Raw genomic sequence first — 72,089 nt, 5'->3', positions numbered from 1 at the left:
AAAAAGCTCAGGTGCAGGTAAAGAAAGGACAGAGTTTAAAGTCATTAATGGAGGAAGATGAGAGAAAGAATGAGAACTTAGTGATGATGTGATGCCACTTTGATTGAAGATGACTGGAGATTTGAGAATCAAGAGAGACTTACCGACGACCGACTTAGAGAGCGACCAGCAGCCTCCTCCAGCGTCAACGAAAAAGAAAGGATAGGGTTCCAGATTTTTTAAATTTATTAAATTTTTTTATTTTTTTTAATTGTAATTTTATTTCTTTTTTACAAAAAAATGCCAAAACGTGTCCAAATACGTTGACTGCGTGTCGGATTCGGTCAAACTCGCATGTCCCGCTAGTCAACGTGTCCCAAAAAGTTGACCGTGTGTCCTAACGTGTCCGTGTCGGACACACATTTTTGGCCAAAAATGGCGTGTCCGTGTTTCAAAGATGGGAACTTCCATAATCAATCAACACTTCTACATCACGGTGAGCAATTTTAGCAGATAATTGCAATGATCTAGGATTCACATTACCTGATAGTGTATGGAGAGTTGCATCATTAGAAGTGCCACTCTTCAATTCCTTCTGCCACACAATTTCTTTCTCCGGTTCTGAACTAGAGTCCTCCGAATCTCCTATCAGAAGCAGCATCTTGGCTTTACAGCGATGTTTAGCTGTCCACTTCTCATCATAGCTATAACAGAGATCTATGTCTCATTAGTTTTGCAATTCCTCAGAAGATAATTTCATAATAAGAAGTGAAGTGCCATTCGATGTTGATGGTAAGGATGGAAGGGAAATTGGATTTGGTAACAGCCACGATGTGTGTGAAGGGTTTTGCTTCTCTATATTTTGCTGCCAACTGTTCGATGAAAAGTGAGTTGAAAATTGTTTCTTGGACGTGGAAAGAAACGATGTTCGAACCTCTGAAAAATGTGAATCATATGAAATCGCTAATTGAATAACTTGATGAAGAGTACAGGGCCAATGCAACTGAGACATTGGATTAATCAATTGCTCAAACTCTTTGATGTACGCCAACAATGACCCTAATTATATGAGTTTAGAGAAAACTCCACGAATGTCTCGGTGATTCGGAAAGGCGAAACGTTGACGAAGAGCAACGCAGAACTAACCCCAAGAAACTGTTGTACCACTCTTGAAGATCCACTAGTACCAAGAAGCGACATCACCGTCCATTTTCAGCCCAACCAATTGAACTTTCAAGATTTTCGGCACCTGTTGTAATCGAAAATATAGTTCTGTTCTAAAGATCCAAGTATTTGGATCTTGACCATTGAAGATCAAAATCTTCATCTTCATCGTCTTACATAAAGAACATAGCAACTGGTGCAACAGCAGCCCGAGCAACTAGTGCATAGCAATCCTTGGCCATATGGCCATTCTTCCCACACTTGTAACATAGCAGCTCACCAGTGGCACAATGCCCCACATGCTCTTTCCCGCATCCTGCGCTTCTAGGAGTAGAATGAGGTCTAGCAAAACCCCTATGTGGTGTAGAAGTCCTCTTGAACTTGTTGAACGACTTTCTAGCTTGCAACTGTTTCCCTTTGCTCTTGCCGTTATACCTCTTGTCCCTCCCTTGGTTGGAACCACTGACTCCCTTCTCCTCAGATAACTTGGCCGTTTTGGCCTTGCTGACCACACACACATCCTCTATGTCACGGCACTGTTGAACCAATGTGCCAAAATCTCTGGATGCAGCTCCAGTTATCCTGTCTGCTATCACCTCATTCAGGCCTCTACGAAACTTAGAAGCCAAAAACTCTGGTGTAGGTCTAACAGTTCGAAAATGTGCAAATTTGGCTAGCTTATTGAACTTAGCCAGATACTCGTACATCTGAGAGGTGTTCACCCACCACTCATGTGCATCTCCCTCTAGCATATAAGTAGCGAACAACAGCTTCTGTGGGACGATGCACTGCATAACTCTAAAGATCTTGTCCAAAAACTTGAGCCATCTAGCAGTAATAATTGGATCATAAGATCCATCAAACAAAGGTGGCTTGTGCTTGCGGAAAGCATTCAGCCGGCGGTCTCTCGTCTCCTGATCTTCTACTGGCTCGTAATAGGTTGCATCATCCCAGTAAGGTGACTAACACCCTCCATATGTCTCAGACCATCATCCTTGAGAATGTGCATCCCACCAGCTCCATTCCCATCCTGGTGACTAGGTGGAGGCGATCGTGGTGGTGGCGGTGGAGGAAACTGGCCATCATTATGACCAATCCTCATCTCCTCCAACATAACCCTCATCATGGTCATGTTCGCCAACCTGTTCACCTTAAGCACGTCTTCAGTGACTTTCCTATCGCCTCTCTCACGACGTCCAACATAGCCTAGTTGGCTACTCTAAGGCCTCCTGATAGGATTTTCTAGCCGCCTGCATCTCAGCTAATGCAGTCAGGATAGGATCAGGTTGACCCTCGTTTGTCTCCCGAGTTCTCCTAGGAGGTGCCATAACTCTGCACATGTTACACAAAGGATGAGTTGATCAGGCCCACACAATGTGGTCACGCATGCTTTATCACAGCAAAACCTAACAGAAACTCATAAGACAATTTACACAACAAGGCATCTTAAATTATTGCAGTACATATAGGCTTTTTCCCTAGAAAGTTCTTTGATATCATAAAATGTAACACCCCATGTGCACCTGGTGTATTAAACATATAAATGGTAATAGCTCTGCTCAATAAATGCGGTAGCTAAATTTGTCCAGTTATGAAACTTATCATATTAACCAAGTGGATTTACTTATTCTTTTTCAAACTATTGCATGTATGTAAATTGCAATAAATAACTACACTGAATAACCTCGTGATATAAATATGTATCAAGTCATAGAACTACAACACGTAGACCAGACAATATCCTGATACAGAAGTACAACTCACGTCTAAAATAAACATGGCTTATACCAATGTGGTATGGACAACCTCCATACTCACCAAATAAAACAACATAATCAAGTCATGTCTCAAGTACAATAGCCATATAATAAAAACAAGGCATAATCATATCTAGATATGTCAATAAAGCAGCATGTATAATATCAGTTCAACTCCGACCTCCTGCCACCAGAGGTCTCACCCTCAGAGGTACCTGTACCTGAAAATGTGCCCCACATGGGGTGAAATTTCTAATAAGAAATCTCAATAAGACAAAGGGTCCTCAAGGACTCTTCCGCCCCAAGCTCACTTACAAGTATATAATAAGTTCAAAACACTAACTACAATGCATGTTCATGTTAGGGCAATATAATTATGACAATATATCCAAATACTCAGCAAGTCATGTACCACAGTTCATATCTCATGTGATGTATGCAAGTGTGGTTCAACTGGCCAGAGAACAGGATAGGCATTACGCACGTCTGCAACCTACCAAAACATGAGGGGCGCTGCCTCATGCCTTACACACCAGGGTCGCTGCCCAATCGTGTAAGTACCCAACATCACATCCATACATTACATCAACAGGCATATCCACATATCTCAGGCATATAACAATGCATATATCATTTTCATAAAAGCATACCATGCACATAAACTACCCTCACATGGAGGTCGGTGGAACAAGCAACAGATTAATCCGAGGATCAGAAGCTTACCTGTCAAGCTAAATCCTCCCTCACAACTCGGTGTCCACAGGGTCACAAGTAATAACAAGGTCCATCAAAGTCAAGGATCTGTTTTCATAACATTTACATCATCAATATTCATAGTCTAGCATTTTATTGCATTAGGACAACGTTTTCTTTATCGTTTAATGGTCGTAGGCTTCTCTCAAAGCCATAACCCTTCAATATTACAGATTCTGACTTAGTTACATCATTACAGAGGTTCATACTAATCAATTAAAGGTCAAGAAACCTAAACCACACTTCTGTTTGGACAAAATGGCTCAAACTATGAATTTTCCAGAATATATGGATATTCCTCGGGGACATATCCGGATATCACAGGGTCAATATCTGGATATCACATACCCAATATCCGGATATCATAATATCAATATCCGGATATCGTATCCGGTTATTTCGCGAAGATATCCTTCCAAGACTCTATTTTTTATGTTACCAGACATTCAAACATGCATATTTAAACCCATTAAGGCCAGTGTTCATGTTAGTTACTTAATCACCTCATTTTACATGTCAAGACTTAATCTTTATCATAGAAACTCAAGAACAAAGGTAAGGAATATCCCCCAAAGGCTCAAAACAAAAGAAAAGAGGTCTCTTGAAGCTCTCTACACAACTCTACAACTCTGTCACCACAAGACCACGGAAATGGTTCACAAGCTTGGTCTTTTCCTTCACAAAATAGCTTCTTAAAGTATCAAATGCCAAGAAAATTCCTTCCACTCCACTAACCAAGGAAGTCAGCCCCCATACCTCTCTAAACAGAGGCTATGGCCTACAAAGATGATGGCTTTCTCCCTCACAAGGCTCCCTCTCAAGTGTTTACAAGGTGGAAAAGGAATGATCAAGAGTAAAAATGAGGTCTTGGGTGATTTTCATGCAAAGGAGACTATGGAAACTAAAGGAGGGCATATGGTTCAGCCATGAACAATGGAGAGCACCTACGTAACATGTAAAATTATGATATAGGGTTGTGTGCACTTCCTATTTATAGGTGCACTTAATAAATCCATCAGTATTAGTTCTAATAGCTCCACTATTTATTTTTCTCCCAAACTTAATATTCTGAACCTAGATATTTTTCTAGGAATTATCATATTTTTATTATAATTTTTGCAGCACTTTGCCGGTACGCATTTTATACGTAATCGGTATTAGTTCTGACATCAACGCTCATTATTCTTACTCTAAACTTGATATCCTTAACCTATATATTTGTCTAGGAATATTTATATTTTTATTATAATTTTTCGGGATACTTCACCGGTACGCATTTATATCGCGAAGCAGAACCGGTATCTGCACTTTTCATTCGAAAAACGACTTTAAGGATTATTCGACTTTTTAAATAATTATCTTATCATAATTATGCCTAATATTAATCCAATCCATGCTCCAACACCAATAATGTTATTTTATTAATTATTTAGCGGTACGGGTTCTTACACTAACCAATCACTTACAATTTATCATCCACTTGGTGATTACAACACGCGCCTAAAAGTTAAACGCCACAGTAATCCTTTATCCCACTGGCTCACGTATTTTCCTCTTTACTCTTGTAGTCGTAACACAAACCTTGACTCAGAATGCAAACAATAACCAATTATTCAAAGCGATAATGAAATATTGAGTCTTTAAATATGATTTGTATGCTTTTGGAGTTGATTAATAATCAATTTTCCAACAATGCTAATTGATTATTGTTGCTCGATAACCCTCCAATTTAATTCCCAAATTATTGATAACATCATAATTTATCTCTATTTTCATGCATTTAAAATATATATGAACATATATAGAATTTACAAAATTATTATCTTATTGTTACAATTCTTGGTATAGAGCTACCAAGAATCACCCCAGAAAATAGACTTACAAAAACAGAAAACATAAAAAAAAAGAACACCAGAATTTTATACTTGGTTCAAAAATTCTCTGTGAAAGAATTTCCTACATCCAAGTTGGCCTATGAGGGTCAAACGCCCTCCAGCACACATTATTATTCAGATAGCAAACATATATAAATATGTTCAGCAGTTGCAGTTAATAAGAAATTACAACTACAACAAATACAAGCTAATAACAGAGAGGAAAAAAATAGAAATACAAAGATACAACAATGATCTTCAACAACAGACCATATACATCAAGAAATTCAAATATTAATCAGCAATAGGAAAAAGAAACAGGAAAGACTTCACTGTCTTCACAAGCTAGCACCTTCGTCCAGAGCTCCCAGCTCAGCTCCTTTACGAACTCTTGTTTACCGAAGAAAGATGTCACCAAGATTCAAGTCTCCTTCGTTGTTGATTGAACCACAAAAATCTGAACTGATTAAATGATATACCAAGGACCAAGGAACATTTTCTCAACACAACCGAGATGAGATTCTCGATTTTTCCCTCTAACATTTGCCTCACAAACTCTCAAAGAAAACCCTAAACTTTTCTTTTGCATAGAACAAGAATAAAGATGAAGACCCAGATCAGTTTTTAGAATATATCACACTCTGAATGTACAAGTCATATACATTGGTTATTTACTTTTTTAGCACACTAAAAATGTCAGATTTTATTAAGTTGTAACAATACTACTAAACGAAAATAAGAAAGCAAACTTTTTAGGCCACAGAATAATAGTGCTATATTCATTTGGGCCCACATGACTTATAACATATTATAACAAGTTTAGGAAATACTCATAACAAATCTCCACCTATTTTCTAAACATACAACAGAACAAAGTGCACACCAAAGTTTTCCTAGCGTTTAACCCAAGGCCTATGCTATGCATGCAATTAGGGAGGTTTTATTTTTAGCAAATTTAGAGCTTCCCTAAATTTACTAACAGGAACATTCTTAGTTAAAATATCAGCAAGATTAATATCAGTTGATATTTTATTCACACTAACCTAACTATTACTAATTATTTCCCTTATGAAATGCAACCTAACATCTATATGTTTGGTCTTTTCATGGTATACACCATTTTTGGACAAGTGTATGGGAGATTGAGAATCAGAAAATACCTTAGGTGGGTCCTTACCTAAACCCAACTCAGAGACAATTCCATGCAGCCACATTGCCTCCTTGACAGCTTTTGTGAGAGCCACATACTCTGTTTCAGTTGTGGAGAGTGCCACAATATGTTGCAAGCTTGCCTTCCAGCTCACCACATTTTCTCCCACACAAAAAACAAAATAGTTAGAGACCTTCTTTTGTCAAGGTCAGCAGCATAATCAGAATCACAATAACATGTAATATTAAAATTAATTGAGTTTTCAGCAGTATAATGAATGCAGCAATCAACTGAGCCACTAAGGTATCTAAACAATCATTTCACAACATTCTAATGTTCCTTAGATGGTTTACTCATGTATCTACTTACTACACTAACACCATATGGACTTCAACACTTCACACCCACTAAGTAAATTTGCATACTCAGTTTTAGTTGCTGCCTTTGCCGCTCCCTTATTATTTTTAGGGCAATTCTTCTTGATATGCCCTTCTTTATGATACAACCAGCAGGTAAGTTTATCTTTTGGCTACTCCTTACTTTTATTGCCTTGTGTGTTCTGGTTAGGTTATGATACATTATTGTTTCCCTTTCGTTTACTTTTAAATTTTCCCTTCTTGTTCCCTTTACCCTTCACAACCAGCCCCTCAACATGGGACTTTTTATGGGAGAGTATTTCAACCTCCTTTGCTCTCGATGCTTCAGTTATCTCATCTAAGTCCATTCCCCATTTGCTGTATTTTATAGCATCTTTTACAACCCTATATGAATCTGGAACAGAATTCAAGAGGATCAAAATTTGATCCTCATATGAGACAGTTGCCCCAGCATTACCCATATCTAAGGTGAGTTTGTTAAACTCATCAAGATTGTCCTCCAAGTATTTAGAAGGATCCATCTTGAAGGAAAGAAATTTCTCCTTCAAGAACATCTTGTTTAGGGCAGATTTGGTTTGATAGAGAGCCTCAAGCTTTTTCCAAAGCTCTCTAGGATTAGTTATCTTACACACTCGCCTAAGGACACTATCAGACATATTTACCACAATTAAACTATGAGCTAAAGTCAGGGAATTAGGAAGATCCTTTTGATGACCAACACCATCCTTACACTTCTGATGCACCAAGACAACCTTCATCTTGATCTTCCACATGTTGAAGTCACCCCTCCCATCAAACTTCTCCACCTCAACCTTGGTGATGGCCATCTTCTCCAGCTTCCCGCAGCAGAAAGCACGAGGACCAGAGGGAAAGAGACAAAAAACACGAAACAAAAACAGAGACAGACCAGAAGAGAAAAAGAACCAAGAACCTAAACTCTTGATACCATTTGTTACAATTCTTGGTATAGAGCTACCAAGAATCACCCTAGAAAACAGACTTACAGAAGCGGAAAACATAAAGAAAAAGAACACTAGAATGTTATACTTGGTTCAAAAATTCTTTGTGAAAGAATTTCCTACATCCAAGTTGGCCTATGAGGGTCAAACGCCCTTTAGCACACACTATTATTCAGATAGCAAATAGATACAAATATGTTCAACAGTTGCAGTTAATAACAAATTACAACTACAACAAATACAAGCTAATAACAGAGAGGAAAAAAATCAGAAATACAAAGATACAACAATGATCTTCAACAACAGACCAGATACATCAAGAAATTCAAATATTAATCAACAACAGGAAAAAGAAATAGGAAAGACTTCACTGTCTTCACAAGCCAGCACCTTCGCCCAGTGCTCCCAGCTCAGCTCCTTCACGAACTCTTGTTTACCGAAGAAAGATGCATAGGCGGACTTGCACTTGTGCCAGTGTGTGCAAGTGCAGGCACAAATTTTTTAAAAAAAGAAGAAGAATAAATTATCTTTTAGGTCTTCAACAAGAATTATGGTTCTAATTTAATCACTTAGAAAAAAAACTCGACTTGTGATTTTTTGAATTTCAAAATAGACCAATTTGGTTGAAATCATGATACCTCTGAAATTCAAAGAAGATCCTCGTTAGTCCCTCTAAATGACTAAAATGGGTCTATTTTGAATTTAAAAGGGATCTCGAGTCGAATTTTTTTCTAAAGAATTAAATTGGGTCCCATAATATTTGTTGAGTATCCAAAAATTTTAAAGGGACCACTTATTTATATTCTTTTGTTTTTAATACATTTAAAATATTTTTAATTTTTTTTTGGGGCGCAACCCCCGAATCCCAACCCTAAATGTGGAGACATAAATAAAATTTTCTATGTCTGCCACTGAAAAGAAGTCACCAAGTTCAAGTCTCCTTCGTTGTTGATTGAACCACAAAAATCTGAACCAATTAAATGATGTACCAAGGAACATTTTTCTCAACACAACCGAGATGAGATTCTCGATTTTTCCCTCTCACATTTGACTCACAAACTCTCAAAGAAAACCCTAAACTTTTCTTTTGCAGAGAACAAGAACGAAGATGAAGACCCAAATCAATTTTTAGAATATGTCACGTTCTGAAGGTACAAGTCACATACATTGGTTATTTACTTTTTCAGCACCCCAAAAACGTCAGCGTTTTATTAAGTTGCAACAATACTACTAAACGAAAATAAGAAAGCAAACTTTTTGGGCCACATAACCATAGTGCTATATTCATTTGGGCCCAAATGACTTATAACATATTATAAAAAGTTTAGGAAATACTCGTAACACTTATGTTATTAGGAATTTTGAGTAACTTACTCCTATTTTTCATTATTTTCATATCAACAATTTTGTACTAATAATCAATTTCCCAATCTCGTAAATTGGTTATTTCTCTAGGAGGATCAATATCTTTGATTTTAATAAAAAATCGATCATTGAGTCTAAATGAATAATCGATTATGCCATGTTGCTAATTAATTATTACAAGCAAAATTTTAGCCTCAATATTTACTTATATCAATAATTAATTATTCACTCACGATAATTGATTATTGAATATTAACTAATTAGCAAATTACTATTAGCTCGAAAAATAATTGATTGTTGAGATTCAATAAGGATTATTTACCCTAAACAATGAGTTATTCCACCAATATAACTCTAGGATAATTAGTTATTGCTACAATAATCGATTATCCTGTAGTCAACACAATTTTTTCAGTATTTGGAACCAAAATTATTTGATAGCTGGAAAAGAAAATAGATTATGGAAATTCAAAAACTTAATTTTTTTTTCTTCAAATTTTCACGTTCATTGTCTTCTTTTCAATGTAGAATTTTGAATTATCTAACGGATATACGGTAAAATACTAATTCGTAGCTTATTCATCTATGAAACAATAATCAAATCAATTCCAAAAGTTGATATTGCGCTTCATTAACATTTAGCTCTTTCTACATTTTAATTAATTTCTTTATCCAAAATAAGATATCAAAGTTGAACAACAAACATGATCAAATATACTTGGTAATGGTTGGGCATTGAGTGAGCGTATCAAAATGAATTAAGAAGTAGATAAAGAAAAACATAATTACTAAAGTCTAAAGTGTACATTTTTTTATTGATACACAGGGGAATGCGAAGACAATAAAAATAAGAAAAAGTCTAACTAGCTACAAGCCGACGCAGTGAAGTAAGCGATTAGGTGTTCATTAAATGTCTAAAAGCATGGGTGCAAAAACAAAAAGAGCTTAACTTTTTTTCTTTTTTTAAAAAAAGAGCTTAACAAATAAAGCAAAACCTTGTTTGGTGATTATATAAAGTAGTTATGATAGTTTTAGAGGAGGGAAGATGAAATAATTTATTATTAGAATGAATTGTTAGGGTAAATGATAAAATTTGTAAATACAAGTTTAGAATAAGGGTAAAATTGTAAAATAAATGAAGAGTAAAAAAAATCTGATATATATCTTTTAAAAAAGTTCCTTTTGGAACTTTTAGTTTTTTTTTATAATAAGAATTTTTATAAAAATCTGTTTGACTTAACTTATATTAAAGAAAATACTTTCCAAATAAACACTTAAAATGGTTGTTCCAATGCCCAAACGGTGTTTCTTTAAAATTCTGCACATAATTTAAGGAGAAACATAGCTCAGCTGTTTTTACAAAATAAAAACTTTTGCTGCGAATAGGGAGCTAAATGATTCCTGGCACATAATTTGTTTGTATGAGTATCTATTCCCAATATTCATTTGAATAAATATAAATTTTGGGAATAGATACATATTTCTCTTTTTATTAGTGGTTTAATTGCAATTTAATAGAAACTAATATGAATCTAAAATATTCTATTTAGAATAGAAAATTTTAGAGGCCTTTTGGCTCGGCTCGTGAAGACATGAGCTTATATATCTAAAATTGATTGTTGGCACCAGACTTGAACTTGTATAAAACTTTGTTTAATAAAAAGGCCTCAGACTCCAATTCAAAAGTTCGGCCTTAGAGCCTCTCAGGCTAGCCTAATATATTATTATTTTATATTTTATATTTTTTATACTACTTGTAAATTGTAATAGCCATCTCTTTCTCCTCAATCCATTTAACCCCATTTTATTAGTTAAACAAATTTTTTGAATAATTTTATTCTATATTATGCTGTTTGGATATATATTGAATTTATGAATATTTATTGAATTACTAATGTTGTTGATTGTATATTATGTTTGGATAAATTTTTGTTGTCTTAATTTTTTTAAACAAGCTAAACCAGACTTTTATTTTTTGTAAATAAATCAGGTCACATGCCGATAATTATATTTATAACAGGTAATAGGCTTGGTCAGGCTGACACATTTAAATATAAATTTAGCCTATTAAAACCAAAGCTCGGCTCTGCGCGGCCCGTTAACATCTCTAGCTGCAGATTTTTTTTAAAAAAAAAACGAGTAAATCCTATTTTTTCTATATATCTGCTGCAAAAAATAAAAAAACCATCAACGGACCCTAAGGGGTCATTTGGTACGCGCTAAACTGAAGGATTCTCGGGAAACTGAATTTTTTTAAATTTTAAATTTACGGATATTATCATAAACTGAATGTAAAAATCATATTTTTAAAAATTGAGATTTCCGGCTAAAAAAAAATTTCTCCTCTACCAAACGCCCCCTAATTTAAAACGAGGGAGAAGTCGATCGCTTCTATTATACTAAAGGGACGAAGGAACGATACATTACAATATTATTCTAAATTGAACTCGAATGGTTAATTCAACAGTAGCTAGTTTGGATTCTCTTCTTTTACCTTTCAGCCTTTTCTTCATTATAAAAAAAGAATTTTTTATTATACGAACTTTTTTCAAAATCTATTTGATCTAACTTATGCTTATAAGTAGCTTGTAGCTTTAAAAAAAAAGATCCAAACAAGCATTCAATACTCGTTCAAATAGGTTGATTCAGAATATGTTCGTTGATGTTTATTACAAACTTTAATTATTTTTATTTTTTTAGGTTTAGGAGTGTGATAAAACCAATCAAAGAATCTTATTTTTTATTCAGTTTGATTTTGTAACATTTTATTTTGCTGAGCTTTCACTCTGAATGCAGTGCAGCCTCCTAGAATCCTTGTCTTCATACACCGAGAAATTCATTCAAATTTGTGGTCAAAATAATTCATTTTCCACTATTATTAAATAAAAATTAATAATAAGTAAAAATTTATTTATTTTCAAGTACTGACCTGGCATATTAAATGATGATAATAAAATAATATTTAGAACTTCCTACAATCACTTAAATATTGTTAAATGAAAATCAAATCAACCACTTTTATTTATATAAATTTATAACCATAAATCTTATTTTTCTGTTCTTATGTTTTCTATATTTTTATTTATTTTGAAAGTTAAAAGTCAAAATATAAAATAAAAACAACTTAGATATATTATCTAATTCTAAAAACAAAAAATAGTTAAAAATTTTAATTTTTTTTACAAAGACCTTATCAAATAGGTTTATTTTTTTTTTGAAAATCAAAAAACTGTTTTCAAATCAGATTTCAAACAGGCCATAACCCCACTCTAAACATTTTGCATTAAAAAAAAAATTAGTATTTTTTATATTATAGAAAATAATTTTCTTTTCTATACATATAAAAGTGTATGACCCATATTTTATTTTTTTTATCTTCACATAGTTTCTCATATATATATATATATAGGGCTTATCGTTTCTCAAGCTGCCACAAATAATTTTATCTCCGGCTAATAAATCATAACTGTACAAAGATGGATCAATGATAATGAAGAAAGAGAGATAAAAATAGAATCATAACCATTCAAAGGTGAATCAATTAATATAAGGAAATAAATAAACAAAACGACGTAATTTTGGGAGGTCGAAGATAAACTTATCTCAAGTTGCCAGAGAAATGCTTTTTCAATATATATATATCAGAAAAATATTTCTGCAGTTACTGCAGATAAGTTACCTGCATTTACTCCCAAAATGACGACATTTTGGATTGAAATATTAAAAAATTATAATTATAAAGATCAAAATAACCTTGAAATAAATTAAAATTACAAAAAACACCATGATTTTCACCTCAAAACGACGTCGTATGAGGTTTACTGCAGATAACTTATTTGCAGCAACTGCAGAAAAAGCAAACCCTATATATATAGGTAAAATCATTTACGCAGCCGTTTTACGTGCAACAACGACATGTGTATGGTTATGATTCCCCACATTTAATAATTTCATCCTCTGTATGGTTATTATTCCCCGCATTTAATGCTTTCAAGTATATATATGGCAAGTATTTGATTGTTGCACATGGTAAGTATATATATACATAGGTTTACATTTCTGCAGCTGCTATATGTGCAGCAATCGAATACTTGCCATATATATACTTGAAAGCATTAAATGCGGGGAATCATAACCATACACCTGTCGTTGCTACGCAAAGCAGCTGCAGAAATGATTTTACCATATATATATATATATATATATATATATATAAAGGGGTAAACTACGAAGAGTCGACACTTCAAAAATCCTGATGTATCGTGTCCGACACTCCAATACTCGTTGCTAAGACTCAAAAAAGGTTCAAAGGTTACGCTGTGTTGCATTTTGAGTTTCAACTATTAGATTCGTTAGATTACGAATACTATTTTATTGAGTTTAATATAAACATTTATGATATATTATGTTTCTTTGCAAAATTGATGGGTATTATAAGTTTAGCTTTATTTTTTTTTAAATTATTGAATATTAAATATAATATACACTACAAAAATTTAAAATATTATATAATATCAAAACGTGTTCTAACGTGTCGCAATTTAACATTTTTTAGAATTAACGTGTCGGATTGTCGTGTCGTATCTCGTGTCCCGTATCGGTATCGGTGCAACATAGGGGGTAAACATTTCTACAACCACTCTAGATAAAGTTATCTACAGCTATTCCAAAAATTACGTCATTTTGATTAATGAAAAATGTTTTTATAATTTTAGATGTATTAATGAAGGTGTTTCCGTAATTTTATTTTTTTATCATATTTATTTTATTGAAACACCTTTTATTAATTCACTTAAAATTACAGAAACACCTTTCTTTAATCAAAATGACATAGTTTTTGGAATAGCTGTAAATAACTTTATCTAAAGTGGTTGTAGAAATATTTTTTCTATATATATATATGGATATGTTATTCTACCTATCATTTTTTCTATCTATCTTTGCCTACCATTCTCTAATATCATTAGATCAGAATCTAAAAAGAAGAGAGAAAGATAAATGTTAATTAAAATTCCGATCAAATGGTCTTTTAAAGTGGTAGGAAAAAAAAAAATAGATAGAATGAATAACTTATGTCTATAACCTATATATATATATATATATATATATATATATAATAAAATTATTTCCTACGTCATCATAAACATTAATAGAAAAAAAAAATGAAGGTAAGAATGCTCAAGAAACCTCCACAGTAAGAAAAAAACCCTATAGAAATGAAAATGGGCCAAGCCTGCGACAACAGTCCCTCGATACTTTCCCAAACAGACGTTATCGCTTTCTCAAACCCATTCCTTCACTCCTTTCTCACGCATTGATTCTGTGCTATCTCCCTTTCTCTCTCTCTCTCGCTCTCTCTTCCGCAATTTCACTTCCTCAATCGTTCCCTTGTGATGATTCTCGACTCCGTAGGCACGATGACGAACTTTTCCTCCATCGCTTCCAACCAGATTCGGTTCCTGCTCAACTCATTGAACGAAGTCAACTTTGACTCCGTTTACGATCAACTCTCTCAGGTCATTCATTTCCCTTCCACCTCCTTTTTTTTTCTCACTTTTCGAGACACTTTATTTTCTGTGTTTGCATCCAATTTTGAAATAAAAAAAACTGAAATGCTTGTGTTTGTTTTTATCTGACCTAATAATGCGATTTTGTGATTGGTAAAGTTTCTTCCGTTTTGATGTGTGGTGGGTTGGTATCAAATTTTAAATTGACATGCTTGCGTGTGTGTGCGCGCTTGCGTGGGTTTTTATTTTTAACTCTAATGCTTTGATTTTGTGACGACGAGGTTTCTTCCTTTCTGATATGGGGTTACGAGAGCAACCATGTTTTCTTTAGGGTTCTGCTGTTTGTTCGTTGGAGAAAATTATATCCTAGGTCAGACTTTTGGGTGTTTTGCAACTAAATGAACTCTGTATGAAAATGATTTTGTAGATTTGCCTAGGTGGGTGTTTTTGGGTTTATTTGGTTTTGATTTTGCAAATACACAATTTTATGCATATTAGCGAGAGGATTGTTTGTGTGGCAACGAGGAGCTCAGTCTGTCCTTTTGCTAGCACCCATTAGCATGCTTCTTTGTTTTCTTCCTGTGGCTAGGAGAATCAATCTAGGGTTTCTTTCGCTACTGCCTTTTGATGAAATGGGGAATGAAATGGATGATTGATGAGCTTTGGCCTGGGTAGGAGATAATGCTATAAGCTTGAGCTGTATGGACCGAAAGTGCATTTTTTTGGGTTGCAGCGGAGGCAGTGGATGACAACGTTGGAGAGGCGGTTATGGAGGATAGGATCTGGAGGCTTTAGGCTTTCTATTCAACTTTGCATAACTGGAGGAAATCCTAAGAGAAATTAATAGCTTTAGTGAACTAATGCCTAATGCTATTGTCTTGTTTGATAAAGTTCTGGTGTTTTATCTTCCTTCTGTGGTGGTTGACAATCTGACTCATTACACCATGATTTGTTTATGCCATCTTATGTGAAGTTCTTTGCTATTATTTTTTCATCATGCTTTATGGACTATGCATCTTTGTTTATCTCCTGTTTTGCTCAGTTCTCTCTTTATGCCTTTTCCTCCCCCCATAGAATACCCTATTTTGTAGAATAATCAGCAAAAATTAGTGTCAGCGAACCTTAGTAGATTTGCTTTAGGTTGTTCTTTGATTTTTAATTAATTCATATATGGAATCTTCTCTGTATTATCAATCTGCCCGAGTTGTTTATTGACACATACTTTCTTCCACTGTCAGTTCACTGAGTTTGGAACCATTGGATGCATTTTGCTGCTTCAAACTTGCTTGGATCACTTTAACTGTGTCACAAGAGATATGAAAGATGTGTACCATGAGCCAATTCTTGGGGCAGTCATTAAGTACCTCCTGGACAAACCAAACTTCAGCACAGTGTTCTCTGAATCAATGAAGGATATAGAAATTAATGACAGCTTTTTAGAAAGTTTTTGTACTGGATTACAGTTGTCTTTATTGGAAAAAATTGCCATCAGTCTTGCTTTATCTGATTCTGAAAATCCCGATGCCAGGCTATGTGGTAAGTATGAAATTTTTCTAGTGCCAGTTCTTGCTTAATGCTTTTCCTACGTACAATCTGCTTGTCAAATAAGTTGATATCTTTTCGCGATGTTAGTTTCATGGCCATTTCCATATTATCAATTATGTCAAAATTTTCCCTGTGTTATTGTTATTATTACTAAATTGACCTAAAATATCACTTCTTTGTAGGCAAGAATTTATGCATGGCTCAGATTGAGGAATTGTGTGCCAATCCTGGTTCTTTGAGTTTCCATGAGCAAATTCACAATATTATTATGTTCCTTAAGCAGTCTGAAGGTCTTTCCAAGCATGTGGATTCCTTCATGCAGATATTATCACTGGTGGAGTTCAAGGACACACCACCTTTTGTTTTGACTCCATTGCTACCTGATGAGATGCATGAGGCTGAATTTTTAAGGTTGTAACTTAATACATTTATTCTTATCATATGGGTGATTGATTGTAGAAGACAATTGGGCTTAAAAGTCATGTTAATCACAGTAAACTAACTGCTTACCATTTATTAGGTTGACTACTCATTCAGTCAATAACATTAAACACTTTTTATTTGATTTATCCACTGAAATAAGTGTCAACATGAACTGAATTATTAAATTTGAAATTTGGGTAAAAATTAAGATAAAACTGGTATCATAACTACTTTTAAATATAGTTGTATGTTTTTATATTATTACTTCAAGCATTAGGTTGCTATATCTACTATTGGTGTATTAATGACATGTCTGCTTATTAGTTTTCCCTGTCTTTTACAGGAATATGGAGTTGCTCCATGAGTGTGAAGAAAATGATTTCGATGCTATTTTGGCAGACATACAGAAGGAAATGAACATGGGAGATATTGTGAAGGAACTAGGCTATGGGTGCATGGTTGATGTCGCACAGTGCAATGAAATATTTTCACTCTTTTTACCTTTAACTGATAATAAGCTCTCTAAATTACTTGGTACTATTGCTCGTACCCATTCTGGGCTGGAGGACAACCAGAGCACATTCTTAACTTTTGGCGCGGCCCTTGGAAACAACAACTTGTCTGAGTTGCCACCACTGAACTCTTGGAATATTGATGTCTTGATAGATACAATCATGCATCTTGTGAGTTTTCTTGAATAAAACTTGACATTCCATTTTGATATGAAGCTTTTATTTCAGTTATTGGAATTTGAATAAATGAAGTAAATGCTTGCTCTTTCCTGTTCTTTTTGATACAGGCACCTCAAACCAATTGGATACAGGTTATTGAAAATCTTGACCACGAAGGATTTTTTCTTCCTAATGAAGAAGCGTTCTCTTTTCTAATGTCTGTTTATAAACATGCCTGTAAGGTATAATATAAGAATTGTGCTCATGCTTTTCCTGGTGCTCAGTTTATGAACTTGCAAACTCTTTGGCATAAAATCCTGAAATGTTTGAAATTTGGCATGTCAGGAGCCATTTCCTCTCCATGCCATCTGTGGATCTCTCTGGAAGAATACTGAAGGTCAGCTATCTTTCCTTAGATATGCTGTATCAGCACCACCAGAAATGTTTACCTTTGCCCACTCTGCAAGGCAGCTGGTATGACGCTCTGTCTACACATTTGCTGTTTCTTGTTCACATCTCCAAATTTTGACAATAACAAAATCACTATGCAGGCATATGTTGATGCGATTAATGGCCACAAGCTTCAAAATGGACATGAAAATCATGCATGGATGTGTCTTGACCTTTTGGATGCCCTCTGTCAGCTAGCTGAGAAGGGCCATGCCAGTGTTGTTCGATCAATCCTTGATTATCCCCTTAAACACTGTCCTGAAATCTTGCTTCTTGGGATGGCACACATTAATGTACAATTAATTGGATTCATATTCACTGGTTCTGCATAGTATACCTTTTTCTCATGTCTTTTCTTGCTACTAAGTTTGCATTTGTTGTTTTTGCAGACTGCTTACAACCTCTTCCAGCATGAAGTATGCCTGATTGCTTTTCCCATGATAGTAAAAAGTGCTGTAGGCAATGGAATGATTCTACACCTTTGGCATGTTAATCCCAATCTGGTCTTGCGAGGGTTCATATATTCTCAAAACAATGACGTAGACAGCATTACAAGAATTGTGGACATCTGCCAGGAGCTAAAGGTAGTTTCCATGTATAGTGTGTATATTTTATTTTGGTCATTTTCCTGATAGATAGAGTTAGTTGTCATGCAAGATGATTTTTTTTCTTGTTTGAGTCTAAAATTTGTTAAAACAGGCAACTCTTACTTTCCTTGACACTTGTTTGTTACCTTGCAATAATTCTTCAAACTTGTCCTTTTGAATGCCAATCACCTGACTTTGTTATTGCTGTTTGCCATTTTTAACTCTTGATTCTTATTTGTTTTGCAGATTCTATCTTCAGTGGTTGAAGTTATTCCTTCTTATTATGGTATAAGGTTAGCAGCTGTTGCTTCCAAAAAAGAATTTCTTGACCTCGAGAAGTGGTTGAGTAACAACTTAACTGCCTACAAGGACCTCTTTTTCGAGGTGATATTACCTTCTCTCATTCCTTGATTTCTGATTTATTAAGACACTGTTAGTACAGATATATGCTCTCTTTTGGTCTTGTCTTGTGCATTTTGAGTTACGTCTCTGAATTTATTTTAGCCAAAAGAAGAGTGGTTGACATATTTAGGTTTATTTTGCAGGAGTGCCTCAAGTTCATAAGGGATGTCAATTTTGGTGGATCACAAAACCTATCTGGCAAATCTTTTCATCAGTCTGGTGCTCTTTTGAATCTCTATGCTGAGACAACTGCTACATTCTTGAAGGTTCTTCTTGAATCATTTAGTTTTTCTGACTATCCTGGTTTCATCTTATTCTCACTTTTATTTTGAGATCTAACAATGTCCAATTTCAGGTTCTTAAATTTCATACTGACTTGGTTACCACTAAATACCTTTCCGAGGAGCTGGAGAGGTTGCATATATCTATTATAGATTCAAATCCAAGGCTTCAAAATGGTGGAAATACTGAGTCATCTACTTCTGATGGATTTCCGGATGACATTGAAACAGAAGCAAACTCCTTCTTCCATCAAATGTTTTCTGATCAGTTAACCATTAATGCTATGGTGCAAATGCTTGCCCGATTCAAGGAATCTTCTGTGAAGAGGTGACGTGTTTTAAAGTTTCATTTCTGGCCAGTATGTCGCTTTAAGTAACATGCTAGTATTGTTGCATTTTTGTAAGCTTTTACTTATCCAAAATCTAAATTTTAGAACTTTTTGGCGATTGTTGATAGGTATAAACCTCTATCAAGGTTTTCTTAGCTCAGGTTCAGATGTGTATTATTATCTCATCCCTTGTTTTTAAAAATTCTGTCAATGGCATCTCACGTATCGTCTGATTTTCACAACTTTAGACACTGTATAGAACTGTCTACGTTTGAGAATTTTTGTATATCATTTGTAAAAAAGATGTAGTACATAGTGTTTAATCCCTGGCCCTTTTGGAAATCATAGTTTCAATTCAAATACTATAAGTCTTCTCCTTACTATTTTATGATTGGACCCAACTAAAATGATATCGTGTAGGCTGTTTCTGTATCTTCATGTCCTGCCGACAAATTGTTACCTCCTAGCTCAAGTTGAGAACCTGCCTATATTCTTTATATAAGAAAGTTGACTCTGACTATGTGGGTTCTTTCTGTTTCTATTATATCTAAATTTTATTTTGTTTAAAGAAAACTGACTGAAAATTTTGCAAGAATTTATGCTTTTGTTATCTCTTTGATGTTATTTTTTTTTTTTGGAAAACCTCTTTGATGTTATTTGTTTCTAATGTAAGTAATTATTATGTTGTATGTGGTTAACTACTAATATCATTTCATTGTTGGTGTGAGTTAACAGGGAGAAATTAATTTTTGAATGCATGATTGCAAACTTGTTTGAGGAGTGTAGATTTTTCCCCAAGTATCCTGAAAGGCAACTCAAAATTGCTGCAGTTCTCTTTGGTAAGTTTTGCTCTTCACATTGCAGATGATGAAATGCAACTAAACTATATTTAGCACCTAGTGCCTTGATGATCACCACCATTCCGGTGGTTTGTGGTACTGTTCTACTAGGCAACTTTAGATTTGGGTTGGGTAAATTGCAATATGATGAATTATGGTAGTAACTGTTCATCTTACCAGCATTTAAACTTAGGGGTTGAATCCTAGAAAGCATGTACTGACACGGGACATGGATGAGATACGACATAGACTTGTGAATATGGCAAATTTTAAGAATTATAGGACACCACATGGCTATAGCACAACATATAAAATTAGTATGTAATTAAGATAAGAATACAAATCTTAAATCAAAATAGGGTATCAATGTTTAGAAGTTAGCACGAGTCATTGAAGACAAAATAATGTTTTCACCTGTAATGGTACAAAACTTAAAAATCAAGTGAAAAATTATAAAATGCTGCTAGAGTATCTGAAGTGTCTATGATGTGTGCAACATGGATACAGCTATTATTATGAAGTTCATGCTTGCTTGGTTGAATCTTAGTTGATCTTTAACAAGATAAAACTGAATTTGAGCTCGGGCTGAGCCTGTTTGAGCTTTGTTTCAAGCTTGAGCTTTTTTTTTTTAAAATCAGAGATTTGCCTAAAGTCAAGCTAATTTAAGATGCAGGACTTTTAGGTAATGACTACAAGTGAATCATGTCATTTAATTAGTAATTTTTTTTATTAAATATTGATATAAAAAAAACTTTTTTATTTAATTTCTTATAATGATTGTAGAACATAAAGTGTATATTATTAATCGTGCAAACTTGAGCTTATTCATTTGAGTTTTTAATTGAGCCAAGTGGAGAGTTTACCAAGCCAAGGGGACCTTAGCCCTTTCCCATCATTTTTATTTACTCTATTAGATTGCCACCCGTCTACACTGCCACTGTTTGACAGGTCCTTGACTTATTAATTGACGTGTTCTTGTTAAACACATTTGCAACTTTATCATTATTGGTTGCTTACTATAAAGAAGTTTCTGTATATATTGATTTTGAATAATTTACATGAGTGAGTATTTATACAAGAAAGAATCGCTAATAATGACTAAGCGATGACTAATCAATCCTAATCAATCACAATCAATCCTAATCAATCACAATCAATCCTAATCAATAGGAAATAAAAACGGAAACATGTTTGGATTCTGATTTTCTACACTCCCCCTCAAGTTGGGAGGTAAATATTGATCATTCCCAACTTGCCAATCAAGTCTTCGAATGCTGGACGGTGTAGGCCCTTGGTAAGGATATCTGCCGTTTGCTCTTTGGTTGGAACATATATCAAACGCACACTTCCATCATCTAATTTTTCTTTGATGAAGTGACGATCAACTTCCACGTGCTTTGTTCGATCATGATGCACAGGATTTTGAGCAATGCTAACAGCTGCCTTGTTGTCACAATATAGTTTTATTGGTAGGGAATATGAAATCTTCAACTCTTGAAGAAGTCTTTTCAACCAGATTCCTTCACAAACTCCATGAGATAATGCTCGAAACTCTGTTTCAGCACTACTTGCAACCATTGTTTGCTTTTTGCTTCTCCAAGTAACAAGATTTCCCCACACATAGGTGCAATAGCCTGAGGTAGATCTCCTGTCTACTGATGAGCCTGCCCAATCTGCATCAGTGTAGATTTCAATTGTCCTTTTATACCCCTTTTTAAAGAATAATCCTCTTCCTGGAGTATTCTTGAGGTATCTAAGCACCCTATAGACTGCACTAAGATGCTTCTCCTTGGGTGAGTGCATGAATTGACTAATCATACTCACCGCAAAGGCAATGTCAGGACGCGTATGAGATAAGTAGATTAGTTTACCAACCAATCGCTGATATTGTTCTTTATCCACCTCATTCCCATCTTCAATACCTAACTTGGTATTAGGTTCCACAGGTGTCTCAGCAGGTTTACACCCTAACATTCCTGTTTCCAACAAAAGATCTAGAACATATTTTTTTTGTGTTAGAGTGATGCCTGTTTTGCTTCTAGCAACTTCCATACCAAGGAAATATTTGAGAGTGCCAAGGTCTTTGAGTTCAAATTGAGCTGCTAGAAATTTCTTCAAGGTGTTCAATTCCTCAATATCATCACCTGTAAGAATTATATCATCTACGTATACAATAAGAATAGCAATTTTACCATCCTTAGAGTGTTTGTGAAAGAGAGTATGATCAGTCTGTGCTTGAATGAAGCCTCTTCTTTTGACTGCTTGTGTGAATTTGTCGAACCATTCTCTGGGAGACTGTTTCAATCCATATAGAGACTTTTTTAGTTTACACACTGATCCATTTCCCTTTTCAAAACCAGGTGGAGGATCCATATAGACTTCTTCATGTAAGTCACCATTTAGGAATGCATTCTTCACATCTAACTGTTGCAGAGGCCAATCTAGATTGGCAGCAAGAGATATGAGAACTCGGATGGTATTGACTTTAGCAACCGGAGCAAAAGTCTCATGATAATCTATCCCATGAGTCTGAGTGAAACCCTTTGCAACCAATCTTGCCTTGTATCTGTTGATGCTATTATCTGCATTGAATTTTATTGTAAACACCCATTTGCATCCTACTGCCTGTTTTCCTTTGGGTAGGGTCACTATCTCCTAAGTTCCATTTCTTTTTAAAGCATTCATTTCTTCAAAGACAGCATCCCTCCATTTTTTATCATTGAGAGCCTCATGTATATTTCTCGGTATCTTTGTACTATCCAACATAGTATTGAAAGCACGAAACCCTGGGGACAACTTTCCATATGAAATATGATTAGAAATAGGATGAGTAGTACAAGATCGAGTACCTTTTCTGAGAGCAATGGGCAAGTGTAGATCATTTTCACCATGACACTCAAGTATTGGGGTGCTGGAACTAGAACATGGTTCAGAATCCTGGCAGTGTAGAGGCTCTGGGTTATTCACACTTTGAGGAGGCTTTCGCCTGCTATAAACTTGTCCCCATTTTGAGGAGGCTCCTGATGGTGAGGATTCTGTAGCTCCCCCTGTTTCCAAAATTAGAGGTAATACCGTGGCATCAGTAGGTTCCCATGACTGATCTTCATCTACTCCTATCTCCCCCTGAAGAGAAGTCGAGGGGAAGAAAGGGTCATTTTCAGAAAAAGTGACATCCATAGAGACAGACCTTACGAAGAGAGGGTGAATAACATTTATAGCCACGTTGAGTAGGAGAATAACCAATAAAGACACACTGGAGAGACTTAGGATCAAGCTTAGACCGTTGATGGGAGGGAATATGGACAAATGCAACGCAACCAAATAACTTGAGAGGTAAGGAGGAGACACCTCGGAAGGAAGGGAAGATACGAACAAGACTAGAAAGAGGAGACTGAAATTTCAGAATGCGAGATGGCATTCGATTTATCAGATACGAGGCAGTGAGAACTGCCTCTCCCCAAAGATATTTAGGAACACTCGTGGTAAACATAAGAGCCCGAGCAACTTCAAGGAGATGTCGGTTTTTTCTTTCCGCAACTCCGTTCTGTTGGGGTGTGTCAGGACACGAGCTTTGGTGAAGGATGCCATGTTGGGAAAGATATTCTCCAAGAATAGAGTTAAAATACTCTTTGCCATTATCTGTACGAAGAATTTGTATAGCAACTTGGAATTGGGTTTGAACCATGGCATGAAATTTTTTAAACACGGATGCAGCATCGGACTTATCCTTTAGAAGATACACCCAACAGACTCGAGAATGGTCATCAATGAAGGTAATGAACCATCGAGTACCTGAAATATTTTTAACACGGGCTGGACCCCATATGTCACTATGAATTAAGGAAAATGGGGAAGAGTCATGGTGAACTTTAGAAGGATAATGAGCACGAGTATGCTTGGCAAGTTGACAAATATCACAAGAAAACAAACTTGGACTTTTATGAATAAATAAGTTTGGCAACAACTTCTGAAGATAAATAAAATTTGGATGGCCTAGCCTACGATGCCACATCATAACATCATTACATGAATCAAAAGGAAACATAGAGTTTTTTCCTACGAAAACAGCTTCATGAGTCACATCCTCCTCAAAGTAGTAAAGTCCACCATCCTCTCTAGCACTGCCAATCATCCTCTCCGAGTCCTGTTCCTGAAAAACACAACCATGTGGAAAGAATTTAGCAAAGCAATGCAACTCAGAGGTGAGCTTGCTAATAGAAATGAGATTACAAGTCAGAGAAGGAACATAAAGAACTGATGTCAAAGTAATCAGCTCAGAAAGTTTAATGGTTCCGTGTCCCGCAATCTGGGAAAAACTGCCATCGGCGATCTTGACCCGAGAAGGTTCAGAATATGGAGTGTATGAACAAAACAAGCCAAGATTACCTGTCATATGATCAGAGGCTCCAGAATCAAGGATCCAATGATTTTGACTATCAACATGGAAAGCTGTACCTTGCTGGACCACATGACTAGTGGCCTTAGGAGGTTGAGTCAAAAGTCTCTGAAGTTGTTCAAACTTAGTCTTGCTAAGAAAGACACCATCAGAGTAAGAGGAAGAGTGTTTTGAGGAAGCCATGAATAGAAAGAGAAGGGTTGACCGTTGATGAAAAATCAAGTTTTGTAAATTTTTGATCTGACCTCTGGAACAGGAAGGGGAGAAGCCGGCGAGAAGGTCTGTGCAAGTCGCGGCGGAAAAAGACGTTGGGAAGGCGGCGCGTGGAGCTCACGCGCCGGAAACTGGCCGCGCGTGTGACCGCGCGTGGCGGCGCGTGCGGCGGTTGACGGCGATGGGTCCAGCGGCGGTCGACTCGTCGGATCCTTCTGAGTCGAATGGTCACCTCACTTTCTTGATCGGAGATCAGTAGACTAGGTTTCTGTGTTGGACAGATTCAAGGAGGTGTTTAGGAGGTGTTTGACGGTGATGGAAGTGTTTGGATGGTTATTTTAGATTTGAATTAGGGTAGGAACGAACCCGCTCTGATACCATATAAAGAAGTTTCTGTATATATTGATTTTGAATAATTTACATGAGTGAGTATTTATACAAGAAAGAATCGCTAAGAATGACTAAGCGATGACTAATCAATCCTAATCACAATCAATCCTAATCAATCACAATCAATCCTAATCAATCATAATCAATCCTAATTAATAGGAAATAAAAACGGAAACATGTTTGGATTCTGATTTTCTACACTTACATTGAATTGAGGTGATTGATTCTGTTTGCTGACGAACTAAATTAAGCTAAAATGAAGTGAGCAGGAGACATTGCCTGTCGTAAATTTTCTTTAAGAAAGTTTCTTTTGTTGGAAATAATGGATATGTTTCCGTGAGGAATGTTGTGATTCCAACTAGTTGTAAACTTGTAATCCACATCAACAACACCTTTATCCCAAACTAATTGTGATCGGTGGTAGATGAACCCAAATGAAAGATACGAAGAGATTGAAAAAATAAAAAAATAAAATATAAGTGTGTGTGTTTGTGTATATATATATATATATATATAAACTTGTAATACTTAAATTAAAAAATGTGTTTTATTTAGTGCATACAAATTAAGATGTTCATCATACTGGTTTTTACATAGTTTAATTTGATGTTTTGACATGCACACTGCTATCTTTAGCTAACATTTCAGTGTGCACAATTTTGAAACTACATGCATAGTCTTTGATATCTGGTTTTAAAATTGCTTTATTACAGTGTTTTCTTTTTAAACTTGTATCAGGTTCTGTAATCAAGCATCAGCTTGTAACTCATGTCTCCCTGGGGATTGCTCTTCGTTACGTTCTTGATGCGTTACGCAAGCCTACAGATTCAAAAGTTTGTGTTGTTTTGAAGAGTGTGTTTCTAATTTTTTGTTTGATGTCTGAATTGATTGTGCCTTCTTATGTTACAGATGTTTATATTTGGATGTCTGGCATTGGAGCAGTTTGTGGATCGTCTCATTGAGTGGCCTCAGTATTGCAATCACATTCTGCAAATTTCCCATTTACGCAATACACATTCAGAAATAGTTGCTTTTATCGAACAGGCTCTTGCCAGGATTTCCGCTGGTCATGCAGATGTAGATGGGGTTAGCCATGCATCTGTTATTAGTAACCATCATTCTGCACATGCTTCATTAGGGCATGTGGAGGTAAAAGTAAATTCCTTTCTTCCCTTTCGTTTGTCTTTTCTCTTTATCCTTTTTTAGTTTATGGCTCAAATTTAATAATTTGGTTTTTATTTTACATAGGTTAGTGCAGTCACTCATGGGCTAGGGTTATAGTACATTTTTTTTAATGACAAGCTATATATTGATAGCTTAATGACTAGCTATATGTCATTACATGTGCATAAGTTGGTTGTTCTAACATACTTTTAGTATTACGGATTGTTTCTGAACTTTCCTATGTCGAATACGATCTTCCTTTTGTTTGTGGTTTTGAGGTATGTGGATTTGGTTGAGAATCAGCAATGTGGATATTTTTTTATAGAAGAAGAAGTTTTAATAGAAAGAAAAAGGGAGAAGCACAAGTAGGAGAAGCACAAGTAGGGGAAGGACAACATATCCTTCAAAACATGAAATTTTGATACAAGGAACTTGAAAAACTTAAAAAATGCAATAAGGCTGCCCATTTTCTCTGCAACTGACTTTAAACAGCCACGATCACTATTTAGGGGCAAAGATACACACTAGAAGATGCAAGCATTCCACTACAATCAGGTGCATCAAAGGGTTGGGTTGGAGTTGCTTTACACTGCCATAAAATTTTGGCCTCACTGCTCTTACAAAAACCAGTATAACAAACCTTCAATGTGTGTATTGTTTTAGTTACCCAAAAATTATTCCAATGTTGGTTATGGCTTGGAGAAACCTATTGCAGTGGTATGTGTTTTCTGTAGTAATTGTAGGAAAAGAAACCTATTCTGGATGTGTTAGAATATGCCATGAGGATACTGGCCACCGGTGTCTTCAAATGTGTGAATCTCTTAGTAATATTATTATTACTACTCTAGTTGACAAGGTTATAAGAGAAGAACAAGAATATTATGTTGTATAATAGAAAAAGTTACATGCATGTCCTTTCACTTTCTGTTTAATTTAATGTTTTTGTATATGCTGTGTCCTTGTAGCAGCTCAGTGGTTCTAGCATCATACCACCTGGACAGCAACAAGTGTCACTTCAGCTTCAACAGAGACGCGAAAATCCCTTGGATGATCGTCAAAAAGCCTCTGTTGGTTCATCTACTGATGTAAAACCGCTCTTATCTTCTCTAGGCCAATCTTCATTAGTTACACCTGCTGATACTTCTAGTACTAATAAGGTACTATACTTGTTAGAGCATGATGTGAGCAGTGTGCCTTTCTCTCTCTTCCTGTTGTAGCCTTTGGTTTTCTTACTGTTATTGTTAGTGACTTTATTTTGTTGCAAACATTGCAGTTACATAGCACAGTCAGCGCCTCATCAATGCTATCTTCTACCCCTGGTTTTGTTCGCGCTTCTCGTGGAGCGACTTCTACCAGTATATTTCTGTTACTCATGAATAATTCCTGTTGATTGGCATAAATATTATGATTTATTTCATTTTCTGAATTTTTTCTCTGTTTCTTTGATCTGCATCCGATGTAGGGTTTGGATCTGCCTTGAACATTGAAACTTTGGTTGCTGCTGCTGAGAAAAGAGAAACTCCCATAGAGGTGCTGTAGCCTTTTACAAGAAATTGTTCACATTGGCTGCTTTCTTGAGTTTTGTTAACAAATGTTGTTTAGTTGTTTAGATTCTCAACAGTTTACTTATCTGCTTACAAAAGTGTTATAATGTTGCATGTTTCATCCTCTGCCTATGTCACTTTAATTTCTTATACAAATGGAAGTTTGGATTTTCCTTTATTTACATTGATTCACCCCTTCTTTTTCTTTGTTTTTAACAGGCTCCAGGATCTGAGGTTCAAGACAAGATATCATTTATAATTAATAATATTTCTTCTGCTAATATTGAAGCTAAAGCAAAAGAGTTAACTGAAATTTTGAAAGAGCAGTACTATCCATGGTTTGCGCAGTATATGGTTATGAAAAGGTTAGCATACCTCATAAATCAGATCCTGTGATTGCTTACTAAAATTATATCCATGCAGATATATGTGCATGGACATACTGTGCTGATAGTGAGTATCCTTGGGGTTTTTATTTTTTGCTGATTAAGTGCAGCAGGATACTTCAAAATGGACTGTTGTGGTAAAAGATGGAATTTAAAAATATGGGTTACTTAAACAGTTTTAGAAACTCAGAAGTTTGGTTTTGTATCACTTTTAAGTTCTGCTGTACTGGAAAGGTAATGAGAGTGTAGCTAGGTAATAAAGTCACTTTTGTATGATTGTATTATGAATTGTATTGAATTCATAGATACTTTCGGTGTACTCAATTTGCACTATGAGATAAACTGGACCAAGGGTAAATAACTGACCTGTTGACTCAGCTTAAGCATGGAATAAGTAGTACCAGATGAACCAACATTAATACTTCTCTCCATCTCTCTATTGAATTTTATGAAAGTGTGAACTGAAGAATAAAAGTTGAGACAGATCTGAAAATCACTTAAAAACAGGATACAGGAGGGAGTTGCTTGGGGATAATGGAGTATGTTTCATATTTACTTGGTTTGTGCATGGATACTAAATCCTTTCTTTTCTTTCACTTCCTGTATGTGCTGGAACATCCTACAATACAGATGCTATATTTTTCATATCGTATTTATACTTTTATTTGATTTGTCTTATACCATTTGATACTCAACTTTTTGGTAGAGCGAGCATTGAGCCAAATTTTCATGACTTGTACCTGAAATTCCTGGATAAAGTTAATTCCAAGGCTTTAAACAAAGAGATTGTCCAGGCAACTTATGAAAATTGCAAGGTTTGAGCCTTGTTATTGTTCCCTGCTTGATTAAAGTAAAGGTGTTCAAATAATTTGAAATAATTATTGGTGTTTGTATAATCTTCAGGTTCTTTTAGGATCAGAGCTCATAAAGTCAAGTTCAGAAGAGCGCTCTTTGCTTAAAAATCTAGGGAGCTGGCTTGGGAAGTTAACAATTGGCCGGAACCAAGTTCTGAGGGCTCGTGAAATAGACCCAAAATCTTTGATTATAGAGGTAATTTTCAAATTGATTGTATTTTTTAGCTGGTGTTTAAATTGATCATTTGATTATCAAATTATTTTCCATGTTGTAGGCATATGAGAAGGGGCTGATGATTGCTGTTATTCCATTTACTTCGAAGGTATAATTTATGATTGTGATAATCTATTCTGATGGTTATATTCGGTCTTGTGCTATATTATCATTCAATTTCATGCTGTAGGTCCTCGAACCATGCCAAAGCAGTCTTGCATATCAACCGCCTAATCCTTGGACCATGGGCATTTTGGGATTGCTTGTTGAGATTTATTCAATGCCAAACTTGAAAATGAACCTCAAGTTTGACATAGAGGTCACAGTTCTCTTATTTTCTTGTTGGAGTGTTATTGGCTTAGTTGTGGCTCTCTTTTACCTATTTATTTAAATCCTTGTGTTATGCAGGTTTTATTCAAAAATCTTGGTGTAGACATGAAAGATGTCACTCCAACTTCTCTCCTGAAGGATCGTAAAAGAGAAATTGAAGGAAATCCTGATTTCTCTAATAAAGATGTTGGGGCATCTCAAGCACAAATGATTTCTGATATAAAATCTGGCCTCGTACCTCCAGTTAATCAAGTTGAATTACCACTTGAAGTCACCAATCCATCTAATACTGGGGCTCATCCACATATACTGTCTCAGGTTTGTTTTTGTTACATTCTTTGGGGCTTTAGCTACCTGTTTTTGTTAATATATAAATTTTTTCCCTCAATATTTTTGGGTGGACAGTATGCTGGTCCTCTTCATATTTCTACGGGAGCTTTGATGGAAGATGAGAAGGTTACACCTCTGGCCTTGTCTGATCAACTTCCTTCTGCTCAAGGATTGTTACAAGCGACTCCTAACGCAGCACCTTTTTCTATTAGCCAGGTGTGGAAACCAAAACTTGTTTTCCTCCTTTTTTGGGCTATATATAACTTAGTAGGAGATTATTTGTAAGCATAATTAATTAGTTCTTTCCGTGTTTAAAGCTCCCAACACAGATACCTAATATTGGAACTCATGTTATTATCAATCAAAAGCTCAGTGGTTTCGGGTTGCAGATGCATTTTCAGAGGTATGGTGCTTTTGTTATATTCTTCTGCTTGTTTGAATCTATGTGACAGACTAACTTTATTTATTTATTACAGAGCTGTACCCATTGCAATGGATAGAGCTATCAAAGAGATAGTGTCTAGTATTGTGCAGCGTAGTGTTTCCATAGCAACACAAACAACAAAGGAGCTGGTTTTAAAGGTTGACATATCAGTGAAGCCTTACTTCTAACTGCTTGATTTTGTAATTCCATTCGATGTATTTCCTAATTTAATATTTGCTAGTTACCAATGTCTGAGATATTATGATTTATTACATCAGATTTTTTTATTTCTGTTAATATCTTTCTATCTATAAGGGGCATTTGGTGAGTGAGGTGGAAATATATTCGTTACCGGAAGCTCAGGAATCTCTTATGCTTCATTGTCCTTATGTAGCATATATAGAAACAGCTGTTGCAGTCTTGTTTTAACTGGAAACCTTAAACAGAAAAAGCTTGTGACTCAATTTGGTTTGCTTGATTTTAATTTTTTTAATTCATTTGCAGGATTACTCCATGGAATCAGATGAGACACGTATATTAAATGCTGCACACTTGATGGTTGCTAGTCTGGCTGGGAGCTTGGCTCATGTTACATGCAAAGTAATTCCCTGAATTATAACCATTAATCTATCCTGTTTGTTTATGTCTATGCAATTTCTTCTAGAATAATATGCTTTCTAGGATCCACTGTGTTTTATTGTCTTCTACTTATTGTATCTCTATTTCTTCTAGGAACCTTTACGGGCATCAATATCAAGTCAACTGAGGACTTCACTCCAGAATTTAAATATTGCAAATGAAATTTTGGAACAAGCTGTGCAGCTTGTCACCAATGATAATCTTGATCTGGGTTGTGCAGTCATTGAACAGGCTGCTACTGATAAGGTTAGCTCTGCTAAATGTGTTCTCTGACGGTTATTATTTGTGGCAGTGCTGGTAGTGTGGAATATGTCGTGTTTTTGTTGCTTCTCTGTAAAATAACATTTAATCTTAAAGAGGTGTCTGCACCATGATTTGGGTGATGTTTGCAAGGTTGTTTCTGAAGTATATAGAAATGTTATTCGTGATCCACAAATTTGATGACCTCTGTAAAATTTTGAGTCTGGTATCCTTTCTTGTATGTGATTATTTAATTAGTGTGTGAATTACTTTCTAAATTGTAATTAACTCTGGTGAAACAAAAAGGGGATAGAGTAAAATGTACTTGCATAGGTTACAATTTATTTTGGGTTTTCTTGTTTTAATGTATGCTATTGTTTGAAACTAAAAATAATTACAAGGCTACTAAAATATTAAGAATAAACAAGAAGAGGTGCAATATCCCTGTGCATTGTGTAGATAATGCATTCTTTTGATATATACGATTTGCTATTGGGAACTAGTTATAGAGTAATTGAAATCCATTGTTGAAGAAAATGAAATATTTCTTCGGTTTAATCCTTCTGTAATCCAGATAATATTTGTTGAATTTATTCTTTTTCTTTTCTTTTACTCTCAATCTTTTCTTGCTTGTTATTTGGGTTCACCTGCCACCGATCCCAACTAATTTGGGATAAATGTGTTGTTTTTGGTGTAACTTCAGAGTTTTGATCGTTGATTTTTGAAGTTAGTAATAGGTAAATGCTAGTGGCTATAGATTCAGTCTCGCTTCTGATTTTGAATTTACAGTAACAGGCTAATACTAGTGGGTACATTCTGTAAATTCAGTCTTCCTAGCAATTTTTCATCTCTCCGGCGTCTCCAGCATTCCGGAGTTGACTTCGCAACCATGTTTTGTGGAGCCAAAATATATTATTTGGTTAATTTTTCATTTGCAAGGTTTCATTTGTAACAAGCTTTGAGGTTTAGTAAGCTTTAACTTGAGGAGGACTGTTAGAAGATGTGAAAATAGGTTGATTAGAAGTCCCACATCATTATATTAGTGTTATGTAATTGTTATAGTTGCTCTACATAAATGAGCCTCCGTTGTGCTATTGACACACTAGGGTTTAAACATTTACTTTTGTTTCCATGTTATTCAACGTATGCTATCTGCTATTTTGTAGGCAATAAACACCATTGATACGGAGATTGGTCAACAACTTTCTTTGAGAAGGAAGCACCGAGAAGGTATGGGTTCTACATTTTTTGATACAAACTTGTATCCACAGGGTTCCATGGGTGGTGTTCCAGAGCCCCTTCGCCCCAAACCTGGTCAGTTGTCCCTCTCACAACAGCGCGTCTATGAGGTATTTAATTGGCTTGTGTTAAATATTTGGTGGGATTTATTACTTTGAAGACCCATATCTGATTAATTCGTGTTCTTTTCTTTTAGGACTTTGTTCGGCTTCCCTGGCAAAACCAGTCTAGCCAGACCTCACATTCTATGTCTGCTGGTGTTGCTGTTCAATCTGGCAATGCTGGTCTCACTGGCACCAATGGTCCTGTATCAGGACAGATTAACCCTGGTTACTCTGTAAGCACCGGATATGAAGGGGCCTCTCGACCATTAGATGATATGGCAGAATCTAATTTGGCTACACATTTTAGGTGCCCATTTTTTGCTCACTATGTGGATGCCTTTGATGTTCTATAATTTTTATTTTATTTACAATCTGCATTTAATGTTTCAGTGCTTCCTCAATTCACCTTAGAGCAGCTGACAGTGTTTCCCAGCATAGTTTGGAGAAAGACTCTGTTGCCTCATTTCCTTCAACTGCTTCCACCCCCGAGTTGCATACACTTGATTCTTCGGATACTGTGAAAGTGAGAATTTTACAACATTGTAATTGCATAGGCTTTCAATGTGTAATGATTATGTCTAAATGTACTTCTGTACTATTGCAAGGAATCTGGAGCTTCTTCACAGGCACTGGTTTCATCAGGTGCCGTGGAGCGCCTTGGAAGTAGCTTCTTGGAGCCTTCTCTCACTACAAGGGATGCCCTGGATAAATACCAAATTGTCGCACAAAAGGTTGTTACTGATCTTTATAGCTGCTTGTGATATTTGTCTCTTTGCATACCCCATTTTGGAAGGTTAATATATCTAATATATTTTATTTCAACATATTTGTACAAACAAATGCGAATAAATTTCAAAGTTATGCTCCATTTACCGACAGATTGTTAATTATTGTCAACTTGGCTTACCTTTGGTAGTTTGGGTTTGGGTAATTATCATATATATTTGTCCTGGTACAACTTCAAGTGTATCAATTAGAAAAGCTTGATAATATGCTCTTTGTGGCTTTTGTTGTGGAAGAGCTGTCTTGGCTAAGCTTTTGGAATTATTGGTGAATTGATGTTTTGACATGATACAAGAAGTCTAAAACATGATCATCTGTTCATCTGTCCAAGACATGATAACCAATTTTGGATAATTTCAGCAATGTGTCTTTCATGTGATTTCTTATATACTCTCTTCAGTTTTATGATTCAAATGCAAGTCCAACTAAGGTGCATACTTGAGATTGGTATTGTGGTTTAGCACTTGGGGTTGTTCTTTTTAGCTTAACCTGTTAGGAATATTGAAATTGAAAATTTAACAAATGCCTGGTCAGGATATTGCATAGGTGTAACAGGGAATTATCTGTCTGAATGATGATGCTTTTTAAAATAGATTACTTCAATGGAATTTGCGTCTATGGATGGACTTTGTTAGAGTATAATATAAACCATTAAAGAGGCCCTCATCTAACAACTTAAGCTTTTGAGTTGAAATGGTTCTTTACATGGTATCAGAGCCTCGTGTCCCGGTTCGATCCTCACCGCACCCCCACTTTCTCTTGTCGAATTTCTTAGCATAGGTAGGTGGACTTGTGCATTATCCACCTTTCAAGCCAAATGAGCTCTTTTGTGGGGGGGGGGGGGGGGGCGTGTTAGAGTATAATATAAACCATTAAAGAGGTCCTCATCTAACAGCTTAAGCTTTTGGGTTGAAATGATTCTTTACATGGTATTAGAGCCTCGGTGTCCCGGGTTCGATCCTTGCCGTCCCCCATTTTCTTTGTGGAATTTCTTAGCACAGGTAGGCTGAGCCTAATGCATTGTTCACCCTTCAAGCCCAGAGGGCTCTCGTGTGAGGGAGCGTGTTAGAGATATATGAAACCATTAATGTAGCCTTACCCAAGAGCTTAAGCTATTGGGTTGAATTGGTTCTTTACAGACTTTGAAGAAGCCAGTTTATTGGTTGGGCACTTTCTCAGTGGACATCTTCCAATGGGGCCTTAAAACGAAACCTAAGTCTCATTTGGAAGTGTAATAAAATAATATTTGAAACAGGGCCACCAGTTGTGCCATACATTGTTAATTATTTCTTTTGTTTGACTATTATCATATAAAGTTTGTTTCAGATGTTTATTAACAGCCTATATGTCCATTGGTTTCAGTTGGAAGCTTTGGTTAACAATGATTCAAGGGAAGCAGAAATACAGGTATAATGTTTTCATTCACTTTATTTTCTTTTTTAAATTATGGAGTTTACTGGTATGCCTAATATGATTTCGTTTCACTGCTATTATTTTCTTTTTCCTTCCTTGATAATTTTTCTTCCACATGTTTTAATATCTGTTGTTGGTTTCACATATGTTTAGGGGGTCATTTCTGAGGTTCCTGAGATCATACTCAGATGTGTTAGTCGAGATGAGGCAGCTTTAGCTGTGGCTCAAAAGGTGCATTGTTTCTCCAGGGAGTTTTATGGTTCATGAATTTTACTGAATGTTTAGTGCAAGATGTATTGTCATAATTTGGTTGCTTCTGCAGTGTCATACTTAAACTGTCTGACTTATGTCTGATACTCCACTTTCAATTGAAGGACTAGGAGAGGTTATCGAGATTTTATCTGCTTTTAAAATTAACAGTTATTAATTTTTAAACAGGTTTTCAAGGGTTTATATGATAATGCATCAAACAACATTCATGTCTGTGCTCATCTTGCAATCCTGACTGCCATTCGTGATGTTTGCAAGCTTGCCGTCAAGGAGCTTACTAGTTGGGTAGGTTTTGTAGAACTGACACAAGTTCCCATTAATTGAATGAAGAAATTCTCTATGTTGTTAGAATTTAAATTTTGGCATTACTTCTTGTTCACCTTTAATAATATACTCCGTATACTTATAGCTTTTGTAAGGGAAATTGAATATTCTGACAAAAATTATTGAATCCCATTTCATGGTTGTGATGGTATAGGTATCTTCTGTATTTAAAAGATTAAGAAATAGATTATTTAAATTTTTAAAGATGAAAAAGAGTAAATAGTCATTACGAAAGGTATTTTCTATTGGCTCTAATACCATGAAATGGATTTTGAGGCACTGATGTCTTATTTTTATTATGGATACAATCAAGCAGTTAATCTCTAGCTAATTTACAGAAATCAAATAAACCTACTAACAGCTAATATTCCAGTGGTGGCAATTGTTTATAATTTGTTCAAAACTAAAGTGTCTTATTACGTAATTCTTGCAGGTAATTTACTCAGAAGAAGAAAGGAAATATAACAAAGATATTACTGTTGGCCTCATCCGTAATGAATTGCTAAATCTTACTGAGTACAATGTTCATATGGCAAAACTTATTGATGGGGGAAGAAACAGTATGTCAAAAGAAGATACCTTTTATTGTTTTACCATTTTAATACTATTATAGTTATGCAACTTCACTCGATGAATGTGCAGAGGCTGGGACAGAGTTTTCTATCTCTCTTCTTCAAACCCTGGTTATTGAGGAATCTAAAGTTATTTCAGAACTTCACAACCTTGTTGATGCTTTGGCAAAGGTTTGTATTTGTAACTATGAGTGTTTGCATTCCTTACTGTGCTCTCAATTTTTCAACATATTTTTTCAGCTTGCTACGAAGCCTGGATACCCTGAATCGTTGCAACAGCTTGTTGAGATGATCAAGAATCCTGCTGCTAATACTGCTGCCCTATCGGCTAGTAATGCTAGCAAGGAGGATAAGGCAAGACAATCAAGGGACAATAAGGTCATCTGGAGATACGTGGTTCAGCTGCCACTCTTGTTTCATGAACTTTTTGTTTTGTTTTTATATATTTTGTTTTCTTGTTTTTGGTTCTGTGAATTTGGATTTTTATCTATATCCTCATTGAAAACAGGGTCCTGGTCTGCTAGCAGCAAACAGGGAGGAGTTAAACAGTGTAGATTCTGTTGAATCAGATCCTGTTGGATTCCGTGAGCAGGTATCTTGATGTTGAAATTGCTAGATAAGTTTGTATTTTGTTGCGTGGCTGGTTATTTGGCACAGATTGTGTGGGGTACTGACCATCACTATTTGACTGAAAAGGAAAATTGTACCTTTGATGTGTGGTGCCACTTTGATGATAACGTTCTTATCTGAGTAGAATAATTCATGTAAATGAATATGCAAAAGTTTGAGCTTATTGCACCTTAAAATTGCTCTCGAACGTATGATTATTTCTTATTGTCAATGTCCTTGTAAGAGGTGTAATCTTTGGAAGTAGGTGGATAATGAATAGGATGCATGAGAGTTCTATATTTTGTGAAGCTGTACTGCAAAATAATTGAAATATTCATTGGCTCCTCTTCGACATAAGAATTGTAATTTAGAACCAGATGTTTCTGATTTAGGGTCAGTGGCTGAACTTTGTTATGCTAAATTCTATTGTGGAAACTGTGACATTTGAAACTGATGCATCATACTACATCTTTGTCCTGATAATCCAGAGATAAATTGTTGATAAATTTATTGAGTCATAAAAGAAAACATAGAAGGCACTTCACAAATTATTACTATTGTAAGGATTATCTTCCTGTGAAACTTCTGAACTATTGTCATTGTCTTTTTGGATGCCCAGATTGTATATTTTAAGCCCTATATACCTTAATTTTGTACTTTAACACAGGATCTATTGTTAGACAATAAAATGTTATTTAATTTATTTTTTTAATTTTCTCTATTTTCTCTTCGTAAACATAACACATTTTGCTCTCTCTTTCTTTGAGTGCAACTAATAAATGCTTTATAAGGTAGTCAGTGTTGTATATGTATGACAAAGTGAAATGTATGGTATAATTTCTAACATACCATTTCCTTTTATTTATTTTCTAATTCTATTTTGCTATAGTTTCTGCATTGAGATATATTCCTTCGGATGTTCTTTTTTTTATTGCTTGATTTTTATTTTTCTTTTGTTTAGAGAAGGATATTAGCGCAAATTCCATCTCAAATTTTTTTGAGTGGGACTGGAAACAAAATATGAACTTCTAATGGTTACTTATTATATACACGTGTTGTAGGTTTCCATCATGTTTACAGAATGGTATAAGATTTGTGAACAACCTGGTGCTAATGATCAAACTTCTGCCCTTTTCATCTTACAATTGCATCATAATGGGCTGCTTAAGGGGGATGACGTAACAGATCGCTTTTTCCGACTATTGATGGTAGCATTTCTTTCTTCTTGCAGGTAGTACCTTCCTACTGATGGCATGGATTGTCAACTAACCTCTCCTTTATTTTTTCAGGAATTTTCTGTTGCACATTGCTTATCTACTGAGGTGATTAATTCAGGGGCACTGCAATCTCCTCAGCAGCTGCAAGCAATGTCATTTCTTGCAATTGATATTTATGCAAAGCTCGTCTTCTCAATCTTGAAGGTGGTCAACTGCATACCTTTTTATTTTCTTTTCGTTTGGGTACCTTTAGCTTCTTAGCAATTTGATTGGTTGTTGGAACAGGGATCAAGCAAACTCTTCCTTCTCTCCAAGGTGGGTAATGAACTAAATTTAAATGCAGTCCCTCTCTGTCTTTCTGGCTTTATCAATTCTACAATAGTGTTCCAATAACTTCACATTGCTTTCTGGCAGATTTTGGCAGTTACTGTAAGATTCATTCTAAAAGATGCAGAGGAGAAGAAGGCCTCTTTTAATCCAAGACCATTTTTCAGATTGTTCATCAACTGGCTTCTAGATCTTGGTTCACTTGAGCCTGTTACTGATGGTGCAAATCTCCAGGTGTTTGTTACTTTCATTTGCTTCTTGATTAATTTCCTTTTTCTCTTCAGGTGCAGGAGTGGGGCCAAAGCCCCTTCTCCGTTAGTTTCTATTTTAGGAATAATTAAAATTTTGTTCTTATTGGTGGCTTTGGTCTTTGATAATTGTCAAAAAATGGAACAGAAGTTATAGAAAAAGCTATATGTAAAACATCAATCTGAGTCTTGACATGTATTTCTTATAGATTTAGTTATTAAATAAGAGAGGTGTTGATAGATATAACTAAATTGTGAGTTCAGAATCACACTAAAAAATTGTTTAAAAGCTTTTTACAAAGATATTTAAAGGAAAATTTTATTTAGAGTGGTGAATTGAATAAATTCCAACCTACAAATCCGTTGTTTTTCAAATTCATATATATTTAGACTTTCTGAAAATGATGTTGACCAAACAATTCTGCTTGGAATTATCGTATGAAGTTTTTTTTTTTTTTAATAAATATTGGAAACAGAAGTTGCTAGCAGCAAAAAAATTGTTTTGGGTGAAAGGTGATGAGGAAGACATCAGCAAGATTACAAATCATGTCAAAGAAACAAGATATGATATATTTGTACCTTGTTATACCCAATAATGTTGTTAGTACTTGTGAGTCTGAAGCTGTTAGGAAATCTCCTTTAGTGCAGGGAGAGATGTAGGGGATCACATTCCCATTTAATTATGGATATAAATTATTATGGGTAGTTCGATATTAATTATTGGTATCAATCATTATGAGTGATTGATTCAGTATTTAATGGGTCGATTTATGGGTTATTGCTTATGTAATTATGAGGTTGATTTATAGGTTATTGATTTTTATTAGGAAAGCTCCTTTAGATCGGGATGACATAGGGGATCACATCCGAATTAATTATGGGTAATTCGATATTAATTATACGTAAGGCTGCATATAATCGATCCTTATTCCTACTCTCGCAAGTCGGGGAGTCTTGTGCATTGGTGTTTGTCCTTTAATTTGATACTAATTGTTCATATTAATCATTATAAGTGATTGATTCAGTATTTAATGGGTTGATTTGTGGGTGATTGATTATGTAATTATAGGGTCGTTTGTGAGTAATTGATTCTGTAATTAAGTGTGATTGATTCTGTAATTATGGGATTGTATTGTGGTTGATTGGCAATGTAATTAAGTGTTATTGGTATTTATTTATGGGGAATCTATGATAAATAGGGGAGAAGGGGGAGGTCATGGGGAGACTATCGAGTGAGTAGAATATGTGGAGAGATTATTTGCCTCTTGAAAGCCCTTGGAATTTTTCTTAAATGCCTTGGAATTTCAGTCATTAAATAATACAATATTCTATTTGCTTTCCATTTTTATCTCAGCTTTGGGTGAATCTTAATCGATGCTCATTCAAATTTTATCAGCGTAGGCTTTTTGATTGACAGTTACTTGGTGATTGAGCTGGTTGTTGTTTTGATTGTGTTGATTTTGTCTGTTTGGAATCTTATTACCCTTTCCAGCGCTCAAGAAATTAGTATTAAGACAGGCAATGTGTGTTTGACTAATACTACTTCATGTGTTGCAGATTTTGACTGCTTTTGCCAATGCATTTCATGCTTTGCAGCCTCTCAAAGTTCCTGCATTCAGGTTAGACCAAGAATTGTCTCGTTATGATTGACTGGTTTTTGAATTGTGGTTTAATGAGAATTGTAGTAATGGAATAGTATTTGTTTGTAGGCGCAACTGTTAATGAGTTCTATTGGTATGGAAATGCTGATTTTGCTTGGTTTATAAGAATTCCTGTTTTTGGAAATGGAAATATACTTGTGATTATTTACTTCCTAGTTCACTTTGTCGGATTTTTTTTTTTCCCTGCTTAAGCCACTTAACTTTCTCAGCTAGAGTTATTCTTCTTTAACATGCTTTAAGATGTTTTGGTCATGGTGTCTCCAATCTAGGTATTATAAATTGTGATTATAGAATTTGGGCTTTTTTTGCATTTATCATGCGCAAAGATGAATCATTCTTGTTTTAGTAGGAGAATTGTCACTTTATCATGACATCATTGGTCATGATATGGAAGTATGTGAAGAGGCTGGAGCTTTGATCTTCAAACTTGTGTTGAAGCAAGAAGTTGATGGAGTTCTGACTTTCGACATTGGAGATTTAGGACACATTAACCTTGCTTGTGAATCATGTTTGAATTTGGGTTTATAGTATTTTTTAGTTTAAGGCAAACTTCATTTTTAATTAAATCGAGTTTGAAGCTGACTTGCACCGAGACTGCTTTTTTCTTACTTTTAAATCCAATCGAACAGACTTAATCCTAGGATGCTATTTGGCCTTGGTCAACATGCTCCTCAGTGTAGCACTATTTTTATATGTGAATAGTTTAAAATTGACTTGCACCGAGACTGCTTTTTTCTTACTTTTAAATCCAATCGAACAGACTTAATCCTAGGATGCTATTTGGCCTTGGTCAACATGCTCCTCAGTGTAGCACTATTTTTATATGTGAATAGTTTAAAATTGACTTGCACCGAGACTGCTTTTTTCTTACTTTTAAATCCAATCGAACAGACTTAATCCTAGGATGCTATTTGGTCTTGGTCAACATGCTCCTCAGTGTAGCACTATTTTTATATGTGAATAGTTTAAAGTAGTCAAATATTTAGCTTGTTTGTCTTTTGGCAAGAGAAACACCCACTCTCAATGTTCTTAACCTTAACAATTAATGATAGTATGTCATCTATTGAGGATTTGAATTTACCCATGTTCTTCCTGTGTCACTCTGTTAAATGACTTGGGGCTTGGGTACCTTAGGTACTGTCTCAGTTGTACTAAGATGAGAGAAATACTAGATGCAGTAGTTTTGTTACCAGTGTATGTATATCAAAGTCATAAAATTCTCTTCTAGCTGGCTTTGCATCAATGCTATACTGGAATATGATCATGATTTGTTATTGTCCCGGTGCTGGTATTTTTCTGTGTTTGGAGCTATTAGCTATATAGCTTGTAGCTTAGCTTATTGTGGTGCTGTAACTTTACTTACTGCACTTGCATGTATCAGATTATTTTCTCTCAGTTAGTTACGGGTTTGTTTAGCTTTCTGTTTGTTAATTCAGATCTGACTCATTAGCTGAGTTAGCAATCTTCTCTTCCAGCTTCAACTTCTTCATCTTCTTCCTCTTCAGTCTCTGAATTTTTGCCCTCTAATACTCTAAGGGCTGTGTCACCTACTAGGTCTATCATTACCCAATTAAAGTCTATGGCCGGATCTCTTGCTTTGGTTGCTCATGTTGAACAATCCACTATCAAACAAGCTTTGGCAAGCCCTCCTTGGCTTGCAGCCATGAAAGCTGAATATGATGCTCTAATGACTAACAACACCTGGTGTCTTGTTTCTTTACCTTCTAATAGGAAGGCAATTGGCTGCAAATGGGTCCTCAAAGTTAAAGAAAATCCTGATGGGACAATAAACAAGTACAAGGCACGCCTCGTAGCAAAGGGATTTCATCAACAAGAGGGGTTTGACTACAATGAAACCTTTTCTCTTGTGGTCAGACCTGTTACCATCCGCATCATGCTTACATTGGCTCTCACTCACTCCTGGTCCATTAGACAGCTGGACATTAATAATGCATTTCTTAATGGAGACTTACAAGAAGTTGTTGGTTTGCAAGCTCAACAAAGCTTTATATGGGTTGAAACAGGCCCCTATAACCTGGTTTGATAAACTGAAGAGTGCTGTACTGCTGTTTGGTTTTAAATCTAGCTGTTGTGACCCCTCTCTGTTCATTTTGAAGACTACTGCACTTATATACTAGTGTATGTAGATGACATCATAGTGATGGGTACCGACTCTTCTTTTATTCAACAGCTTATTAATTGACTGCACTCTCAGTTTGCCTTAAAAGATCTTGGCAACCTAGACTATTTTCTTGGCGTTAAAGTCAAACCACATTCTTCTGGTGGTTTATTTCTCTCAATCTAAATATATCCCAGACTTACTTGCTAGAGCTAATATGCATGAAGCTAAAGGCATCTCTTTTCCCATGTCATCCGGTTGTAAGTTGTCCAGATTTGGCTCAAATTATTTCTTTGATCCTCAGCTTTACAGATTAGTAGTAGGTGCCCTCCAATACGCCACCATCACTCGCCCTGAAATCAGCTATGTTGTTAACAAGGTTTGCCAATTTATGGCTCAACCATTGGATGATCATTGAAAATTGTAACATCCCCGTCTCGAGCCGGTTCAATTAACATACATATGATATAAACAGAAACAGCGGAAGACATAACTTGCGGAAATACGAGCTAACTTTTTCTTTTTCTTTTTCTTTAATCCTTTTTCACATGACATATCACATTGCATACTTCTTCTAATTTAATTCTTATTTTACGGAGACGAAAATCGGACAGAGTAACCTCTGTAAATCGGACAACTGAGGATTTTCCAATCCCACTCTCAAGAGTTCCTGATAGACAGTTTAAACAATATATATTTCCAGAAGTACCAGTCATGCAAATATACTCAGATACCCATCTATGGGCGCATGCTGAACTTGGCTCCGTGCCACAAATCTAATAGCATGCAATCCAATACATAACATAACTGAATACTACATAGTCATATCATCATGCCTGAATACATAAATGTACAAGTATCGAATATGAACTGCAACAATACATCTTCTCCAAAAATACGTCTAAAACAAATAGTAGCATCCGACCACCCAGAACTCCACATCCTCATACTAGTACCTCTAGCCACGGTTAGTGTCCTTGTCCCATGAGGCTCTTCAATTAACTGTGTTCCTGAAATCATATCCCCAAACGGGGTTAGAGACGAATCTCTAGTAAACTCCAGGTTTATGGAAAACCCTCCATACCCTGGGCTCACTTCCTGCATGACAGTCAGATACATAATATACAAAACACCATATAAACAATTATCATAATTGAACAAAGCATATATACATATCTTATCAAAGACAAACGCAGTCATTCCCAAGGGATGACCCCAAGCGAAAATCAACACACGTAACAAATATCTTTTACAAAAATCATCACAATACTCACATCAGAACAAAACGTGTTATATCAGAGGCGTGCGCAATCGTTCCCAAGGGATGACCCCAAGCGGAAACCAACGTATGTAACAAATATCATTTACAAAATCATCATACATATCCCATAAAACATGTCATATAATCAAATATCATAACCAAACAAAACATATACACATATCTTATCAGAAACGTACGAAGTTATTCCCAAGGGAGGACCCCAAGCGGAAATCAACGCACGTGTTCCCAAGGGAGGACCCCAAGCGGAACCAGAACATATCAGAGGCGTACGCAATCATTCCCAAGGGATGACCCCAAGCGGAAATCAACGCACGTGTTCCCGAGGGAGGACCCCAAAGCGGAACCAGAACATATCAGAGGCATACGCAGTCATTCCCAAGGGAGGACCCAAGCGGAAATCAACGCACGTGTTCCCGAGGGAGGACCCCAAAGCGGAACCAGAACATATCAGAGGCGTACGCAGTCATTCCCAAGGGAGGACCCCAAGCGGAATTCAACGCACGTGTTCCCGAGGGAGGACCCCAAAGCGGAACCAGAACATATTAGAGGCGTACGCAGTCATTCCCAAGGGAGGACCCCAAGCGGAAATCAACGCACGTGTTCCCGAGGGAGGACCCCAAAGCGGAACCAGAACATATCAAAGGCGTACACCATTAGTCCCGAGGGAGGACCCCAAAGCGAACATCCGGGTACTATACAATCAATGGCCAGATATTGTTACAGAAATCATATTACAGAAGTCATATCATAACAAAACATATCATATTAACACATATCAAAGTAAATACATCAAAACAAAACATATCATATTATCATATAGCTCTATATGAATGCATCTATATCATATATCTCATACATATCATACAACCTGACCACAGTCCGTACACTATGGCGGAACACAAAGTAGGAGCGAACCCCATAAACATAGAGCTTACATCTTGGAGCTTTACAATTTGCTTACTCGAAGAACAAGCTACTTATCATGCTCCACGAGAATCCAAACGTTCACAGTCCCTAGGTACACCTAGAGAAGGAATTCAACACAAAAACTCAATAAAATGATATAATGCCATGTAAATATACAAGACACACACTTTATTGTTTATTTTCTTTTTACTTAATCATATTAAGTCATGAGTGGGTGGTTCTTTGTTCAATAAATCCCCACAAAATTTCACACATTCACTTAGTCTTAGGATAGTCCCAACTTAAGGCAGAATGCCCATTACAATGGAGCTATAAGATTTTTCTTTGTCTCGTGCCTAAACCCAAGCTTAGCCACCTATATAAATTATTTTACGCATATAAGTGTTCTCACTTTGCGAAATAATATCTCCGAACATATACCTCCTTTGAAAATGGCTAAAACTCATTTTAAGGTCATACAAAGGAGTTACCTTATTTTCTTTTTTTATTTCACCAAAGCGAAGGTCCATACACCTTAGAATATTATTCCACGCATAAAAGTATGCTCGATTTGTAAAACAGTAACTCATAGCACATACTTCCTTTGAAAATGGCTAAGAGACACATATAGGAAATCATGCCAACTTCATGATTCCAATGCTTTAGTCCATCAAATTCAAGCTTATCACACACCTCTAATCCAAGATTCATTAATTCATTTATACGATACTGTTCATCTCTACAGTACTATTCATGTATACGTCACTATTCACGTATACGACACTATTCAAAAATACGGTATCTTTAATTTTTCCAAATACATTTTCACCGTTAAAATTCTCATCCAAACACTTTTCTCAACATGAGCTAAACCTGAATCAAGCTCTAACATGCTCAATCAAACCAAATTTTCAAAATGAAAACCTAGATTTAATCTTCCTCAAAACTAAAAGAAAACCAAGATTTCTCAACATAAACTTAACTAGAACGAAGGGGAAGGCTTACTTCAAGCTCCCATGGCTTCAAGCTCCATCAAAATCCCCATTATCCATGAAATCCGAAATCTTGGAGGAGGAGGATCTCTCTCTACAATGAAACCCACTCAGAAATACTGGTACCAATGGATTCTTCTCGAAATTTCTTATAAGTTTTGCTTTGGAACGGAGTGATTTGGAGTTTTCTAGCTCAAGTTATGAGCCTTGGAAGATTGGATTTCAAAATCTCATTCTCTTCCTCCCTCAATGTCGTCCGCGAGAAGAAAATAAGAAGGAATAGTAACTTTTTTTGAAATTTCACTTATATAGGTCAACTTAAATCCAACTGGGTAAAGGTTTATCTATCTACACACCTCCATTCATAACCAAACTTTACCCAATGGACTAGAATATTTTTCTAGTCATATTTCTATTTTTACTTTCACTTTTTGGATAACTTTATTTACCCGTATTTTTACCTCTTAACTGTCATTTTAACTCATTTTTCACCAAAGGTGACTTTATTTCTTTTACTTCTAATTATTCTTCAATACTAAATCCACAATTACTAATGAGGGTTATTATATTCACCCCACCTTTTAAGGATTTTGCCCACAAAATCAAACATAAGACATAACACATACCTGACGACAAACTCAGGATAACGCTGGAGAATATCATTCTCTCGCCCTCAAGTAGCGTCCTCAGAAGTCAAACTTTCTCATTGTATCTTAACCAGAAGAATAACCATGTTCCTCAATACTTTCTCATCGCGAACCAGAACTTTCAGTGGTCCCACAACAAATTTCAAATCTTACTTTACCTCATTATCGTCCTGCTGGACAATGTGGGACACATCAGATACATATCTAAAAAGTTGACTGATGCGAAACAAAAACATCATGGAATTAGACAAATGTGGAGGTAAGGCAAGCTGATACGCCACAGGTCCGACCCTCTTTATTATCTGGTGGGGCCTTATGAACCTAGGACTTAATTTCCTCACACCTAGAGCACGCCTAAACCTGTAGTCGGAGACAAACTAATAAACACATAATTCCCTTCATAATATTCAAAGGGTTTATGTTTCACAATCTCTTTTACATATAATCGAGCCAACTGCTCAGTAGAGAAACTCATCTTGACTGGAATGAAATGTGCAGACTTAATCAATCTGTCTATCACAACTCATATAAAATCAAAACCAGCATGAGTTCTCGGCAATGCTACTACAAATTCCATAGAAATACTGACCCATTTCGATTCCGGAATATTCAAAGGCTGCAGCAATCCAGAGGACTTCTCATTCTCAAACTTATATTCGTCATTTTATTTCTCTGAGTTCATTTAAGTTCACTTTTATTCCCTAAGGAACAATAATAACAATTCACAGTTGGGTTTCTGCACTGTTTTAAACGAAGTGCCCTGTGAATTACAAACTGTGCACTGTTTGCACGCAAAATCGTAAAATTTCTAAACTTATCATTTTTGGTCTAAACATGACTTGTTTAGCATATAATGGACTTACTTATTACATCCATCTTCTTACCGAAAATATAATTCCACTAAAACATCAATGTATCAGTCTTTCTACTGATAATATAATTTACAATTTATTGTACATCAGTCCTTGCACTGATAATACAATTTACAATTTCATTGTACACCAGTCCTTACACTGATAATACAATTTACAAATTCTACTGATAATATAATTTACAATTTCATTGTACATCAACCCTTACACTGATAATACAATTTACAAATTTTAATGACCAGGGAAACTGCACTCTATGAATTACACAAGGAATATCCTTGATACATGCTAAATGCAAAACATCACATCATAACTAATACTCTGGTTAACTATTCAAGGGCTCTCCCCAAGAATAGCTAACTGACATGTCTCACATGTCTAGTGTGACTCCCAGGGTCAAGCCATAGGCAATCAACACAAACTGTACACAAACTGTAGTATGAAAATAACTCTCAGGGTCAAAGCCATAGGCAGTCAACATACCAAGGTCACTGACCAGGATTCTCATAACATACATCATCATTGCATCATCATAACATCAAAAATCATATAATATTTATACGAATGTGAATGAATGCACATATACAACATATCAAACACTTATTCATAAACCGAGCAATATCTTTCTTTATACCAGACCACCAGAAATTTGGTTTCATGGCCTGATACATCTTGGTGGCAATAGGATGGATAATGTACTTACCCATATGGGCCTCAGTTAACACCTCATCCACTATCTGACATTTCGGAACAATGATTCGATCTTATTATACTTTATTTCTTTTACTTCTAATTATTCTTCAATACTAAATCCACAATTACTAATGAGGGTTATTATAAAAATCGTCAAGAGAATATTAAGGTATCTCAAGGGCACCACCAACGGGCAGACCTGCAACATCCTCTTTCCCTCACTGCCTTTTGTGATGCAGATTGGGCTAGTGACCCTGATGACAAGACGTTCTACTTCAGGAGCTGCTGTTTTCTTGGGTCCTAATCCTTTTTCTTGGTGGTCTAAGAAACAAACCACGGTGCTGAGTACCGTAGTTTGGCACTTACATGTGCTGAAATTTTGTGGATTCAGTCTCTTCTTCGAGAGTTACGTGTTCCTTTTGCTACTCCTCATGTATTGTGTGATAATCTGAGCTCTCTGGCTCTCACACAATCCTGTGCTACATGCTAGAACAAAGCATATGGCACTTGATATATTTTTTGTTCGGGAGAAGGTCCTTGCTTGGGACCTCATTGTTTCCCATGTTCTAGCCTCAGGTCAGCTTCCAGTTACTCTCACTAAAGCTCTACCTCCTGATCGTTTTGCTGAGTTGAGAACCAAACTCAGGGTTCTCGATTCAGTGGCTCAAGACCCCTGAGTTTGCGGGGGTGTATTAGATATATAGCTTGTAGCTTAGCTTATTGTGTTGCTGTAACTTTACTACTGCACTTGCATGTATCAGATTATTTTCTCTCAGTTAGTTACAGGTTTTTTTAGCTTTCTGTTTGTTAATTCAGATCTGACTCGTTATCTGAGTCAGCAATCTCTCCCATATAGGGTGCTTTGTATCTTGTTCATTAGATTGAATATACAGATTCAGATATCAAACACTTTTTCTCTCTCTCTCTCTCTCTCTCTCCCTCTCATGGCTTTCCCTCTGAATTCGAATAGGAGCGAACAACTTATTTTTAAGTTCCCTTGTTTCTGTCAGGAAAGAATTCAACCCAATAGCTTTCTTTAACAATTGTTTCTGTAAAATCTATAAATCACTTTTATCATATACATTCATTTTTTATACTCATTTTGTTTAATTGTATATTTATAATTATTTACCTTGTGTAGTTTACTATTTAATTGGTTGCTATGTGGAAATGTTTCTTCAGTTTTGCATGGCTTGAGTTGATTAGTCACAGGAGCTTCATGCCAAAAATGCTGACGGGTAATGGTCAAAAAGGTTGGCCTTATATCCAGAGGTTGCTTGTAGATTTGTTCCAATTTATGGAGCCTTTTCTGAGGCATGCTGAACTTGGAGACCCGGTTTGCCTCCATCTCTTCCTCACTTACTTGCTTCCAATTTGGTCTACGCTTAATAGTGCTTCTTACATCTGCACACATTTGTTTTTTGTTGTTATAATCAGGTTCGTGTTCTCTATAAAGGCACGCTTAGGGTACTCCTAGTGCTACTTCATGACTTCCCAGAGTTCCTGTGTGACTATCACTTTACCTTCTGTGATGTTATTCCACCAAGTTGCATACAGATGCGAAATATCATTCTAAGTGCATTTCCCCGTAGTATGAGGCTGCCAGATCCATCCACTCCTAATTTGAAGGTCTTAGAATCTCATATATTTTCTTAAAACTTTTTGTTAAGGTCAAGGAACATAATTTGATATGTTGGCATCACTGTCTTGTGCTTCTGTATGCAGATTGATTTGCTTCAAGAAATAACTCAATCGCCTCGCATTCGTTCCGAGGTTGATATAGCACTTAAGTCAATGAAGGCTGATGTAGATGAATATCTTAAGGTCCTCCCCCGTTCATTCTCTTTTCATTGGTTTATGTAATTAATTGATGGCATTTTGATGAATGATTATGCTTGTTACTTTTATTATGCCTATAATCTGTGAATTATTTTGGTAAAGAATTTCTCCCTTTTATGTTTTGTTTTTTTGTTTACTGCAATCTGTTTTCTCAGCTACTGCTGCATATTGTCTTGCTTAGTTTAAAAATTATGTATTTCTATATTCATAGTTTTAATTTATGCTTTATTTATATTTGTTCACTTAAATTTTCTGCAGACAAGGCAACAGAATTCTCCATTTTTGTCTGAACTGAAGGAGAAGCTGCTTCTCTCACCCAATGAAGCTGCCTCTGCTGGGACTCGATACAATGTTCCATTAATCAACTCACTTGTGCTGTATGTTGGAATGCAGGTGCTGTAACTTTGAAGTTTATATTTGCCTCCTGATTATTGAGTTAATATTCACATATTATCAACTGAGGTTGAACCTAGATTTGAGTTTCAGAATTAACCTAAGTTTTTGTTCAAAACATGTTAATTATGAAACTTGAAGAGTATAGTGCTATCATCTTGAAATGTGCATATTTTGTGTCTTCTCTTTTTCAATTTTTTGTTTATATAGACGTTTGTCACAATATCTAAAATGTAAATAATGTATCGTAGATTTAGATTTGTTTTTTAAATTTGTGTATGTGAGCATGTGAAGGAGTGCATCCGTCAAGTTAGTAACTAGAAGCATATGATCATATGATAGCATATGGTCAGCCTTCTTTGGCTGTGTTTGAGAGACTGTTGCCCAAGTTTTCCAAAAGCTTAAGCTATTACATGAATGATTTTTTATATCAATTTCTAACACGCCCCTTCACGAAAGAACTCTTTGGATTTGAAGCGTGGACAATGCACAGGCTCACTTATATTGTGTTGAAATTCAATTTTTATATATGAGAATGAGACGGTAAGGATTGAACTATAGATTATTTGGTCATAGAGGGTTTGATACTATGTCATGAACTAGCTATCGAAAAGCTTAAGCTTTAGGTGAAGACACATGAATGATTTTATATTACATCTTTAATGCATGCAATAGATTTAGTTCAGGTTTTCAATACCATGTCATGATCGAGGTATTCCAAAAGCTTAAACTTTAGGTGAAGACACATGAATGATTTTATATTATATCTCTAATACATGCAATAGATTTAGTTATTTTTTACTGTTTTTTATCTAGCATTAGTCTAGTATGAGGTTCCAAAGAGGTTTGGTTATTGAATTCTTTAAATTTCCTATTACCACTTGGTTGTGGTTCTATGGAGACTGTTTGGTTTAGTATTGAAGATTTCTGATGAGTTCATGTCTGGCTTCCACCTTTCATGAGTGATTTTTTACTGATTCTCATGTTTGGGCTATTAACTTGGCAGGCAATCCAGCAGCTCCAGGGACGAACTCCCCATGCCCAATCAGCAGGGAATGCTTTCCCGTTGGCTGTATTTTCTGTTGGTGCTGCATTGGATATTTTCCAGACACTAATTGTGGACTTGGACACTGAAGGGCGCTACCTTTTCCTGAATGCTGTTGCCAACCAACTACGTTATCCGAATACTCATACACACTACTTCTCCTTCATCCTTCTGTACTTGTTTGCAGAATCAAACCAGGTACATATTTTGACATTTTTTTATGTTTAGCTCAGTCAACGAATTCGATCCTGTTTTATACTTCTACATTATTTGTCTTTAGTTTGGCATCAGCTAATTGAAGAGATCAACTTAAAGAATATAGCATATTTTTGCATCGTATTTAACTGAATATTTATGTTTTGGCATGACAGGAAATTATCCAAGAACAAATCACAAGAGTCTTGTTAGAACGCCTTATTGTTAATCGACCTCATCCCTGGGGCCTCCTCATCACTTTTATTGAGTTGATCAAGGTATTCATTTATTGCTTGTATATTTGTCTCTTAAAAGCATTTTCTTTGTGGCTTGCAATTAACATAATCTCTTTATTTTTTCCTTATCATTTTCCAGAATCCTAGGTATAATTTCTGGAACCGGTCTTTCATAAGATGTGCGCCAGAGATTGAAAAGCTATTTGAGTCAGTCTCAAGGTCTTGTGGAGGTCCAAAGCCTGTGGATGAGAGTATAGTCTCGGGTTGGGTCTAACTGTCCATAGAGCTGTTCTTGTTTTTTAGTTCAGTCTAATAGCTATCTCGTGACTAATCATTTTTAATGGAGCTGTTGATCTAACATATACTATTTGTAAATGATAATTTTGTAAAATTCTCAAGTTTTGTGAAGTTGTAAATACATATGTTGCGTCATAAATCTTAATGTCAGATTATATAGGTTTTAATGATGAGAAAGCTTATTCTATTTTGTCAGGTAAAGTATTAGAAATATGTACTTGTTTCTAGAGCTTCATTTCATCCTTATTACACGGAGAAGAGGAAACTGAGGCTGAAAAAAAGTGGTGTTGGTTGGGGAGAGGGCGATAAACTGATGACCTAATATTTGCATTTTGCAAATCTAAATGGGAATGTAATAGTGGCTCATGAGAGCATATATTAACTCTAACCTACTGTTCAGTGTTCACAATACAATGAGCAAAACATTTAACAATGTTGGAAGATTGTAACAATGTTTTGTGAGATAGTCTGTGTATTAATGCTGCATGGATTCAACATAACCGTAAGCGTGAGCCCCAAGCAGTTTCTGAAGGGGAGTGAGTCTCAGATATTTGAAGCTGTTGAAATCTTTTCATTGTCGATCGTCTCAAGCTCAGCTTTTGCTTCTCTGCCTTTTCCCTCACTAGGCATATTTTCTTTTGAGTCCTGACTGAAGCCATTAGTTGTTTTCTCTCAAGTTTGCTCTGCAATCATAGCATGATCATGAAAAAACAGCCTATGTAGTTCCCCCAACTCAAATCATTCAAGCCGAAACATATGAAGAAAATATTATTATATTAAAAGATTTAGTGTTTGTTCTTTTAAATGACATTGTGTTATATTATTGTAAGTAAAAGAAAGACAAGCAATTAAAATCATGGGAGAGAGTGAATTTAAATAGAACAATATTAAGTTGTGTCTTTTTCTTTCTTAAAATGATACATTTCTTTCAATATTAAAACTCTGGTTCTTAATGCCCATGATCATCATGCAACACTGAAGAGGATAATTCATTTTGGAAAATTACAGTGTGTTTAGATAACAGATTGAATAAGCCTACATGCCTGAATTTTATCCATCTCGTCCATGGCTTTTTTTGTTTTCTGCAATTCCCAATCATTTATAGCGTCTTCCTTCCTTCTCATCCTATCAAAAGATTAGTCACCAGAAGTTTCCTTGTTAACGATTGAATCACACACAAAACAGAACTACACTTGAAGTGAGAGAGGTTTGAGAATTTTGTGTTTTGTTCTGTCACCTGTGCATGAGTACAACATGCTTGGCCTTCTCACGTGCATGCCTTTCGGCTTCCCGTTTCTTCCTTCTGACTTCATTCAAGAATTCGTCGTAAGGTTTGGGCTTGCTTATGAGACTTCTGCGATCATTGCTTCCATATTTTGAGGCTCCATAAATGCTGTTTATGCATGTGAGGCGTGTCTGGCCTTTGGAAACAGGACTCTCTTCTCTAATTGATGGTAATGTAATGTTGTAAAGTTCATGTTCAGTAGCCGTAAAGAAGGTACCACATATTGCTGAGATTCTCAAATCTTCTTCTGGGCTTCCATTTTGCTCTGGATGAACAGATTCCGATGAAAACATTAGAAAACAATTTATAAATTGAAATCAACTACCATGTTGACATGACAAGACACGACAAACCTGTAAGATGGTTATTCTGAAAGGTGAAGGATTTGCAGAACTTGTTGGCATGTTCCAACCATTCATCAATATCAGAGAAGCAAGTGGAGCACTTGTTGTTTTCAATGCAGGCGATGCCAAAGCTCTGAGATTTCAAAGCCATGATGACATAAACCATACAAGCCAACATGGTAAATCAAAGACACTTGGGATTAATGACAGGAACAATTGAATATTTGCAATCATTTTCAAGAGCCCAGAAAAGATTTAACTAGAAAGGAATCAAAGGGCATGCTTATGCTTCATATGGGTATGTAACCACTGAATCAACTTGTTGAACTTCTCAACAAGAAAACGCATGCATGCATGCATGTGCATCACGTCAGAGTGAACAAAGAACAGAAAGTCCCAAAGGACAAGTGATTCTAGTAGAAAGATTCATTGAAAAATGAAATGATAGATAAAACAAATTCAGGAAACCAAAGGCACCAAAGAAGGAGTTTCTTGAAGGAAAGAAGAGCAACAACCTGGGTTCTTGGAGTGGAGAATTCAGTGGCATTATCTGAGTAGTTTCTGGTTGTGTGCGAGTGGGAATCAAAAGTGTGTGGGGTTGAGGCAGCGTGGCTGCAAATGGGAGAGGGAGTGTCTGGCAGAGCAGTCATGAGGGAACTCGTGCTCCATTCTTGTTGCACAACGTCACCACCACCACCACCCATCTTGTCACACTCTGTCAAGTTTCTTGTTCTTGCTAAATCAGAAGGAGAAGAAGAATATTGGTTGGAGCAAAAAATGGATATGTTGGCTTCCATGTGTTGGTGTTAATTCTTGAATGCGTTACATTGGATTCTTCACCAATGGAAACCAGTCTCTGCTCTCTCTTGTGCATTTCATTAACGACTAACAAATATTATTGAAGGTAGAAAGTATATGAAAGAAATGTTACCTTTGTTTCATTACCCCTCATTGGTCGTATTTATGTGTCAAAGGAGTGAACGTACTCCTACTCCTCGAGAAATTTGTTCTATTAATATGAGTAAAAATTGAATTAATAAACCTATTTTTTTCTTTCCTTTACCATAATTAAATGGTGAAACTTTATCTGTTTTGTTGCATTGGTGCAACACGTGTCTTTTGGCAGATTAATCCAAAATTAAATTATTATTTTGTTAGATTGGTTTAGATTCCTTTTGTTTTTAACTCAAAATTATATTTAATTTTCTTTAATCAAATTAAACCTGAATTCGTGACTCAAATTGGCACCCTGGAGGCAAGTCTTGTAAAGTAGCCTAATTAAATGAGGGTAACATGGTTCACCCACTCTTTCGTACTGCAAAAAATTACTTTAGAAAATTAATATTTTGAAACAATATAAAATTACCTTAGAAAAACATTATTTTGAAAGAATACGTAGTTATAATATTGAGATATATTAATTACCTTAGACCAAAGAGACCAAGTTCAATAAGTATCTAATCACTCTATCTCAGACAATACAACAAGCACTCAATTCATCGTCTCAGGCTAAACAAGAAACAATTCAATTTTTAAGAACAGGTTCTCTTTAAATAGTGGTAGTAAGTATTTTGCAAATTTCTAAATAATTAATTTTAACATCACCAAAATAACCACCAACAAAAAAAAAGGGCATTACCTAGATCATTTTTGAAAAAAATTATAATACCCAGCAAACATTTATTCAACCTAGATTGAATCATTTGAGGTAATTTGAAATATTTCTTAGGAATAAGATATTATACCCTTTTTTTCCATACCTACTCTACTTACTATTGTACAACACCGTTACATTAAAATCTTAAGAAGAGAGAGAAAGAGTGACGGTCAGTTGAGATTCTGATATAACGATGTTAAAAATAAGTAAGTAAAGTAGACAAAAAAAATGTAGGCATAATACTTATCTCATTGTTCTATTAAACCCTATCATACACCAGCATTTCAAAAAATCTGACGTGTCGTGTCGGACACTCTCTGACACTCTAACACACGTTGTAGAGACTCAAAAAAAGATTGAAAGGTTGCGTTGCATTATGTTTTTAGTTCCAACTATTAGATTCATTGAATTACTATTACTATTTTATTGAGTTTAATATAAATATTTGTGATATCTTATGTTTCTTTGCAAAATTGATGACTATTATGAGTTTAGCATTATTTTTTGTTAAATTATTAAATATTAAATATAATATACATTATATAAATTAAAAATATTATTTAATATCAAAACATGCCTAACATGTCGAAATTTAACATTTTTTAGAATTAATGTGTCGAAGTACTGTATCGTGTCGTATCCTGTGTTGATGTCGATGCAATATAGATTAAACCGGAGTCAATCATGGACATTAAAAAGTTAATATAGATAACTCTATAGACTTGTAGCAAAATAAAGCCAGTTTGCTTACTATCTCAAATCGATTCAATGCATCTGAAATCTTTAGTGACAAACTACAGATATTATTCAGAAAATTTATAAACTTGTATTAAAAAAAAAAAGTTTGTAAAAATGATAGTTTCTACCTAAAAAAGTTTCTTTCCATGCCGAATCTAGTGTCCTCAGTTGAATAGAATTATGGTTCAACTTCAAGGGGCCTAAAGATGAGAAAAAGCACATGACTTCCACTCCAAATTGATAATTCCTCATAAAGCTTAGTACTACAACCACTTTGGTTTAAATTTTACAGTGACAAAAGTTACAAACCATCCACTTTGAGGGAAGAAAAGGATAACTAAATGAGGTAAAGAAATTAGAAAGGAAAAGACTCGAGGGTTAATGATGATACTAACTGAGGATGCTTCTATGGTCAAATAACTTGTCTCTGTATTCATAATCAAATAGCTGTAGAGGATGTCACAAGTTTTAAGTCAATATTTGCATAGAAATAGCTTTCCAGGATCTTCTAGACATCATTTTGAAGTTGATTAGAGACCTCCGGTTGATTATCCAAGGGCATGTATTGGGCCATGATTGCCCTTATCTCATAATCCATATATCTCTGCATAAAATTGTTTTCTCTTGTAATTTAAACAACTTTAGCATGGTAATGCCTAAATAGTACCTTTGCATAATAACTAGAATCTTCAATAAACAAAAATGAAAGAATAAAATTGATTAGCATTTGAACCAAATTGCAAATAAGAAGAACAAAATACATGTTAGGTGCTTCATTCAAACTTCCTTTTAGAGCTTGTTTAGCCATGATGTTACATATAGTACAAGACACTCAATGCATCACTTACAAGAATTAGAAAAAAAGTAATTCATCACATTGTATTTATTCTACCCGCTCCTTTATGGTTAACATGAATCCCACTTATTACTACTTTTAGCAAAGACGAAAAGAGAAGATACTTTTGGGGGCAAGGGATTGATGATTGGAAGACTACAAGTATTAATTTCCATTAAAAATAACATAAATGCTTATTATCTAGTTACATCTACCCTATGGTTTTTTTTTTGTTTTTTTGTTAAAGGACAAAACTGATATCAAGTCAGAAAGAATCATACCTGGATTCTGTACTTGTAAAATGCATATCCCCCAGCACCAGCAACAGCCAAGATCAGAATAACCATCCAAACAAATCCTCCGCTGGCCACTGAAGCAGCATATTTACCTGCATCTTGTAAGATACCACAAGAGTGAAAATTAAATAAATTATTCTTTGTCAAGTCTCAATAGCTATGCAAGGAGTTTCAACATAGAGAGTTAGAAAGGAAAGAACAAAATTTAGAAAACTTGACAAACTACATATGGGATAAATAGAAATCTCAATTCAAGGTAGAAGCTATGAAGAATATCTAGCACTAGAGTTATCTCAAAAAATGGCATGCAACGAGTTAGAAAAACTAAGAAATCCTCACCAATACACATGTCACTTTCTCGCATGTAGTACAAACCATTACTGCATCTGCAATCATAACTACCCCATGTATTTTTGCATTTGCATTCTGGGCACTGGCAGGCCAATTTCTCTTTGCACTCATTCACATCTGCAACATAATCAACACAAGAAATATAGAAAAGCCTATATCATATTTGTAGAATAGCTACCCTACCAGCATAATTGCTTACTACTGTAGGATCACATTCAATCATTCTGAAAAAGTCCACTAAGCAAATGTCTCTGATGTTTTTGTGATTCACTTGATACTAAAATAGTTTAAACAAATTTAGGATGGCAAAGTACCTTCACAGGACTGGACTCCATCACCCCTGAATCCTGGTGGACACTCACAACCTTTTGTGTGGTTATCCTGCATAATCAATGAAGAAACAAGGAAACAGAAGATAATTAATATGAAGGAATAAATGCAAATCCCGGTGCACTAAGACTCCCCGACTTTGTGAGGATAGGGATAAGGGACGACGCACTATCACCCTTGTATTTTAGCAAAGAAGTTGTTTTAAACCACTTCCCGTTAAACCCGACTAACGAGTGTGGGGTGGAGGTAATCCTTGTACGCAGCCTTACCCTTATATAATTGCAAAGAGACTGTTTCCTGGATTCGAACCCATGACCTTTCAGTAATGAAAGAACAGCTTTAGCAAAGAAGTTGTTTCACAAACAAAATCCATAATCTACCAATCAAAAAGGAGCAACCTTACAGCTACACTAAGGCTTGCCCCAGATAACTTACATAACATGAAAAGAAAAGCTTATAAGAAAAAGCATGTTCAAGAGGATGAGGACTACTTACTATACATGCAGAGTAAGCCCTTCCTTCTTGTGTTCCCTTCCAACAACCTCCATTGTTGATTGCACACCTCAAGGCTTCAGTAGCTGTTTAGAAATTCACATATGCAAAGTTGAATTTAGTTTTATTTCATATTTTGAAATTTATAGCAGGAGATGAAGCAATTTATCTAAATTCAAGATACTAATTGACCTTCACAATGGGTATATCCATCACCAATAAACTTCACATTTTGCACAACAGGGCATTCACATACTCTTCCTCGGAAAGTGTCCTATAATTAGCAACACGATTAAGACCACGCATGAATTGAAAATACAGTAATATAAACATGTCACAAAAATATGGCAGACAGGATTGACTTGACCAAGTACCCTGCATGCAGTAATATTAGCAGATTTGTCCTGCCAACAACCACCATTGTTTTGCTTACACTCGTTTGTTTCCATGTCTGCAAAGAGTAATCAAATGTACCTGATATCAATTCTTTTATCCAAAAGAAGGAATGACAACACACATCACACGTCACACAATAACAGGTGAGCCAAGGGCTGCTTGTAAAAGGCAAATAACTAAGGAGGCAGAAAAATTTTAATTTCGATTTTTATCTACTCCTCTGATATAAACTCCCTTACTTAAATTAGAAATAAGGGGGTTGAATCAGAAGTCTCGAATTCGAGTTTGGAAAGGAAAAAGATATTATTAAGGGAACTGCCTTTATATAGCTCCCATCATCGAGCTCGAACTAGATTAGTTGGTTTCCAATAAATAAATAAAAATCACTCCCCATTAATTGTAAGGACAATCCTTACAATTAATGGGAAATGATAAACCAATTAATTGTAATGGGCTAGTAAGAATGGGATAAGGACAATCCTTGTACGCAGTTTTACCCTTGCACAATTGTAATTCATGACTTTTCAGTCACAAAGAAACAACTTTACCACTACTTGCCCCTTTTTTTTTTCAATAAACCAATTGAGAAAAAAAATTAGAAATAAGGGGAACTCAGGTTATATTAATAATAAAGAAGTGAGTGAAAAAAAATCATATTTTTCTAACTTCAGTACTAAATTTTTTTTCATCTCCAAGGATGTTTGGGAGGGGAAGTTCAAGGAGAAAAGAAGGAAATGATAAGGACCTGGAGTTAAACAAATTGATGGCTCAGTGGTCTCTTGGAAACCTGCACAGATTGCCTTGAGTACTGATGGTCTTGAGAGCTTACCTAAAATCAGTTAAAAAAAAAAAAAAAAAATTATGTAAGAGAACAAAGTTAAATAGCCATCAAGATATCTATACAAGGGTTGTTTCAAACCTCTATACTGTCTGTTGTTTATAACTAGAGTTGGCAGTATAGTAACATCACCGCGAGTGCCCTTGCCAATCTGAACCAAATTGGAAAAATAAAATAAAATGCAAAACAATCATAAAACAACAGAATGGCCTAATTCAAGAACAAGCCCAAAAAAAGAACCTTAAGAAGTTTTCCTTCTGAAAGACCAACCTGTGCATCCTGTTCTGCCTTAAGAACAGGGTTTTCAACATCTGCTTTTGGATCCCCAACACAGTCTTTAACCTTCTTCAGATCAACAGCTGTATAGTTAATGTTGGAAAGAGTGAATAGACATATCTCAGCTTAGAATGATGACACACACACACAAAAAAAAAAAAAAAGATTCCCAGAAAATTTGAGATAACAAATGAGAAGTTAAGTTTATCTTTATGCCAGAAGATAAAGGAGAGTACAGCTATGACTTGATTTGTATGTTGGGTTTGAGAATAATGGCGGTGAAGATACAAATTTGGTTTTGTTCCACGTATACATCAAAGCTTTAGCATTTGAAAAAACACTGAAATTCCTTAAAGCATTGACGAGAAAACTATAATCAAATATTATATTGGGCCAAAATGAAAGCGTTTTATGATTTTTCTAGCTGCTTACATTTTTTGCCACACACTCAAAATCTATCATTAAAAAAATCTTACCAAAGATTTATATTATATCTCTTGGTACCGAACAATTACACACACAATCATTGAGTGGGACTCTATTCAATAAGAGTCATTATCTAAATGCGAAGTATGAATTATATCTAACAATATCTAACATATTCCTCTCACATGAGAGCTCCTTAGCTTTATCTATGAATAATGCACAAACTTACCTACTTATGTCATGACCTAAAAGTTTAAACTGTGGGGGAAGATTGATGAATAATTTTATTATATCTCTAATATATTTATATTATATCTAACAAAACCAAACACAAAAGAAAATAGAGCAAGCCTACTGCAAAGCGTGTGCAAAGAAACATGAACTGTCCAACCTACCAAGAGATTTAATAACTTGATTTGAGCATTCTTCAGTGTACATATTGTCTCTCATTGGGCATCGGATTGAAAAGTCAGTGACATAGTCCCACCATTGCCAAGGCTTTCCACTTTCATTTGCCACTTTAAAGAAGCAAGCTTGACGTAAGTTTTGAATAACAACATCTTTGCCATCATACCCTCTACTGAAATCTTGTTCAGGATCTGGTGCACAATACCTCCCATTATTTATGCACTGAGACTTGCACTGTTGGCTTAAGATAAATGCTTCAGGGCAATACCAAGTTACATAGTGAGGTGTAAACCGAGTGAACCCTTTTTGCTCAAGTAGTTGTGCTGCCCCTTTAAAACTCTTCACAAAGTTAATTTGACTCTCACACTTTGGTCCACACTCATCATTGCTATTTGTCCAAAACTCATATTCAACTCTCTCATCAGGGTGTGGAAGTGCCTCTCTCCAATCAAGATTTACATTAACCATAGCACCACCTGAGAGAGCCACCTTGATGCTATCCCCAAGTGATTTGCTTATAAGGGCAGAAGGAATGCTAATCTTTTCAATATAATCATCATCATTAGCAGCATTCCCTTCTTCTGGTGTGTCCATTGTGATCAATGGTTCTATCCTATCATCTGCAACAAGAATAGCTGCTGCTCCACCTTTCTGTCCATTCCAAGCCTTTAAAGTGAAGTAGCAATCTACCAAAACAGTGAAAAAAAGAAATGTTACACACTTGAGAGCCTTTTTATTGGGATAGTTCTAGCAACCAATGAGAGCATCAATGTGTCACCAATCACCACACAATAAAGTGATGAATGAAAATTTACAACACTCTTGTGCAGTAAGTTACGGTGAACCTGTTACAAAATCATATTGCAATGCACAAAAGGTTTAAAATTTCCATAAAATGCACGTCAACCACCAAATATTTTAGAAAACTTTTACTTTTTTTGTTCTTAATTATTTGATGGCATATTCAAAAAGTGAAGAGTTTGAAAGGACTAAAAGGGTAGCTGACCTCCACGATCAACAAGAACAAAGGTGGGGAAATTTCCTGGCTTGGAACTAAACAAGTTATCAACATTATTAAATTCACTGCATCCGTTCTGATTAAACTTGGGGTACACCACAGTGCCAATCATTGTTCCTCCATACTTGGGGACCCCGAAATTCCCTATTGCACATTCATATATACCTCTCAATGATTTTGGAGAAGTGATTTTCAAATTGTTCTTCTCCACCACAAACCTGCCCATACAAGACCCACAAAGCAAAATCCAAATACACCACAAAAAACTTAACTTTGTCCTCATTTTCATGCTAAACTCTTCTACTTCAAAAGAGAAAGATCTCAAACAACAACAACAACAACAAAAGGAAACTCTGTTTTTATTGGTTCAGTTAACAACAAAACTGAAATCCAAACAGCATTGAATGCAGATGCAGGTCTCTTTGAAGCACTTTCTGGATTGAATGAGGAGATTAGATTAGTGTAATGTGTACGCTGATGAAGGAAACCCAGATTTGGAAAATGAAAATTAAGGCCAAAAACAATGGCTTTTTGTTTGTGTCTGATGCGTAGAAGAAGAGAATACAAGAGAAAAAAAGCATCTAAAACCAACACCAAAACCAAAAGGCGAAAGAAATGGACAATGTTAGTTACATTCAACGGTAATTGCAATCATCACCGTAAAAATACAACTGCATAAGACTTTGCAAACTGTATTCAATCTAACTATTATTCACATTGATACAGTAATATGATGACTCGGGGAGTTTATAAGAATTTTAAAAAAATGTTACTATTATTGTTAAACTTTAAAATATTTATAGTTTATTTGAAGCTTGGAGATTTAGATACTTATAATTTTTTTTTTTAAGAAAATGAATTGTAAATTTATATAAAACTGTTAACTATTGAGTAGGGGTGTAAATGGGCTGGGCTGGGTCGGGCTTTGGCCTTCCTGGCCCAAGCCTACGTCAAAAAAAATTCAGCCTATCTGACCTACTGGCCTATTAAAGGCTTTATTTGTAGGCCAAGCCCGGCCCATTTTTAAAAATAAGAAATCCTGACATGGCCTACAAGCCTTGTAGGCCTCCCACTATAGATACTAAGCAAAAATAATAATAGTATGTTATCAAAAAATAAATAAATAATAATAATAGTATAGAGCAAAGAAAGTTTCATTCATGCATGCACTAATACTTCTCATAAGAAAAAAATGACAAACAAGAAAGAGTCAACATAATACCCCAGCTCTAGAATGTATATCATAGAGGAATAGAGTCAAAGAAATGGGGAAAATAAGAAAAATACAATTACTGGATGCTGAAATAAAGTCTATAAGAGAATATTATTCATCTAAAAATCTTTAAACCACCATCAAGACAAGGGAAAGAAAAGTATTATTGAAAGATCTTCATCAGTAACATCATAATCCAACAAGGTACCCATTGCTCCATGGTATTAAGCTGCAACAACATGTAAAATTTGGAGACACTAGACAAGTTTTCCTTTCATAAAATAAAATAGCACAAAAAGTAAGATATATTGGTATTTGGTACTTTGCATCTTTGCCACATAAAATAAATATTATTTTATTATTTTATTTTAATAAATTAAATAGGCCAGCCTACAAGGCTGTAGGCCGGGCTTGACAAAATTGGCCTATGGCCTATTTGTTAAAAAAGCTTTTTTATTGTTATCAAAAAAAAAAAAAGTTTTTTTATAAGCCTAAGTCTACTCTACTTTTCTGAAAAGCCGAGCCTGGGCCGGGCTCAATGTAAGCCGGGCAGTAGGCTGGGCTGGGCCAACCTGGCCCATTTACACCCCTTATTGTGGCCCTGATAGTTTGCTTTTTGGGTTAGGTACGAGACAATTAAATGGATATTGTTTTTTATAGACATTTATACCTTTATATATTGGGTGTATTGTTTCTCATGTTGTAGGAGATGAATTTATTTTCTAAACACATATAAAAATGTGTGAGACTCATATGTTTTTTTTTTTTTTTTCATCTCCTCACATGGGCCCCCCCACATTTTTATTTGTGTATAATAAATAAATTTATCTCCTATAACATGAGAAATACTAAACCCATACATATATGGAAAATACATTTCTCATGTTGCATAGATAATTTTATCTATGCAACATGAGAAATGTATTACCATATGATGGACATTTATAATTTATTGGGTTAAATTCATTAATAAATTATTAATTTTCAATAAATTATAATCGTATGATGGCGAAAATTAACGATTAAGATTTGGTGTAAGTGGATCTTATCTGATTATATATTACATTTGGTTACATTTGGTCTTACTAAAATTTTATGTATGTACATTCTAATTTTATAATCAACTTTTTTACAGCTATATAAGTACACCAGAGTAATGTTATAAAATATCATTCAATTTAATTTAAGTATCATTCAGTTTAATTTCAATTTAATCATAAATTTGACACACAAAAATATCACAATTGTTCACAAATATTTTTATCTCATTAAAATATTTTTATCTCATTAAAATAAAAATAAAAACATTTCTTATTTTTCTCACAAATGAATTCATCAATAATGTAACACCTCATGTGCACCCGGTGTATTAACATACGTATGGTAATAAGCGCAATATGTTTAAATAATTAAACGCGAAAGCTCTTTTCCTAAATTACTAGGCTAGACCTAGCATAAAAACGTGATTAACTTTTTCCTTTTCCTTATTGCAACTTTTATCGCCTCTTCGGTCAAAATAAAATGAACGATATTTCGTCTGTATTTTGGACCATTGGGGATAATTACCACCATGACAATTGCAACTGATTAACAGTTTAATATAATTTAAGCATACATCATATTACTCAGCCATCCATGGCATAGGCTATCACTTAAATACGAAGTCTCCAAAGCAATGTCCATAATGTTACTTACATGATTACATCAACTGCACAAAAGAGATGTAATTAAATAAGTAACATAGACCTGTGCAATCCTCATGGATAATATATACAGACTATCAACATAGCATATGCATCCCCTATGCTCTTCAAAAATAACATGGCACATATAACTCAAAATAATAACATGTCATGTACATATCAAAATAGTAGTCAAAGTCATGACTTCCATGTCAGGTAATATCTCTCCTCCGGCTTTTTGTCATGCAAACCATCAGCTACTGTACCTGAAATGGTAATCTCCATAACGCGGGATGAGATAATCATCTCAGCAAACTAGGGATCCTTGGAGGGCTCATCCACCCCTAGGTTCACTTTAGGTATAACACAATATAAAAATCATTTAGACATCAGAATATATATATATATATATATATATATATATATATATATATATATATATATATATATATCATGCAGTGTGCAAATAATGAATCCTACTGGCCAGAGAATACAACATGTATGCATTACGCAAGGTAACTCATCTTGCAGCATACCCATATGAGAAAACATCGTCTCATACTATGCATAAGGTAACTCCTCTTATGCTTCACACACAAGGTAACTCGTCTTGTGTGGCACACAAACATACATACATATACATGCATCATATAAAATATCATTTTTCACATACTATATCAAAGAACCATCCTCCCTCGGAGTCTGGTGTAACAAACGGGGGATTAACCACAAGGACCGAAAGCTTGCCTCAAATAGGCTTCCTCTTTTACACTTTCTTGTAGTCCAAGCAATCAAGTCCACAAGACTTTTACACCAAAACACCTATTTAAAGGTTACAAGTGTGATCAATACATATGTTATACATAACACATTAGTCTAATAGCTAACATTTCGCCAAGAGGTTTAAGTTGGATAACTTATCCTGCGCTTGACAACTTAAGGTCCCAAGTCCAAGTGATTTATTCACACAAGATAATGTCACTAATACTACCTATTCAAGGTATACCTCCATTAATTCAACATGCATATACCAATGTATTCATATGCCAACACTTTCAATTTCAAACAAGATTTAAGTTTAAGACTTACCAAATTCTTGGAAATTCAAGAACCTAAGCTTGGTCACTTGGTGGTTCTAATGGGAGTTCCTCCATCATCACTTCGCTTGTCTCACCACCATCAATTCAAACAAGCATAGCCATCACCAATGACATTCATTTTCAAGACTACACATACAAGACACCTTCACTTGATTTTGAGTCCAATTTATCAAAGTGTTCTAAATGTCGATTTCATAATTTTTCCTTTTACGAGAACCAATCCCAAGCATATTTAATAAAGATACTCAGATACTGATCATCCTCCAATTACTCAAGCCATCAAATTTTCAAAATTGACATATAGCCAAAAATCATGATTTTCTATAGTGAGCTAAATGGTGGTTTCTTTTGTTTTCTTTCATCAAGAAGTAATCCTAAGCATATTTAACAAAGGAAAATATATCCAAATCACTCTCTAACTATCCATAACATGAATTTTCGAATTTTACTATTTATTTAACATAGATTTCTCAAAATTTTATGAAAACTTGATTTGAGTGGTGAAAACTTACCACAAATCCTACAAGGATCCTTGGAGGAAGCTTTCCCAAGCACCAATGAGCTCAAACTCTCTCAAAATCCTAAAACACCATTTTTGACCTAAGCTTTTAAGGAGGAATATCTTACTCGACAATGAACCCCAACCGAAAATGAGCTATGGGTTAGAAAGAGAAGAAGATTTGACACACTTCTGGCTTTGGATTCAAGTGATTTGGAGGTCTCTAGCTCTCTCTATGTTTTTTGAAAATTTTCAAGCTTCTTTGTAATGGGGGAGAGGGGCTCTATCAGCGAAAGAAAGAAAATGAAGGGGAGAAAGAGTGTCTTTGTTTACTTAAGAGTTCAAACTAACCCAGTGGGTATAAATTTATTTTCCTTGCTCACTTAACTCTCTTTCTAACTTGACACATTGGTTTGTAATATCTTTATTGTAATATTTACTATTTCACTTTTAACATTCGGTAACTTTGCCTAACCACATTTTTACTCCTTAACTGTTATTTTTAACTCTTTTTCACAAGGTGGCTTTAACTCATCTAATTAGACTTCTCTTCTAATTAATTCTTCATTAATTACTATTATTTCTTAATAAATTTATAAATTCATTATTTACAGGCTAGGGTCATTATAAACATCTTAATTCCAAATTAATTGGGGTTGGTGGTAGATGAAGCCAAATAAAATGTACAAAGGGATAAAAATAAAAATAAATAAAATAATAATATATAAATATAAAAGTAAAAAAAGGTGTAAAATAAATAAATAAAATAAGAAGAAGAAGAAGAAGAAGAAAATGGGTAGATGAAGAGGAAAAGGATTAAAATGGGCTATCTGGAACATAGGAATAACAACGGGTCTAACCCTCCACCATGCTAATAGTTTTTCTTCATTTCGTCCTAAGGCACACCATCTGTCAATCTATATCTCACTCCATTAAGTCTTGTTTTACTACTTTCCCCCAAGTAAGTTTCGGTTTACCTCTACCTTTCTTTACGTCAAGCTCAAGAAGGAGAAGAAGGAGAAGAAGAAGAAGAAGAAGGGGAAGAAAGAGGAGATGAAGAGGAAAAAAGGACTAAAACGGGGCCATCTGGAACATAGGAATAACAATGGGTCTAACCCTCCACCATGCTAATAGTTTTTCTCCATTTCGTCCTAAGGAACATCATCTGCCAATCTATATCCCACTCCATTAAGTCTTGTTTTACTACCTTTTCCCAAGTAAGTTTCGGTCTACCTCTATCTTTCTTTGTGTCGAGCTCTTAGTAACAAACTTTTGTTCTTACGGGAGAATCCATAAGCCTTCTCATTACGTACCCAAACCACCTCAATCTATGTTCTCTCATCTTTTCAGCCACCAGTAGTACTCTTACCTTACGTCTAATATCTTCACTTCTGATCTTATCCATCCTCGTATAACCACACATCCACCTTAACATCCTTATCTTTGCTACTCCCATTTTATGTTTATGTTGCTTATGTGCTGGCCAACATTCAGCTCCAAATAACATTGCAGGTCTTACTGTCGTTCTATAGAATTTTTCCTTTAGCTTAAGGGAAATTTTGCGGTCACACAAAAATCCAAAAACACTATGTCATTTCATCCATCCTGCTCTGATTCTATTATTTACATCCTCATCAATCTCGTGCCTTTTTGCAAAATGGATCCCAGACATCTAAAAGCATCTTTCTTGGGTACCTCTTGACCAAGTAGATGCACGAGATCTTGGTCTAGATCTCTTACCAGAGAAAACTCACACTTCATATACTCAATCTTGCTCTAGCTTAACGTGAATCTTTTAGACTCCAACATGCTTCTCCACAATTCAAGTTTTCTATTAACACCCTCTTTGGTCTCATCAATGAGCACAACATCATCTACAAAAAGCATACACTATGGAACTTCGTCTTGGAGATCTTTTGTTAGTTCATCCATAACTAAAGCAAAGAGATAAGGACTTAGAGCCGAACCTTGGTGTACACATACCGTGGTAGGAAAATAACTTGATGTTCCATTACAAGCTTTCACATATGTAGTAGTTCTATCATACATGTCCATGATTGCCTTTGCATACTTTGATGATACCTTTTTCTTCTCAAGAACCCACCTTAAAACTTTTCTTGGGACCTTGTCGTATGATTTCTCAAGATCTATGAACATCATATGTAAGTCCTTCTTCTTTTCTCGATATCTTTCAAATAATTATCGAATCAAGAAAATGGATTCCATGGTACATCTTCCTGGTATAAATCCAAATTGATTTATGGAAACTTTGGTCTCTCTCCTCAAGCGATGTTCAATAACTCTCTCCCATAACATCATAATATGGCTCATTAGCTTAATGCCTCTATAGTTAGAACAATTTTGAATATCTCCCTTGTTATTGTAAATAGGCACAAGCATACTTTCCCTCCATGTATCAGACATCTTATTTGTCTGAAGAATCTTATTGAAAAGATTGGACAACCAGTTTATTGTCACATCCCCCAGGCCTTTCCACACTTCAATAAGGACACCATCGGATCCCAAGGCTTTATTAGTTTTCATCCTCTTTCAAGCCTCCTTAACTTCATGTGTATTAATTCTGCGCACAAATCTTCTATTCAAATAATCATAAGCGTCCCTCAAGTCCACCTCGCTTTTATCGTCCATTAAACAACTTGTTAAAGTAGTTCATCCATCTTTCATTTACATATTCATCTCTCACCAGAAGTTTTTGATTTTCATCCTTGATGCGCATCTAACTTGGGTGAGGTCTTTGCTTTTCTTATCCCTTATTTTTTCAAGTTTATATATACCTTTTTCACCATCCTTGTTCCCAAGATTTTTATACAAATCGGAAAAAACCTTGCCTCTAGCTTCCCGTACTATTTTCTTTGCATTTTTTTCTTGCCAATCTAAACTTTTGCAAGTTCTCATCATTGGGACTTTTATGCGAAGACCTAAAGCATTCCTTCTTCTGTTTAATTGCCTCATACCCTTTCCACCACCATGTTTCCTTTGTATGAAAACCATTTCCTTTTCTTTATCCACACACCCTCCTTCCCATATTTTGAATAGACATAGCCACCTAATTTCATAATTCATTTGCTCCTCCATCAAATTCCCATGGTCCTTCATGCAATATTCTTTCCTTGAACTCTCTCTATTTTTCCTCCTTTAGCTTCCACTATCTTACCCTTAGGTTCTGAGCCCTCTTCCTCATTTTAAGTACTTTGTTCAGTCAAACCTCTATACTACCAGCTTGTGTTGCATAGCGACACACTCTCCAGGATAGATTTTACAGTCGACACAAGAGATTCTATCTTCTCTTCTAGCCATAAAGAAATCATTTTGACTATGATTTTGGCTACTATGATAAGTGATTAGATGTGACTCTTTTTTTCGAAAAAAGATGTTCGCTAGCATCAAATCATCGGCTAGTACAACGTTCAAGATATCTTCTCTAGTCTCATTTCTCGTTCTATAACCAAAACCTCCATGAATTCTACCAAAACCTCCATTGTTTTTACCAACATTATCATTTAAATCTCCTCCTAAGAAAATATTTTCCTCTCGTGGTATCCCCCTCAAAACCTCCTCCAAGTCTTCCCAAAATTAGCTCTTATCATTGGGATGCAATCCAACTTGGGGTGCATACACACTAAGGATATTCAAGATTAAATCACCCACTATAAGCTTAACCAGAATAATCTTGTCATCTTTCCTTTTGACGTCAATAACTTTATCTCTGAAACTTCTACCAATCATAATTCTAACACCATTTCGACTTTTGTTTATACCTGTAACGCCCAGTTGTACAATCAGTTCATTAACATTACATATGACATTAAGCGAAGTTACAATCACATTGGTTCAATTAAAAACACAGATGCACTTTTTCTTTTAAACATTGTTCATTCCCTTTTAAAACAATACTATATTTAAAATAACCAAAGTCGTAATTGTAACCAAGTAATGTTGCGGAATAACTAAAACATACTTAGACATATCATACTAGTCCTAAGGGATACCACTATAAGGTTCCCAAAGGTCTCAAACTCTAAATTCTCATATATTTATTTTGGAAACTGTGCTCCTTGTTGACCTACTCGCTCTAGCGGGCAGCTTAGCAAGCGTTTCACATGTGCTCACTGACCTGCTCGCTTGAGCGAGCATGTCAGCAAACTCTTCATTGCTTTTCCTCACTGTCCAGCTCGCTCCAGCGAGAAGTGCAGCGAGCAATTGTGCACTCAGTTACTGTAGAGTCAGTAGCTCACCTCCAACTCCCTTACCTCTCGCTTTCTAGCTCATTCAAGCGAGGTCAAGAGCGAGCAATGCTCTGCTTTTCTGAACCCCTCTCGCTGGTCAGCTCGCTCAAACGAGCATGCCAGTGAGGGTTCCCCTGCTTCAAGGTTGGCCACTGTCAGCCAAATAATCAGCTCACTAGGCCCCTCGCCCTAGTGAGGTCTCCAACGAGCAACCCAAAATTCTCATAGGGTCCATTTATTTCTTGAACAAACCAAGGGAGCACTTCAACTCACTTTGATACCTAGGTCATAATCATTGCAAGCCAATCATCCTACATTGCCCAAAATGCAAGAATACAAGCCTAGGTCATATGAGACTTTTCTCAAAATTATAGAGGTGACTCAAATGGTTTTCTAAAAACATTTTCACCGTTTAAATATAACCCTTAGCATATTTCCCAACATATACTAAGCCTTAATCATTCTTAAACATAGCCACTCTACCCACATCATTATAAAACCCTAAAATTTCTAACTTCATGAAAACATGAAAAAAGAAAGGTTTCTTACCAAGAATCTCACCACAATGGCCTTTTGGATGGTTATCAACCAACAAAGAACCAATGCACCACTTCAAGCTCCTCAAACCTCTAGATTTTTGCCGCTTTCTTCAAGGGTTTTCTCCACACACAAGCTTCTACAATGGATTCTAAGATTAGGGTTGTGTTCTCCTTGAGATTCTAAGCAATGTTGCTTCTAACCATGTTTGATTCCATTGAGTATTCAAGAAACTAGGTTTTTTGAGGTATTGAGTGCTCATTAATGGGGTTTTATCGGGTTGCAGGGAGAGAGTGAGAGTTTGGTGAGATGTAGTTGAGTCACTTAAATGACATTCAAAATCCCGTGTGGCTCGCTCACCATGTCGCTCAAGCGAGCATCCATGAGCGAGCAATTAACACGCTAGCTGGGCAGCTCGCTCAAGCGAGCTCCCCTAACAAGAGTGGCCAGGCAAGGCCTTTACAACACAGAGGCCTATTTCCTCACTCAGGCCCACTAACACTCACTTAAGCCCATTTGCTATCTTAATTGGTATCTTCCTACATGAATACACACAACTCCACTTTATTGAATTAAGTCTTCCCACTTATTTTATCTACAATGTGCTTGATAAATATTTAATCTAACCTTTATAGTAAGCCTCTCACTTAATTAATCTGATTAATCATGATTAGATCTTAAATCACAAATACCACTTCATATTAATTGAACTAAGTATTTTCACTTATTTTATCTACACTGTGCTTGATTAATATTTAATCCAATCCTTTATATTAAGCCTCTCACTTAATTAATCTGAATTATATAAGATTAAATAGTTAATACCATACCGTTAGACATATTACAAATCAGGGTTATTATAATACCTGTATATCACAACTTGAAACCGGTACCATTCACTTCCTTGGCCTTTTCTCCAACCCACTTAGTTTCTTGCAAGCAAACGAGTGGATGGTAATGAAAGTCTAACAAGGTTTTAGTGATAAACAAGTATTTAAATCCAATTCATTTTAGGGATTTATATTTCATCCTTTAATGCGGAAATACCCTCTTTGCCACATAGTGTACATATCTATCTCTTTCTCTCTTATTCTCTTTCTCTATCATTCTATCTCTCATTGTCTTATTTTCTCTCCTTATGAAATCTTCTCTAGGTGGTAGAGAGAATATTTCTGCCTTAAAAGCAGAAATATAAATCCCTTCATTTTATAGTATAAATAGGTTTTAAATTAAAGTCTAACCAAAATTAATTTTGGCCTTGAAAGTAGGGAGATTTTTATTTTCCATTTTCTTTTTAACCCC

The 72,089-nt window shown here is 35.4% G+C and overlaps 2 protein-coding genes across 2 annotated transcripts; one reads left to right on the top strand and one right to left on the bottom strand.

Annotated features, from left to right (window-relative positions):
• Positions 1 to 14,640: 14,640 nt before the first annotated feature.
• Positions 14,641 to 51,985, top strand: LOC133312337 (uncharacterized). Its single transcript, XM_061513505.1, has 51 exons — positions 14,641 to 14,894; positions 16,124 to 16,421; positions 16,613 to 16,841; positions 17,197 to 17,536; positions 17,653 to 17,766; positions 17,870 to 17,998; positions 18,076 to 18,267; positions 18,364 to 18,558; positions 18,808 to 18,945; positions 19,107 to 19,229; positions 19,319 to 19,572; positions 20,309 to 20,412; positions 26,150 to 26,244; positions 26,321 to 26,560; positions 27,544 to 27,732; positions 27,849 to 27,930; positions 28,038 to 28,105; positions 28,339 to 28,484; positions 29,212 to 29,320; positions 29,409 to 29,555; positions 29,635 to 29,682; positions 29,764 to 29,892; positions 29,982 to 30,221; positions 30,309 to 30,449; positions 30,551 to 30,636; positions 30,710 to 30,815; positions 31,162 to 31,257; positions 31,390 to 31,542; positions 32,703 to 32,885; positions 32,972 to 33,186; positions 33,270 to 33,402; positions 33,485 to 33,610; positions 35,025 to 35,069; positions 35,229 to 35,306; positions 35,514 to 35,630; positions 36,103 to 36,229; positions 36,312 to 36,412; positions 36,482 to 36,619; positions 36,750 to 36,833; positions 37,912 to 38,058; positions 38,140 to 38,271; positions 38,329 to 38,382; positions 38,482 to 38,628; positions 40,200 to 40,261; positions 48,997 to 49,150; positions 49,252 to 49,443; positions 49,540 to 49,638; positions 49,912 to 50,046; positions 51,053 to 51,289; positions 51,463 to 51,564; positions 51,662 to 51,985. The coding sequence occupies exons 1-51, from the start codon at positions 14,772 to 14,774 to the stop codon at positions 51,794 to 51,796; spliced, it is 7,257 nt and encodes a 2,418-aa protein (XP_061369489.1). The 5' UTR covers positions 14,641 to 14,771; the 3' UTR covers positions 51,797 to 51,985.
• A 4,366-nt stretch (positions 51,986 to 56,351) lies between these two features.
• Positions 56,352 to 61,798, bottom strand: LOC133312340 (vacuolar-sorting receptor 1-like). Its single transcript, XM_061513506.1, has 12 exons — positions 61,498 to 61,798; positions 60,479 to 61,177; positions 59,652 to 59,740; positions 59,463 to 59,532; positions 59,289 to 59,372; positions 58,522 to 58,598; positions 58,340 to 58,421; positions 58,151 to 58,233; positions 57,640 to 57,706; positions 57,314 to 57,442; positions 56,960 to 57,066; positions 56,352 to 56,447 (listed from the first exon to the last, which is right to left on the bottom strand). The coding sequence occupies exons 1-12, from the start codon at positions 61,796 to 61,798 to the stop codon at positions 56,352 to 56,354; spliced, it is 1,884 nt and encodes a 627-aa protein (XP_061369490.1).
• Positions 61,799 to 72,089: the final 10,291 nt, after the last annotated feature.

This window comes from Gastrolobium bilobum, unplaced genomic scaffold (assembly GCF_033153095.1).
Source record: "Gastrolobium bilobum isolate Gb01-03AN ecotype WA unplaced genomic scaffold, APGP_CSIRO_Gbil_v1 utg5831, whole genome shotgun sequence".
Taxonomy (NCBI): Eukaryota; Viridiplantae; Streptophyta; class Magnoliopsida; order Fabales; family Fabaceae; genus Gastrolobium; species Gastrolobium bilobum.
Note: the sequence above shows the minus strand (reverse complement) of the source record. Positions and strands in the feature narration are given on the sequence as shown.

Coding starts and splice junctions, on each gene's coding strand:
- LOC133312337 (XM_061513505.1), top strand. CDS start 14,772: ATGATTCTCGACTCCGTAGGCACGATGACGAACTTTTCCTCCATCGCT. Junction 17,537..17,652: donor TAGATACAATCATGCATCTT/GTGAGTTTTCTT, acceptor TTTTTGATACAG/GCACCTCAAACCAATTGGAT. Junction 33,611..35,024: donor ACCAAATTGTCGCACAAAAG/GTTGTTACTGAT, acceptor CATTGGTTTCAG/TTGGAAGCTTTGGTTAACAA.
- LOC133312340 (XM_061513506.1), bottom strand. CDS start 61,798: ATGAAAATGAGGACAAAGTTAAGTTTTTTGTGGTGTATTTGGATTTTG. Junction 59,533..59,651: donor AGGCAGAACAGGATGCACAG/GTTGGTCTTTCA, acceptor AATTTGGTTCAG/ATTGGCAAGGGCACTCGCGG. Junction 58,234..58,339: donor TGGATATACCCATTGTGAAG/GTCAATTAGTAT, acceptor ATTTCTAAACAG/CTACTGAAGCCTTGAGGTGT.